Source organism: Bos indicus x Bos taurus, chromosome 27, assembly GCF_003369695.1.
Source record: "Bos indicus x Bos taurus breed Angus x Brahman F1 hybrid chromosome 27, Bos_hybrid_MaternalHap_v2.0, whole genome shotgun sequence".
In the NCBI taxonomy this organism is placed as follows: domain Eukaryota; kingdom Metazoa; phylum Chordata; class Mammalia; order Artiodactyla; family Bovidae; genus Bos; species Bos indicus x Bos taurus.
In genome coordinates this window covers 13,839,336-13,910,792 of record NC_040102.1, presented here as the reverse complement: position 1 = coordinate 13,910,792, position 71,457 = coordinate 13,839,336, and the positions used below count along the sequence as shown (strand labels likewise).

The 71,457-nt window shown below is 44.9% G+C and overlaps 1 protein-coding gene and 1 long non-coding RNA gene across 4 annotated transcripts; both read left to right on the top strand.

Annotated features, from left to right (window-relative positions):
• Positions 1 to 6,646: 6,646 nt before the first annotated feature.
• Positions 6,647 to 13,091, top strand: LOC113885028. The gene is made up of 3 exons (XR_003509104.1): positions 6,647 to 7,264; positions 12,323 to 12,426; positions 12,849 to 13,091. It is a non-coding gene; the product is annotated as an uncharacterized LOC113885028 (long non-coding RNA).
• A 16,492-nt stretch (positions 13,092 to 29,583) lies between these two features.
• Positions 29,584 to 65,932, top strand: DCTD (dCMP deaminase). 3 transcript variants are annotated; one of them, XM_027530019.1, is made up of 6 exons: positions 29,584 to 29,608; positions 43,034 to 43,148; positions 43,505 to 43,640; positions 60,799 to 60,915; positions 62,262 to 62,358; positions 64,648 to 65,932. In XM_027530019.1, the coding sequence occupies exons 2-6, from the start codon at positions 43,041 to 43,043 to the stop codon at positions 64,724 to 64,726; spliced, it is 537 nt and encodes a 178-aa protein (XP_027385820.1). In that variant the 5' UTR covers positions 29,584 to 29,608; positions 43,034 to 43,040; the 3' UTR covers positions 64,727 to 65,932. The 3 variants fall into 3 exon arrangements, with proteins under 3 accessions (XP_027385820.1, XP_027385818.1, XP_027385817.1); XM_027530017.1 differs by lacking the exon at positions 29,584 to 29,608 and adding an exon at positions 29,771 to 29,795; XM_027530016.1 differs by lacking the exon at positions 29,584 to 29,608 and adding an exon at positions 41,006 to 41,075.
• Positions 65,933 to 71,457: the final 5,525 nt, after the last annotated feature.

Here is a 71,457-nt window from a genome sequence, read left to right as displayed (position 1 = left end):
CATGGAATTGCAAGAGTCTGACATGACTTACTGACTAAACAACACAACAAAGCCTCTCATACTTTGGCCTATAAATGCTATGTATTTATTTGTTTTCAATTTTCTCTCCTTGGGCTTAATTTTTAACTTAACAGTGGGTTTCTGGTGTGACTAACGACCAGTAAAAGACTGTCTTTATATTTCATGCACTTCACATATTACATTTAAGACCAAATCTAGATTTTAAAAGAAAAATGTTAGTATTGATAGATGTTATAAAAATTATTTCCTATACATAATTTCCTTTAATCCCTAAAATAAAAACCAACAAAATGGGGACTTCCCTGGCAGTCCAGTGGTTGAGACTTAGCCTTCAAGTGCAGGGGATATAGGTTCGATCCCTGGTCAGGAAGCTAAGATCACACATGCCTCTTGGCTAAGAAACCAAAACGTAAAAAACAAAAGCAATATTGTAGCAAATTAAATAAAGACTTTAAAAATGGTCTGGGTCAAAAGAAAAAAAAAATCTTAGGGCCTCCGTGGTGGCTTAGTGGTTAAGAACCTACCTGCCAATGCAGGAGACACAGGTTTGATCCCTGGTCCGGGAAGATCCCATAGGCCACAGAGCAATTAAACCTGTGTCCTACAGCTATCAAGTCTGTGCTCTAGAGCCCAGGAGCCAAAACTACTGAGCCCACGTGCTGCAGCTGCTGAAACACGTGCAACCCAGAGCCTGTGCTCTGCAACTAGAGAAGCCACTGCAATCAGACGCCCAAACACTGCAACCAGAGTGGCCCCTGCTTGCTGCAACTAGTGAACAGTCTGCGTGTGGTGGTGAATACCCAGCATGGCCAAAAAATAAGTCTTAAAAAAGAAAACCAACAAAGCTCTAAGATGCATGACTTTTCCAATTATTCTTCATTTATTGTGGAAACTAGATTGAGTTTTGTTTTTAGCCAGGATATATGTAACATGTGTCCAGTGGATACAATATCACTTACCTTTATTGTGCTTATAGATCTTGGTTAGACAAAATAACTGGATTTATTGAATGTTACACAGAAGAGGAAATTATTAAATTATTGCTTGCCAGGGTTCTTCTTTCATACCTCTTCTGGAGGAAAATTGTCAATTCAGAATTTCTCTTATGGGTCTCAGAGGCTAGTAACTTATTGAATACAGAAAATGTCTTGTTTTAAACTTATATGCATGTGAAAAATCACCTCTTAAAAAGTCTCCAGTGTGATATAATGTACAGCTTATGCAATAGCTGTAGGTAGATTTAACTATATTTATAGAGATGCACAGATATATTTTCTCAGGCTTCTCCACACGTCTTTGAGGATTTTTCTTCTGAGGCTCATTCCCAGGGCTTTTTGTTTAGATGAAAGGAAAGATGACTCTCTAGCTTTCACTGACAGTCCCCATTATTTATGAATTTCAGTCTAAAATTTTGTCTAAAAAGCAAAACCTGCGTCCTTCACACATGAGCATTAGAAAACGCCTTTTGCTCTCAGGCGTTGAATATGTTTTAACTTTTCAGAACTTGAACTGTATTTGTAGATTATTGCCTGAAACCGGTAAATTGAGAATTTAGTTTACCTTCATAATTTTGACGTACTTGGTGTTACAGATATTTGATGGAATTCTACTGTCTGTGATAATGAATTCCTGATTCAAATTTCCTGTTTGTTTAGGGCACACAGGAAGAGGGGGAAAGATGGATCTTTGCTGTGTTTTTGATTTGCAGCCATAAAGCTCTGCTGTGAAATTATAGAGTCAGGCATTCATTTATGTAAAAACATGAATCTAGCAGGAACTAATCCCTCTCTAATGTCACCCTTTTCATGGAATATTAATATCAAGAAATATGATTGCATGTGGCTTTTGAAAAAAATCTGATTTTCTATTGTGGTTCCCTGGTGGCTCAGATGGTAAAGAATCTGCCTGCAATGTGGGAGACCCAGGTTCCATCCCTGGGTCAGGAAGATCCCTCAAGAAGGGAATGGCAATCCACTCCAGTATTCTTGCCTGGAGAATCCACGGACAGAGGAACTTGGCAGGCTACAGTCTGGTGTCACAGAGAGAGCAAATCTCTTGACTGTGTGTTAGCAGATTAATGATGTTGTGATAATTTTGGGTGAACAGCAAAGGGACTCAGCCATATACATACGTGTTGCATATGGCTTTATGTTGGATTCTGACTATCTAAGGCTTTTTTGGTCCATAAACAAATGAAAAGAATTTTAGGACTGTGATGTTATTTTACCAATCCTGGGAACTTTCTAGTAATAAGAATACATATTTGAATGTACCTCCACTTTTTGTCTATGCTCAGATGTTTAAAAAATAGTCCTCCATGAAAATCATAGAATGTTTCAAAATGCCTGTGTGTGTGTCTGTGTGTGTATGTGTGTGTGTGTATGCGTGTGTGTGTGTAGGTGCATGCTTAGTTGTGTCCGATTCTTTTCGACCTCATGGACTGCAGCCCGCCAGGCTCCTCTGGCCATGGGATTCTCCAGGCAAGAATACGGGAAGTTGGTTGCCATTTCCTCCTCCAGGGAATCTTCCGGACCCAGGGATTGAACCTATATCTCCTATGTCTCCTGCATCGACAGGTAAATTCTTTACCACTAGCACCACAGGGGAAGCCCTCAAAATGCCTTTGGGCAAGTGCAAATGCTAGTGGGGAAACTGGAGGTTCCTTCACTTTTTGATGGTGGAAAAAGGAACATTAGGACTTCTTGCCAAGGGAAACTTGCTAAGTGTCCAGGTGCCATGGGAATTAGTTCAACCAGCTTTGTGCAAGTCTGCCCATGGACGCACAGAATTAAATAAAACAGTAACAGAAGAAATACTGGGAACTAGCATCAATATTTACTTAACAAAGTAGATTTGCTTGGAAAAATTAAGTTTAGCCTTGTTATCACAGTAAGAGTGACAGTTCCTAACTCTTAGTTCTGTGGGAGAACAGATAATGAGGTTACAGTTATAAGGAACGTATACTTGCTTTGTAGGTGTATGTGACGCTGGCACAGAATATTGAAAGCGTGCCAGCCAGCCAGGTCGTCTTCCTGCTAAGTAGCTGCTTCAAATCTTCCTGGGTTCAGAGGTGAATCTCCCTGCTGATTAATGAACCCTGGGAGTCACAGCTTTAGGTGAGGGATTCGTCTCCTTGAACTACACACAGGGTGAGAGCATGTCAGAAGAAGGCAGAAGAGCAGGCTTTGTGATTCTAGAGGCTGCTTTATTAGCTCAGGTCCTACTGTGGGGCTTCCCTGGTGGCTCAGACCGTAAAGAATCTGCCTGCCAATGCAGGAGACTCGAGTTCGATCCCTGGATCGGTAAGAGCCGCTGGAGAAGGGAATAGCGACCCACTCCAGTATTCTTGCCTGGAGAATTCCTTGGACAGAGGAGCCTGGTGGGCTACAGTCCATGGAGTGCCAATGAGTTGGACACAACTGTGCAACTAATACTTTCACTTTTCTTGTACCTGCTCTAGCAAAGCACGCACCCAGGAAAACATGGTGACTCACACACGATAGCAATTTAATTTTCATTCGGGTCACAGGGCACGTGTTCTGGGTTGGCAGGTGACTCTCCTCTACATGTATGTCCTTAGGGCCCTCTGGCTGACGGCGGCTCTACCACCTTCAGGAGATGACTTCCAAGGTCAGGGTAGACTCTTCCATCTTAGCGGACGGGAATGATGGCATGCCACGTCCAAGGTTAGAGCCTGTCTTGTCTCTTAGGTAAGGGAGAAGAAAACGGTACCCAGCACTCTGGTCTCATTTCTTCAGCAAGACCTTGGGCACACCATGTTAGGAGGGCTGGAAAAGGCAGTCCCTGTCTCACACAGACTTTTGAGAAAGTCTTTATACTACACCTTAGATCTGTGTATGGAAGGGATTTATGGAAGGTTGACTCTAAAACTGTGAAAGGTCTGAGGCGTTATGCACACACGCACATACCTTTCAAGGCATATCATCATGAAATGTCAGATTTCCTCCTTTTTGTACAATTATTGTTATATGTATTATATTTATGAATATCACAACCCCAACAATACATGGTTATAATTATTAATGTATATAACTGGATATGCTTTAAAGAAGCTGATTGAAGAAAGAAGACCAAGTTTGTGATTACAGCATTTTCCATCTTACCATTCCTGGTTCTCTTAATTTGTTTTTGTGGATTTGAGTTGCCGTCTTGTGTCATTTCCTTGGGCTTTCCCAAGTGGTAAGGAGTCTGCCTGCAATGTGGGAGACGTGGCTTCAATCCTTGGGTCTGGAAGATCCCCTGGAGAAGGAAATGGTAACCCACCCCAGTATTCTGGCCTGGAGAATCCCATGGACAAAGGAACCTGGTGTGCTACATAGTCCATGGGGTTGTATAGAGTTGGACATGACTGAGTGACTTTCACTTTCCTGGTGGTGCTAGTGGTAAAGAACTTGCCTGCCAATGCAGGAGACATAAGAGACTCAGTTTCCATTCCTGGATGGGGAAGATCCCCTGGAGGAGGGCATGGCAACCCACTCTAGTATTCTTGCCTGGAGAATCCCATGGGCTGAGGAGCCTGGTGGGCTACAGTCCATGGGTTTGCAAAGAGTTGGACATGACCAAAGCGACTTAGCACGCACACATCTCATCTTCTTACTTTGATGTAGCCTTGCTCAGACACCTCCTTTGTTCTATTATTGGGAAATATACTGTATTTCTATATGATTTTGGCCCAACGATACATTAAGTACATTTGTTTCATACAACCGTTTTTGAAATTAGTTACTAAAAAAGAGAAGAAAGAAGAAAAATGCTTTTACAGTATCTTTCATAATTATATAATTAACGTTGCTGGTGCTTTTTGTCTTTTCATGTAGATTAGAATTACTGCCTGGATTGGTTGCTTTCAGTCTGAAGAACTTCTTTCCTGAAAGGCAGATCTACTAGCAGTGAGGTCACTCAATTTTTGTTCATCTAGGAATGGTGTTACTCTGCTTTCCCGTTTGAAGGCTACTTTTGCTGTGTGTAGGATTGTCGTTTGATATGGTTTGGGTTTTTTGTTGTTGTTGTTAGGAGGGGTTTTGAGAACTTTGGATGTCTTCCCACTGCGTTCTGGCTTCTGTTGTTTCTGATGAGAAGTAGCTGTTAATCTTTTTGAGATTTCCTTGTGATAAGCTGTTTTTCGGTTGCTGCTTTGAAGAGAATCTCTGTCTTTTTCAGCATTTTTACTAAACTGTACCTGGGAGTGGCCCTCTCTGCTTTGATCCTGCGTGGAGTTTATGGAGATTTCTGAATGAGCAGATTTACATTTTTCATTACATTTGGAGACTTTGCAGCCATTATTGCTTTGAACCTTTTCCTGCTCTCCCCTGTCTCTGTTCTTCTTCTGGGGCTCCCATCGTGTGTACCCTGGGACACTGGGTGCTGTTCTGCGTACTTCCGCGGCTCTGTTCATTTCTTTCGCTGTGTTTTAGTTGCACTCATCTGAGGTTAGATTTCCTCATGCTGAGCTGGAAATGAGGCCATAGGAAGAGACCTGTGGTTCACATGCCATAGACTCTTGCTCTTCTTGCTGAATTTTGGTAGATTTTCTTAAATTTTCTTCACTTGCCTTTAGGACAATTTTTAGAGACTTTACACTTTTATAATTTTCACCATTTAGGCTTGTTACACTAAGAAATGGGTCTGTAGAGCTCTTCACAATGCCATTTGGAAAGCAGAATTCTTACAATATACTTTTTTATAAATTTATTTTCTGAATTGTAAGTATAGTATGCATGGGCCTCCCGAGTGGCTCAGCGGTAAAGAACCTGCTTGCCAAAGCAGGAGACACGAGTTCCATCCTTGGGTCAGGAAGATCCTCTGGAGAAGGAAATGGGGACCCACTCCACTATTCTTGCCTGGAAAATCCTATGGACAGAGGAGCCTACGGTAGGCTGCATATAGACATATACTGATAGCAGGCTACAATATATGAGGTTGCAAAAGAGTTGGCCTAGACAACTTAGTGACTGAACAGCAACATAGCGTGCGTAACATGAAATTTACCATTCATACCATCTGTAAGTGTCCAGTTCAGGGGCACTGAGGACACCTCAGCACAATGATGTAACCATCACTGCGCACACCTCCAGAACGTTGTTCATCTTGCAAAACAAACGCTATGCCCATTACACAATAACCCCTCAGTCTTTGCTCCCTTTAACCCCTGGTAACTGCCCTTCTGGAGAAAGCAATGGCACCTCACTCCAGTACTCTGCCTGGAAAATCCCATGGATGGAGGAGCCTGGAAGGCTGCAGCCCATGGAGTCTCTGAGGGTTGGACACGACCGAGCGACTTCACGTTACTTTTCATTTTCATGCATTGGAGAAGGAAATGGCAACCCACTCCAGTGTCCTTGCCTGGAGAATCCCAGGGACGGGGGAGCCTGGTGGGCTGCCGTCTCTGGGGTCGCACAGAGTCGGACATGACTGAAGTGACTCAGCAGCAGCAGCAGCAACTGCCCTTCTGCTTCCTGTCTCAATGTATTTGACTATGCTAGATGACTCATATGAGTGAAATAATGTAATTTATGTTCTTTTGCCTCTACTAATTTCACCTTACAGCAGCTTAAACAATTTAAAGGTTTTTAAAAAAATTACTTTTTTTTTTTTTTTTAGGAATGAACCAACTTTTAAAGGTTGAATCTGCATACCTAAAGCAATGAAATGATGACAAATGTCAAGGGTCTCCACTTCCGCTCTAACATTCAGACACAGTGATAATTGAGAAATATCTCCCATGAAGTTTCTTATCTTCCTTCCTCATTTTTTGAACTCTGGGTTACTTTTCAAATTTGCAAATTGCTGCTAGGCACATGCTAGCATTAAGTACATTACCATTCCTCAGAACAAATGTCACAGTGAATACAAAACCTGTCCTCTTACCTAGAACATATGGCTGTAACAACAGTAATAATTTTTCATGAACCAGAGTGAACAGTTTGGCTTGTGCCTTTTTTATGAATTCAATCTGTTCTGGTCCCCAGCTTGTAGTATGTCTCTTTCTCTCTGAATGGCTCTCAAAAATGAGATGACAATCTGTAGATGTTTCCCTTTACCACCAAGGGTCCTAATCTTTTGGAAGACATGGGAACAGATGAAAGTGTTTGGTTCTGGGAATGGAAATTACAGATGGATAGAATCCCATTACAATGAGCTTCGCTGGCATTTTCTGTTGAGCAATTAGCTTTGTCCGAGAAGAGGCTTCCTGCCATGTCCAGAAGGAAATGCATAAGGCAAGGTGGGTTTTTATTTATTCCAGGAAAGCAAATACTCTTTATTTCTAGCTTCTTTAAATTCCAGGTAAATGCATTCTTTTGCCAAGAGGATTATTTTTCACACGGCGGAGACTCTGTGTGTGTGTGTGTGTGTGTGTGTGTGTGTGTGCATAGTATGAATCACTCATCTTGTGACTGGAATATAAATGTAACTAAATAAAAGGTGCATTAGAGGTACTTACTTGTTCCATTAATTTGTTTTATACATATTTTAAAAATCCAATTAAGTTTTAAAAGTAGAAGCTACAAGCCATAATGTTGCATGACATAGATGCTATCAATGATATAATAACTCACCGAAAGCAAGCTTTTGTCAAAATAACACAAAAGCAGTAAAAACCACCTCCTGTCTCTTAGTTGGGTGGATGCTGTCAGTAGTCACAAGTAAGCACAAATGCAAGGAAAAATACTAAGAAAGACCTGTTTTCTAGAACTTACCAAAATATTGAGGCACACCTCTTTTCTGTGGGTGCTCTCAGACCTTTTAGAATAGAGCACGTCGAAACACCACCCGTTATTCTGTGTACTTCTGTTACTAGTTTTTCCCAGTCTCTAAAATGTTGTGTACTACTACTCTGATGCGCCAGGAACGCATGGTTTATTCCTCTAGTTGACAGAATCTTGTTTCAGACCTTCAGTCTTTCAGACTCTTCATGGAGAGGAGGAAGGGCTTGCCAATGCGTGCTTTCTCTTCCGGTTTAAATCCACTTCTCCAGGCAGAGGCTCAGGTGTTCGGAGTGCTTCTCCTTGCTTTTTCCTCCTGCAGATGCTGGGCGTGTAGACAAGCCTCAGTGCCCTCCTGGTGGTCAGGAGAGGAGGCCGCAAGTCCTCAAGCTGAGGTCCTCGTGCCGCCCGCGGAGACTGCGCCGACTTCAGGGTTGGCGGCCCCCTCGCCCGCTGCCTGAGCGCGGCCGCGGCCCCTGACGACCCCTGCGGTCGATGAGTGTGTGCGCTCTTCTGTGGTCAGGGCGCTCCTGTCGTCCCTGGCTGCCTCGATCCTGCTCCGATCTTGCTGCCTTTGTTTCCACCTGCGGCCTTTGCTGCCTCCCTTCTCTCCTTCCTTTCCTTCCTTCTCCCTCCTCGCTCCCTCTTTCCCTTCTGTCTTCTCCTCCGCGAGTATTTGTTGATTGCCATGTGTCAGGCAGCTAGTCATTAGGCGCGTGGAGCCCAGGACTGACACTAAGACCCCTGATTCCTTGGAGCCTACATTTACGTGGACGGGATCAGACAATAAACAACAAGCGGTGAATCAAGTAGAATGTTCAAAGGTGATGAGGGCAGTGGGAAAAAGAAATGAAAAATTAAAGCAGGGTAGATGAGACCAGGAAGGGCAGTGAAGTGAAACAGGGACTTCTTTGGCCGTCCAGTGACTAAGACTGCAAGTTCCCAATGCAGGGGGCCCAGGTTCAAGCCCTGGTTGGGGAATTAGATCCCACAGGCCACAATGAACAAAGATCCTGTGTCCCTCAGCTAAGACTTGGCAGGGCCAAATAAATAAATAAATAAAATATTGTTTTAAAAAGCAGATGCAGTTTTTAAAAACAGTAGTAAAACCATGGTTGGAAGAGGTGGGGACAGCCAGGTTTTGTGGTACCCAAAGCTTGTAAAGTTGAAGCGGGGGATCCACCTTAAGAAACAAATGCAAAATTGGGAATTAAAACTTGGTCCCCAAAGTGAATATTTATGGAATGAGAAAAGGTTACAAGAAATTATAGTCACATCGGAGTTATAGGTCCCTATCTCTTGATGAAGCCAATTACCAGAAATGTTGACATAGAAATACTGCTGCTGCTGCTGCTGCTGCTAAGTCGCTTCAGTCGTGTCCGACTCTGTGCAACCCCATAGACGGCAGCCCACCAGGCTCCCCCGTCCCTGGGATTCTCCAGGCACTGTCATTTTCATAGAAATACTATCTAATTGTAAATCCACATCCTTTTCTCCACACTCAAAGACTACCAGCAGTTTCCAGCCCACACAGGGGATTGTGCGAGTGATGTGCTGGGCGACTTAAACGTCACTAGCCTCACACATCACTCCACCTCTGCAGGTGTGTCCAACTGAGAAGGAAATATTTGTCCAGGACTTGAAGGAGAGGAGTGCGTACGCCAAGGACATAGAAATCTGCAAAAGACTGCTCCAGAAAGAGGAAACAGCCAGAGCAAATTCCATAACAGTCTCCATCTGTGCCGCCTGGCTGTTTTGCTCACAAGCACTTTTGCAAGCACTGGGATGGCAAGGATGGAGGCTGGCTAACATCAGCTGGATGAGCCGTACCATCTGCCTGCTTGTTTAATGCCTTGCTTGTGGCAGAAGCTCTCTGATAGACACCATCGTGCCATGGAAAGATTCTCGCGCTTTGTGTCCACTTCTGTAGGTTAATCCATATGTCTCTTCACTAGACCTCCTTGCCCCTTCCAGACCTACCTTCCTGATGCCCATAACAGACGTGCCAAAACCATTCACCACTGCCCAAGAGTCCATATACATACTTACCTTGAGCCAGTTCTCTCTCGATATAGAGGGACCACTAGGTACAGTGCCCATTGCTTTGCCCAGTGCAATCGCTGCCACCCAGGGGCACCTCTGAGTGGATTTGCAGGGTAGTAGCTGTCCACTGTAGCTCACTTCAGCATACCCCATTGACTCATCTTTGAACCAGGCCTTTTTTTTTTTTTGGCTGCACTGGGTCTTGTTGCAGCTTGCGGGCTTTCTCTAGTTGCGGAGCATGGGCTCTGGAGCGAGGGTGAGGCGTGCGGGCTTGGTTGCCCTGCAGCATGTGGGGCCTTAGTTCCCATCCAGGGATCAAAGCCGCATCCCCTGCACTGGAAGGCAAATTCTCGACCACTGGACCACCAGGAAAGTCCCTGGCCATTTGAAAAATTCTCAGTGAACTGGACATAGGTGCGAGATGAGAGAGAGTTGATGGCATATGTATTCATGTTCTAGGGCTGTTGTAAAGAATATTGCAAACCAAGTGGCTTAAAACAGCAGAAGTTGTGTGCTGTACATCAGTGTCTGGCGATGGTGAGAATAGAGACTGAAATGCACACTTATTTTGGGGGCTGCCTCTACCCAAAGGGAGGCCCTTTTTCTAGTTGCACAAAAGCTAGCAGAGGTTCCATGGGAGAAGTTTATGGTGTGCTGTTGCCATGTAATTCAGCCCTGTTTTATCAAAGGCAGAGCCAAGGTTAAGGTGATTTGAAGGTTAAAAGATTTTATACCTTTCACATCCCAATTACTGTGTATCTTCGGGAGTCACAGTGGGATCCAAGAAACAAAGCAATATATCCAAGTCAAAAATTAGAAAGAAATTTGGAAGATAAAATTCAGTTCAGTAGCTCAGTCGTGTCCGACCCTTTGCGACCCCATGTACCGCAGCACGCCAGGCCTCCCTGTCCATCACCAACTCCCGGAGTTTACTCAAACTCATGTCTGTTGAGTCGGTGATGCCATCTAACCATCTCATCCTCTGTCGTCTCCTTCTCCTCCTGCTTTTAATCTTTCCCAACATCAGGGTCTTTTCAAATGTATCACTAGCAGCCAGGAAATTCTTTATTATGTATTTGTCTAACAAAAAATAAAAACAAATTCCAAAGCACATCTTGAAAATGGAAGAGGAAGTACCTGAAAAATTCCCAGTGTATTATAGCTGGCAAATGAGAATAATTTGTAGAAATCATCATTACTAGTTACATATGTATGTACATTTTATGATGTTTCCTTAATTGATTGCTATTTCTTACCTAATATTTATTATTTTATAGATAGAAAATTACTCAGAGGGGTCTCAGTATTTATTGTTTTGTTTTTCTGAACATAAAAATTCATAAGACTTCCATAAGTTTGGGTACAATCGTTGCCTCCACAATTCTTTTTTTTTTCCCTATAAGGTTTTAAGTTATTCAACTATGTATCTTCTGCTGTGGACCTTTTCAGGATCCTAACTTTCCTGTTCAAGAAGATAATATTGTAGATCGTGTATTATTTATGTGGGCTTTTTTGTCAGTGGCAGTTACAATGTGGTTCATGTCTCAAAACTGATTCCCTTTTTCCCTGTATAGATCAAAATTCCACTTACTCTTTGACATTTTTTCACTCCTAATTTTGAAGATTCTTCTTTTACAATATCTCTTGCAAGTATGGCTTTCTGCTTCCCCAATGTCACCACCCTCATTGATACTTAGATTCTTGCAATAGCCTCCTAACCAGTCTTCCTAACTTCAACATCTACTCTTTCCCATCTAACCCCTATACTGCTCTTAGATTGTTTTTCCCCAAACCCTCCTTTCATCATGTCATTCCCCTGGCCAAAATTTTCAGTAGTGCCCCATCATCTCTAGGAGCACTCTCAAAACTCATTTGATTGTGTACATATTAGTAAAGGTATTTTGAGCATGCGCCCCAAATATATACATATGTATGTATATTTACTTATAAATTATACATCAGTACTCACGTCTGTTCATCTACTTAATGTTAACTAAGCTTAACTTTACAATTTTTTAAATAAAAATAATTAGAAATGAAGTTATAATATTTTTCTCCTGGCATCCCAGAGGAACGTTTAGTGCAGCTCACTTTGGGTAATGATGTGTAAGTAGAATATTTTAAAAAATCGGAGATGGGGAAGTGAGTGCTATCCCACTGTCCGTGGTGCTGAACTATGATCGCTATTACCGCATAATTGTTTATATCTTTCGACCTACAGATACTGGGGGTTCCTGTCTATTTCCCCCCTTATTTTTGAAACAAAAGGAAATGTTTTAGGCTATCATCTCAATAACATTCTAGTTCCTGACAGAAATTCCAGAGGAGTAAAGTAAACATTCTCTTTCCTCCATATTGAGGAACAAAGTTATCATTTTTTTCCTTGGAAAGATGCAGACTGACATTAAAAAGAAATGGAGGGTTTAAGTAAGTCTCCATATTAGCTGAATAATTGCACTTTTCTGTTGAAAAAAACAAAGACACGGAAGATGTTGAAAGAAGATTCTAACACTGATGTTTTCTTAATTTTATAGCTTCATAACCGAGAATGATTGAAAACAGGAGAAAGAATTGCTGTCAAAGATTATACAGTACAATGGAGTTGTACAGTGGGGCTCAAGAATATAAATGTTAGCAGGTACATGAATACTTCTGTGACTGTTGGCTATTAGAAACAAGACTGTAAATTTCTGCCTTGAGGAAGATTCTGATGATCTATAAAATGTCAACTGATGTTGTCACAAATCAGTGGTTCATATGAAACTCATAAAGATTATAGAACCTGCAGCACTTGTTATATAAATGATGAAAGAGTATTTCCTCTCTAAATCTCCAGCTAGCTACAGTTCAGCTGAATGCAAATTAGAAAGCTTAAGAGAGATCCAAAGTGTTGAAAAATAGTTAGGTTTCTCATAAAAGTAAAAATATACTGAGAAATTAGAAAAACAGAACAATATCTGTTATTAATGGTTCTACTGTAATGCCACTAGAGAATTTATAACCATTATAGCAACTTCTAGTAGACCATTTTAAAACTTACTTTTCCCTTTCTAATTGCAGCAAATCTCTGGCCACTTGATAATGAGAAAAACTAGTGTTTGAGTGTGGATATCACCATCAGTGTTCGACTTCAATACTGACTATAATACTTGAATGACTCAATGCATTGAAACTCTTTTTTGATGAAAGTTTTAAATGTATATTTCCATTTAATAAATATTTGTTTGAGAATGTTATGTGCCAAGCCATGTGGATATAGAGATTAAAAAGAGACTGATATTTAGGATACCAGACCACCTTACCTGCCTCCTGAGAAATCTGTATGCCGGTCAAGAAGCAATAGTTAGAACCAGACATAAAACAACAGACTGGTTTCAAATTGAGAAAGGAGTAGGTCAAGGCTGTACATTGTCACCCTGCTTATTTAACTTCTATGCAGAGGACATGATGTGAAACTCTGACTGGATGAAGCACAAGCTGGAATCAAGATTCCTGGGAGAAATATCAATAACCTCAGATATGCAGATAACACCACCCTTATGGCAGAAAGTAAAGAGGAACTAAAAAGTCTCTTGATGAAAGTGAAAGAGGAGAGTGAAAGAGTTGGCCTAAAACTCAGTGCTCAAAAAACTAAGATCATGGCATCTGGTCCCATCACTCCTTACAAACGGATGGGGAAACAGTGGAAACAGTGAGAGGCTTTGTTTTCTTGGGCTCCATAATCACTTCAGATGGTGACTGCAGCCTTGGAATTAAAAGACACTTGCTCCTTGGAAGAAAAGTGATGACAAACCTGGACAGCATATTAAAAAGCAGAGACATTACTTTGCCAGAAAGGTCTGTCTAGTCAAAACTATGGCTTTTCCAGTAGTCATGTATGGATATGAGAGTTGAACTATAAAGAAAGCTGAGTGCTGAAGAATTGATGCTTTTGAACTGTGGTGTTGGAGAAGACTCTTGAGAGTCCCTTGGACTGCAAGGAGATCCAACCAGTCAGTCCTAAAGGAAATCAGTCCTTAGTAGTCACTGGAAGGATTGATGCTGAAGCTGAAACTCCAATACTTTGGCTATCTGATGCAAAGAACTGACACCTTAGAAAAGACCTTGATGCTGGGAAAGATTGAAGACAGGAGGAGAAGTGTACGACAGAGGATGAGGTGGTTGGATGGCATCACAGAGTCGATGGACATGAGTTTGAGCAAGCTCTGGGAGTTGATGATGGACAGGGAAGCCTGGCGTGCTGCAGTCTATGGGGTCACAAAGAGTCGAAGATGACTGAGTGACTGAACTGAACTGAACTGATACTTAGGAATTTAATGATCCAGTGAAGGACACAGACAAGAAGATAAACTAATATCACTGTGTTATATTTCCTGATAGATATGTAAACAGAATAGCCTGTCAGCACACAGAGAAGTACCTAAGCAGACTGGGACAGCCTTCCCAGATGAGATGATGCCTGAGCTCGCTCTTTCAAGAGCAGTAGGAGTCAGCTAGGAAAACAAACAGAAGAAAGTCATTCCAGAGAAAGAAAGCAGTGTGTGCAGAGGTGCAAGGCAATCGAGTAAGATTTTGAAATTAAATGTACTCACTATGGTGGCACAATGGATATGAATGGACAAAAAACAAGATCAGAAAGAGCTATGTAGAGGATTCTAAGGAGTTTAGATGTTCCCTGAGAATAAAGGGGAGATAAAGGAAAAAAGGATTCTGAGCAGTGAAGCGATGTGATGTTGTTTTCATACTTAAAAAAGTCCTTCTGACGGTAATGTAAGGAGTAGATTCAGAAGTAGTGTCTAAAAGAGGGAGACGATTTTGGAATATGACAGAAAAACTGAGTCATCGGTTATTGAAAGTAAAGATGGAGAATAAGAGAAAATTTTAAAGATATTTAGGCTGTAGTTTCAACAGGACATACTGAGCAATTACATTTAGGGAAAGAAAGAAAGAAGAGTCACAGATAACCCCAAAGTTTTGTGTGGGAAAAGGCTGTTTCGTGCAGGAAAAGGATGTTGCTTGCTGAGCACTGGGTTACAGAAGGAGGAACATATGTGGGGGAAAGAGGTCCAGCAGGAAGAAATAGACTTGATTTTGACATTCCAAAGAGCAGTGCTAGCTCAAAGGAGACATTTGAGAGCCATCAGTGGTGGGTGAAACCCTGTGTAGGATCCCCAGAGTGTGTAGAGTGAAGAGAAAGCCAGATAAAGTCTGCAGGGAAAGATAATATTTAAGTAGTGACTGAAGGAAGAGGAACTATCAAAGGAAGAATAAATTTGAGTAAACTGAGAGGTCAGAAGAAAACGAGGAGAATGTGTATCATGGAAGCCAGTGGAGGGGCAGTTTCCAACAGGGGAAACAGTGAGTAAGACTGAAGTCTCTATGTGACTCACCCTCGGTCATTTTTTTGACCAGTTGACCAATTGAAATTTGTATTATTGGTACTGAGTTACTGAAGTCGAGAAACCTGTAGTAGGTTTTGTGCTAAGTTGCTTCAGTCGTGTCCGACTCTTTGTGACCCTATGGACTGTAGTCCGCCAGGCTCCTCTGTCCATGGGATTCTCCAGGCAAGAATACTGGAGTGGTTTACCATTTCCTCTTCCAGGGGATCTTCCCGATCCAGGGCCTGACCGCGTCTCTTATGTCTCCTACATTGGCAGGCAGGTTCTTTACCACTGCTGCTGCTGCTGCTGCTGCTAAGTCGCTTCAGTTGTGTCCAACTCTATGCGACCCCATAGATGGCAGCCCTCCAGGCTCCCCAGTCCCTGGGATTCTCCAGGCAAGAACACTGGAGTGGCTTGCCATTTCCTTCTCCAATGCATGAAAGTGAAAAATGAAAGTGAAGTCTCTCAGTCGTATCCAACTCTTAGGGACCCCATGGACTGCAGCCTACCAGGCTCCTCCATCCAAGGGATTTTCCAGGCAAGAGTACTGGAGTGGGGTGTCATTGCCTTCTCCATCTTTACCACTAGTGCCATTCTATTTATATTAGATACTAAATATATTAATAAAAATATTAGAAATTTAAATAAATTACTTAAAATATACACATCAGATTATAGATATCACAGCTAAGAATCGTGGCCAGGTCCATGTATCTTCCCTCTTGTATTCTTATGATTATGCCAGAGGTGTCATTTCTTATTGTGCTTGAAGCCAAGCCTGGAACCATATAGAGCAACCCTTCCTGAGATTCCCCAGTGTAAAAATGAAATTTTATGTTCTAGAAATGAACTCTAGTATACGGCTGAATGGATCCTTTTGAGAGATTCTTTATAAATGCCATAATATAACTACTTTGCACTCCAAGTTCAGCCATTCAGGTTTTTATATTTGTCATAATGTCAGAAATTACCCTGAGGTGTCCAGAGAATAGAAATACTTTGAATATGAGGGAAACGTACTCAGAGTTCTCAACACTATCACGTAGATGTTCAACCTAAATAGTTGAGTGAGAAAAAGACATTTAATAAGGTTTATTCCATGAGTTAGGGTCATACCAATTTATAATAATCTCAAAAAAGAATGCTGAAATCTAAATCTGGGATGCTCATCTTTAGGGCTAAAATACAAGTTAGTTGAAAGTCAGTGCATTGGGTTTAAGGGATGTCTGTGCAACGACACATCTAGAGTCAAGATTGCCTAAGAGGTGGGATGGCACAGATGAGTAGGAACTGGTGCACACTTCCCAAAGGGATACAAATTTTAGACGGATCATCTGCTCAGTTTTCTCCCGGTTTCTCAAAGGAGATGCAGTCTTATATGTCTTAATATCTGCCCACTTAACCAAGATGTGGACTGAACAAAAGCCGACCAGTTTGCTTACAACTAGTTACTTTGTTAGAAAAGAAGCGTAGGCGTCATCTCTGTAAAGGAGTATTGGTTGCCATAAACCACCAATCACAAAAAATACAATAATTCCTTCAACTTACCACCTTGAAAATTTTCAAAACTAAAGAAAAGTTGAAAGAGTAGTGCATTTATTTACATTTCATCCGGAATCACCAGTTGGTAACATTTGGCCCCATTCGCTTGGGCAGTCATTATGTGAGGACGTGTGTGTGTGTGTGTGTGTGTGTGTGTTTAATGGGTTTATTTGAACCATTTGAAAATAAGTTGTAGACATCAAGAAACATTTTCCCCCCGAAATGAAGAAATCTCCTGTATAACTATAGGAGCATTAGCAAACCCAAGAAGTTTGATGTGATGGCTCAGCCTGCAAAGAATCTGCCTGCAATGCAGGAGACACAGGAGACATGGGTTCAAGTTCAATCCCTAGGTTTGGGAAGACCCCCTGAAGGAGGAAATGGCAACGCACTCCAGTATTCTTGCCTGAAAAATCCCAAGGACAGAGGAGCCTGGCAGGCTATAGTCCATGGGGTCTCGAAGAGTTGGACCTGACTGGGCACAAAAACATAATCTTTTCTATCCATATTCAGATTTCTCCAGTGGTCCCTTTAATAGCCAGGGCCTAATCAAGCCACACAGTACATTTAATTATCATGTCTCCTTAGTCCCCTTCACCCTAGGACAACCTCCCACCCATTGTGTGTGTGTGTGTTGGTGTTGTTTATAACATGGACTTTTATTTTATTTTGAGTTCCCAGTGCCTTTATTCATTAGTTTATTCAACCAATAATTATTCATTGAGGTCAAGTAAGATGGGAATGGAAGAAAGTCTGTTGAATAAGTAAACATGCATTTACAATGGATTGTATTGAAAGCGAAAAGTGAAAGTGAAAGTCGCTCAGTCGTGTCCGACTCTTTGCAACCCCTTGGACTATACAGTCCATGGAATTCTCCAGGCCATAATACTGGAGTGGATAGCCTTTCCCATCTCCAGAGGATCTTCCCAACCCAGGAATCAAACCCAGGTCTCCTGCATTGCAGGTGGCTGATGCTGCTGCTGCTAAGTCGCTTCAGTCGTGTCCGACTCTGTGCGACCCCATAGACGGCAGCCCACCAGGTTCCCCCGTCTCTGGGATTCTCCAGGCAAGAATACTGGAGTGGGTTGCCATTTCCTTCTCCATAACATGGACTTTAAAAAAAATTATTTATTTGCTTGTGCAGGGTCTTAGTTGAGGCATGTGGGATCTAGTTCCCTGGCCAAGGATCAAACCCAGGCCCACTGCATTGGGAGTGGGAGTCTTAGCCACTGGACAACCAAAGAAGTCTCAGCATGAATATTTTTAAAAAATCCAACTAGTTGTCCTGTAGAATATCCCACAATCTGTGTTGTGTATAATCAGTTTACTAGGGCTGCCGTAACAATGTACCACAGATAGGTGGCTTGTACCAATAGGAAAGTACCACAAATAGGTGGCTTGTACCAACAGGAATGTGTTGATTCACAGTTCTGGAGGTTAGTGGTTCAAGATCCAGGAGTTGGCAGGGCCACACTCCCTCCAAAGGTTCCAAGAAAGTATTCTTTCTTGCCTCTGCCAGCTCCTGATTTCCCTTGGCCTTGGCCAACATAACTCTAATCTCTACCTTTGTCTTCATATGATGGTCTTATAAGAAATACGACTCGTTGGATTTAGGGTCCACCCTAATTCAGCCTGACCTTATTTTGACCAATTAATTACATCTACAAAGACTCTATTTCCAAATAAGGTCACATTCTGAGATACTGGGGATAAGGCCTTCAACATATGAGTTTTGTGGGATGTTCTACAGGACAACTAGTTAGATTCTTTAAAAATATTCATGTTGGCACTTCCTTGGTTGTCCAGTGGCTAAGACTCCTGCTCCCAATGCAGGGGGCCTGGGTTCGATCCCTGGCTGGGGAAGTAGATCCCACATGCCTCATCTAAGACCCTGCACAAGCAAATTTCGGGGGAGACACAATTTGACACTTAACAGTGTGATTGTTTCCTTATGATTGAATTGAGCTTGAAGCTTTTTTGTCGAGAATACTTTATAGGTGATGCTGTATTCACTTCCCATTGAATCTGTTTGTCCCGTCATTGAGGATGCTAAGTTTGTCCATTTAGTTAAGATGTGGTCTGCCAGATTTCTTTTGTTATTAATAAGTAATCTGTGAGAGTGGAAACAAAATGGAGACCGGATTCAAGGCAAGTCTTTATTTGGAAACTCTTCTAAAAACACAAGTAGTAGAGGGGAAAGTGAGGCAGGGCAGGAAAGCAACCTGTATGGGGTGGGCATCAAGCCAACCACAGCTGTGGTCATGGAGCTTAACCCTACTTGGAACCCGTGTAGAAAGAACCCTTCCCTGTCTTGGGTTGTGGACCACTGGGGTGGGGCTGAGTTGCTTTGTTCAGCCAAAAGTCATATCTCAACTATTTTCAACCCCATGGACTGCAGCACACCAGGGCTCCCTGTCCCTCACTGTCTCCCAGAGTTTGCTCAAACACATGTCCATCGAGTTGGTGATGCCATCCAACCATCTCATCCTCTGTCGCCTCCTTCTCCTCCTGCCTTCACTCTTTCCCAACATCAGGGTATTTTCCAATGAGTTGGCTCTTAGCATCAGGTGGCCAGGATATTGGAGCTTCAGCTTCAGCATCAGTCCTTCCACTGATTTCCTCTAGGATTGACTGGTTTGATCTCCCAGCCGTCCCTTGGACTCTCAAGGGTCTTCTTCTGCACCACAGTTCTCTGGAATTTCCACCCTCCCCTGCTTGCAGGCCGGGCTGGCACTGGGACCTTAGAAAGCCCTCAGACCTTTGTCTGCTTGTGCTTCTGTTAAGGCTGGGGTTGGGGGTGAGGAGGGCAGGTAAATTATTTCCTTCCTTTCTCACTGGTTCCATCCAGGACAGCTGAGTTCTATGTCTGGAAGAACTTCTTCACCCTGACTCTCTCTCTCTCTCCTTTTCTGCATCTCTGCCTTCCTGTTGGCATTAATCCCACCAGACTTTTCTGAGTGGTCAAGGGCATGGAGAATTGGATTTTTCCTTGGAGGGTCTTGGGAAGCTGCTAGTACTTTGGATTAGAAGGATTAGATATTTCAGATCTCTCTGGCTGAAGCGTCTATACGACAGACCCCCTCTCTCTCTTGCTGAGATTGATAGCCTGCCATGTTTAACTCTGGGATCAATCTCACTTTCTGAAACTCATCCCTGGTCTCCTTCTTCATATCAGCCTCTCACGGGCAGTCAGACTGGCAACGTGTCAAATGAAGCTCGGGGCCAGGAACTTCACCATCTGTAATGGTAAGTGGGAGGGCAGAGAGATTGGCAGAGATTCCTGGAACCCTTGAAGAGACTCAGAGCCTCAAGATCTACATAGTTTACTTCTGTAAACCCTCTCCAGAGAAGTGACTGTCCAGACAGCGTGTTTTAGTCCATTGCCCAGTAATACACAAAAGGCTGATGGACAATAGTCACTACCTGCAGGGGTACTGAGAGTGTATGCCCAGAGGCATGGCTGGTACTCAGTTTCCCATCGTTACCTGGACAACAGCCTCTACCCCGTCTCTCACCTATCTCAGGAACACATATGTGACAGTTGGCCCATAGTGGGGTCATCTTTGTGACACTGCAGTCCCCTACAACTATTGCAAATGGTTTAGAGTGTGTATAAGAGATCACCAATGTCAACAGGGTGTTCCCAATGCCAGGGCACCCTACTTCAACGTGAAAGCATCGTCCATCCAGAGCACCTGGTTTCCAGCAGAGGTGATGCAGGTGCCATTCCTGTTCTCTTGGATGACCAACAAGGTCAGTACTTCAGGACGAAGGGGGTCCTTGCATGAGGTCAGGCTGAAGCAGACGCGGCTGAGTCTGCTCTGAGCCTAGAGGACTAATCGTGACACTAGCTGGTTGAATCCCTTAAAAAGTGGTTCCACCACTCACCCTAACTCGATCTTGCTGAGATGCTAAGAGGTTAAAAGATGGAAGATTCAGGGTCTTTGCTTGTTTTTAAGAAATGTGTGTGTCGTTCAGTCGTGTCCACTCTCTGCAACCCCATGGACTGTAGCCCACCAGGTTCCTTTGTCCATGGGATTCTCCAGGCAAGAATACTGGAGTGGGTTGCCATTTCTTTTTCCATTTAAGAAATGAGGGAAGGGAAAATTGAAGATGAAAGAAGGGAAAACTGAGGAGCAAACTACTTGAGAAGGGATCACTTCTCAAGCAAGTGTGAGATCCAGAAAACACTGGAAGGATTGCCCTTGATAGGAAAGGAAGCTGTTTGCTCAGCTGCCAAAGGAAGGGAAAAATGGACAAAGGCACAGGCGAAGGTACATTTGTAAAGCAGATGGTGTGAAGGTCTTCTTTTCTCAATCAAGTAAAAGGTAAAGTATCATTAATGGAAGATGTGAGGAAGGCACTAGATGAGGAAGAAGGTTTGAGAGGAGAGAAGAGACAGTTCTGTTGGAGACGAGGACGGTAATCTTACCAGCAGACAAGCATCAGCTCACTGGGTTATAATGACACCCCACATCTGGGGTGTGGGATAGTGAAGTTCACAGTGAAAAGTGCAGCTGTTAGTCGCTCAGTCATGTCTGACTCTTGCGACCCCGTGGACTGTAGCCCACCAGGCTTCTCTGTCCATGGGATTCTCCAGGCAACAATACTGGAGTGGGTAGCCATTCTCTTCTGCAGGAGATCTTCCCGACCCAGGGATTGAACCCACGTCTTCTGCATTGCAGGCAGGTTCTTTACTGTCTGAGCCACCAGGGAAGTCCACTGAAGTTCAATGTGAAGCCCATTTGCCAAGTTGTGTGAGCCTGGCACGGTTCACTGCTGGGGGCAGGCGTGGGTCTGTTCAGGCAGCTGTGATGGAGGGAAAGACAGGCAAGGTGATTAAAGGCCAAGCTGTGGAGTCTCATCTGGAGGGTAAATACGAAAAAAGGAAATCAACGTTGAAATGTTCGCTGGCTTTGCCATCTAGTAGCTGTGCGATCTCGGCCAAGATTCTTAAATCTCTGACCTAATTTCCACATTTTAAAAATGGAGTTAATAGTAGAGTTAATAGGATTAAAAGAAACAGTTGTGTACATAGCAAGTTAACTGCAATGTCTGGCATACAGTAAGTACTCCAGAGAAAAGTTTTCTCTTTTCTTTAAGATATGATGAACATTTATCAACTATTACATATTTTTTTCAAATATAAGGTTCTTTCTGCTTGGTTCATATTCCATTATATTTGTGAACTCGATATCCATCCCTTTTTGATGATGGCGCAATGTAGAAACCAGGACAGTATAGCACAGCAGCAGGCTCCAGAGTCAAACAAAATGCTTGGAATTGACTCCTAGCTTCACTACTTACTATCTGTGTGGAATTGGGTAAGTTACTCAACTTCTGGAGTCTCAGTTTCCTAATCTGTGAAATGGGTATAATTCCATCTGGGAAATGGGTATAATTCTATTTATCCATGAATGCTCAGTAAGTTTTATGTGCTGCTGCTGATGGTGGTAGTGGTATTTCCAAACATTTAACGTGTTTCCAAACATTTAATGTATTTCCAGAGTGTGTCGATTGCATTACTAATTTTATGACTTCTAGAAAGTGGGTTAACTGAAAGTGTAGAGCTTACCAGAAAGTGTAGATCTGACCTCTGGTTGGACAAATTCTTCAAAATTCTGAAAAGTGTAGGTATTGATAAAATAAAACCTGTACAGTGACAACTAATATGTCATTTTTTTTAAAAAGTAAAACTGTTCAATGACAGTAAAAGGTCAGCCACTTCAAGAGGTCATACAATTTGATTATAAAGTAATGGACTCCGCAACAGTCAGTCTTGTTATTTTGGAGTTATAGATAGACTGCTTACTCTCTTTTGGATATAGGAAGCTTTGGTGAGCCTAGTGACTATGTCACTGGATATCAGTTTATGATAAAAGTACACACACATCTATTAATATTCTGTCTGGCTTTAAGCCTTGATACTAAAAATGTGACTTAGTGTATATCATACTGGTTTTCATATAATCACTAAACTCATTTTTTCCCCCAGATATCATCCTCTGTTTGATAACTCAAGTACTAATGAATTCCATGCAATACTTGCTATTGTCAGAGAAGAATCCTGGTCGATTTTCAGTTATTATCTCAGTTGATGATGTAGGTCTGAATTCAGAAATATAATTCAAATTCTTTTGAAGCCGTGTGAGATCTGTTTGCTTTCTTTTCTGCTCCATGTGTGAAGCAATTAACTTTGGTTATATTAATATAATACTTTCCTGTATTAAAAGAAAAATTATTCCAACTTTTTTCAAGCAAACCATTGGTTTTTTTAAAAAAAAATTAAAATCACCGACCTAAGAATACCAAAAGTCCTGAAAGGTAGAACCTGGCCAAGAACAATCCAGTGAAAATATTGAAAATTGCTGTTTACTAGCCAAATTTTGTTGCCAAATTAAAGGGAGGAACGTGAGTCATGACCCTTTCTCACTCTTTCTTTGATAGGTCTTTTGACAGAAGTACTGATGGAAAGGAGCCCCTGGTGGCTCAGATGGTAAAGAGTCTGCCTGCAATGCGGGAGACCTGGGTTCAATCCCTGTGTTGGGAAGATTCTCTGGAGAAGGAAATGGTAACCCACTCCAGTATTCCTGCCTGGAGAATCCCAGGGCCATGGGATCGCAAGTCAGACATGACTGAGTGACTTCACTTTCACTTTCAGATGTTTCAGATGAGTGGAACTGTACAGTATTCATCTCTTGTGACTGGCTTATTTCACATAGCATAATGTCCCAGAAGCCCTGAATTTTTATTAAGTACTCTTCCATGTCTGATTTTTAAGAATTTTTTTCCTAACGCATGGTCATTTCAGTTTAGTTCAGTAGCTAAGTTGTGTCTGACTCTTTGTGACCCCATGAATTGCAGCACGCCAGGCCTCCCTGTCCATCACCAACCCCCAGAGTTCACTCAGACTCATGTCCATCGAGTCGGTGATGCCATGCAGCCATCTCACCCTCTGTTATCCCCTTCTCCTCCTGCCCCCAATCCCTCCCAGCATCAGAGTCTTTTCCAATGAGTCAACTCTTCACATGACGTGGCCAAAGTATTGGAGTTTCAGCTTCAGCATCACTCCTTTCAATGAACACCAGGGCTGATCTCCTTTAGGATGGACTGGTTGGATCTCCTTGAAGTCCAAGGGACTCTCAAGAGTCTTCTCCAACACCACAGCTCAAAAGCATCAATTCTTCGGCACTCAGCTTTCTTCACAATCCAACTCTCACATCCATACATGACCACAGGAAAAACCATAGCCTTGACTAGACAGACCTTTGTTGGCAAAGTAATGTCTCTGCTTTTGAATATGCTATCTAGGTTGGTCATAACTTTCCTTCCAAGGAGTAAGCGTCTTTTAATTTCATGGCTGCAGTCACCATCTGCAGTGATTTTGGAGCCCAGAAAAATAACTGACACTGTTTCCACTGTTTCCCCATCTATTTCCCATGAAGAGATGGGACCAGATGCCATGATCTTCGTTTTCTGAATGTTGAGCTTTAAGCCAACTTTTTCACTCTCCACTTTCACTTTCATCAAGAGGCTTTTGAGTTCCTCTTCACTTTCTGCCATAAGGGTGGTGTCATCTGCATATCTGAGGTTATTGATATTTCTCCCAGCAATCTTGATTCCAGCTTGTGCTTCTTCCAGTCCAGCGTTTCTCATCATGTACTCTGCATATAAGTTAAATAACAATATACAGCCTTGACGTACTCCTTTTCCTATTTGGAACCAGTCTGTTGTTCCATGTCCAGTTCTAACTGTTGCTTCCTGACCTGCATATAGTTTTCTCAAGAGGCAGGTCAGGTGGTCTGGTATTCCCATCTCTTGAAGAATTTTCCACAGTTTACTGTGATCCACACAGTCAAAGGCTTTGGCATAGGCAATAAAGCAGAAATAGATGTTTTTCTGAAACTCTCTTGCTTTTTCCATGATCCAGTGGATGTTGGCTATTTGATCTCTGGTTCCTCTGCCTTTTCTAAAACCAGCTTGAACATCTGAAAGTTCACGGTTTACATATTGCTGAAGCCTGGCTTGGAGAATTTTGAGCATTACTTTACTAGCGTGTGAGATGAGTGCAATTGTGCAGTAGTTTGAGCATTCTTTGGCATTGCCTTTCTTCGGGATTGGAATGAAAACTGACCTTTTCCAGTCCTGTGGCCACTGCTGAGTTTTCCAAATTTGCTGGCATATTGAGTGCAGCACTTTCACAGCATCATCTTTCAGGATTTGAAATAGCTCAACTGGAATTCCACCACCTCCACTAGCTTTGTTCGTAGTGATGCTTTCTAAGGCCCACTTGACTTCATATTCCAGGATGTCTGGCTCTAGGTCAGTGATCACACCATCGTGATTATCTGGGTCGTGACGATCTTTTTTGTACAGTTCTTCTGTGTATTCTTGCCACCTCTTCTTAATATCTTCTGCTTCTGTTAGGTCCATACCATTTCTGTCCTTTATTGAGCCCATCTTTGCATGAAATGTTCCTTTGGTATCTCTGATTTTCTTGAAGAGATCTCTAGTCCTTCCCATTCTGTTGTTTTCCTCTATTTCTTTGCATTGATCACTGAGGAAGGCTTTCTTATCTCTCCTTGCTATTCTTTGGAACTCTGCATTCAGATGCTTATATCTTTCCTTTTCTCCTTTGCTTTTGGCTTCTCTTCTTTTCACAGCTATTTGTAAGGCCTCCCCAGACAGCCATTTTACTTTTTGCATTTCTTTTCCATGGGGATGTTCTTGATCCCTGTCTGCTGTACAATGTCACGAACCTCCGTCCATAGTTCATCAGGCACTCTATCTATCAGATCTAGTCCCTTAAATCTATTTCTCTCTTCTACTGTATAATCATAAGGGATTTGATTTAGGTCATACCTGAATGGTCTAGTGGTTTTCCCCATTTTCTTCAATTTCAGTCTGAATTTGGCAATAAGCAGTTCATGATCTGAGCCACAGTCAGCTCCTGGTCTTGTTTTTGCTGACTGTATAGAGCTTCTCCATCTTTGGCTGCAAAGAATATAATCAATCTGATTTCGGTGTTGGCCATCTGGTGATGTCCATGTGTAGAGTCTTCTCTTGTGTTGTTGGAAGAGGGTGTTTGTTATGACCAGTGCGTTCTCTTGGCAAAACTCTATTAGCCTTTGCCCTGCTTCATTCTGTACTCCAAGGCCAAATCTGCCTGTCACTCCAGGTGTTTCTTGACTTCCTACTTTTGCATTCCAGTCCCCTATAATGAAAAGGACATCTTTTTTGGGTGTTAGTTCTAAAAGGTCTTGTAGGTCTTCATAGAACCGTTCAACTTTAGCTTCTTCAGTGTTACTGGTCGGGGCACAGACTTGGATTACTGTGATATTGAATGGTTTGCCTTGGAAACGAACAGAAATCATCCTGTCGTTTTTGAGATTGCATCCAAGTACTGCATTTCGGACTCTTTTGTTGACCATGATGGCTACTCCATTTCTTCTAAGGGATTCTTGCCCACAGTAGTAGATATAATGGTCATCTGAGTTAAATTCACCCATTCCAGTCCATTTTAGTTCGCTGATTCCTAGAATGTCGACATTCACTCTTGCCATCTCCTGTTTGACCACTTCCAATTTGCCTTGATTCATGGACCTGACATTCCAGGTTCCTATGCAATATTGCTCTTTACAGCATTGGACCTTGCTTCTATCACCAGTCACATCCACAACTGGGTATTGTTTTTGCTTGGCTCCATCCCTTCATTCTTTCTGGAGTTATTTCTCCACTGATCTTCAGTAACATGTTGGGCACTTACCAACCTGGGGAGTTCCTCTTTCCGTATCCTATCATTTTGCTTTTTTCATACTGTTCATGGGGTTCTCAAGGCAAGAATACTGAAGTGGTTCGCCATTCCTGACGCATGGTCAGGAAAGTATTATCTTGAATTTTCCTCTAGGTCTGTGCTGATGTAGTAGTAGCCACTGGCCATGTGTGACGTGCGTGCGTGCTAGGTCGTTTCAGCCATGTCTGACTCTTGAGCCCCTATGGACCCCACCAGGCTTTTCTGTCCTTGGCAAGAATACTGGAGTGGGTTGCCATGCCCTCCTCCAAGGGATCTTCCCCACCCAGGGAACTAACCTGGATCTCTTACGTCTCCTGCATTGGCAGGCGTGTTCTTTTCCCACTAGCGCCACCTGGGAAGCCCCTGGCCATTTACAGCTCAGCTGGTAAAGAATCCACCTGCAATGTGGGAGACCTGGGTTTGATCCCTGGGTTGGGAAGATCCCCTGGAGAAGGAAAAGGCTACCCACTCCAGTATTCTGGCCTGGAGAATTCCATGGGCTGTATAAGCCATGGGGACGCAAAGAGTCAGACACAACTGAGTGACTTTCACTTTCACCTTTCAAACTTAAATTAACTAAAATTTAATGTAATTTAAAGGACAGTTTCTCAGTGGCACTAGCCACATTTCAGGGGCTCAGTAAGCACACGTAAGTTGTGGCTAATGTATTGGGCAGTGCAGAATTATAGAACATTCTACCATCATAGAAAGTTCTCTTGGACAGCACTGATCGCCAAGCTTTATTGTTTACTTTTTACCTTTGGATCTGCCGTCCACCTGGAATTAATTTTTGTGTTCATGTTTGGTAGTGGTCAAGTTTTAATTTTGTCCACATGGGCCTCCAACTATTCTGACACTATGGATTTCCCCCCCACTGCTCTGCGGTTGCTAACATGGTAATTTATAAAGTCTCCGTTCATAAGTGAGCTTGTTTATGGATTCTCTTTTCTGTTCCAGTAACGTATTTCTCTACCTTTGTGCTGATAAAGTGTGATTGGCTTACTTATTTACGTAAGATTTTAAACTTGAAAAGACAAAGTCTACATTTCTTTTGCTAGACAGAGTTACAGCCCAAAGTAAAAGTTAAATCTAAACTGTAGAAAAGATAAGAAATTTTTTTGTGTGTGTGCCTGGGTATTGTGACTTGAAATTCTTCAGACTACAAGTGAGTTAATGCCTGACACTGCTTTTTTTAGACAATTGCTAGTCTTTTTTTTTTTTTTTTTGTCTTCTCTGGATCTTAGCTGCAGCATGAGAACTCCTAGTTGTGGCTTGTGGGCTATATTTCCCTGACCTGGAATCGAACCTGGGCTTTCTGCATTGGGAGCTCAGAGGCTTAGCTCCTGGACTACCAGGGAAGACCTGCCTGACACTTTTCAAAGTAGGAGACCTGGGCTCCCGGGAGGCTGTCTCCTAGCAGCCTCTCTTGTTATGTGTATTCCCCTCCAGCTAAAGGTGATGGGATAGACACATGCAAGTTTTAAAATGTGTTTTGATGATTTCCTAATATGTTCCTTCTATGATACCAAGTCTTTTGAATTCAGGGACTGTGACTTCCGTCTGATTTAGAAATCTCCACAGTGTCTTGGTCTTCCAGGAAGGGCGCTGTGCGTAACTCTTAATGCTTAATTGGCTACCTTCAATGCTTGTTTTCTTTTCCCCTGTCTTTGTCTTGGCTCTTTCTGGAGAAGTTCTCTTTTGAATTTTCTCTTTCATAACAAACAAAAACCAAATTTACTCCGATGCTGAAGGCAGGAGCGGGAGGAGGTCTGATGTACTAGAAATGAAGGCCCAGCTCGTGACACACGATTCAGCTGGGATCACAGTCAGGCTGGCTTGACTGCTGATGCCACCACTTACAGAACTGTGGACTGAGATTCAGTTTTCTTATCGCAGGACTCAGCAAACTCTGGCTGGTGGCCAACACAGCCCACTGTTTTTGTACGGCTTTGTTACCTATTTTTGTATGGCCCATGAGACAGGAACAGTTTTTACACTGTTAAATGGCTGAAACAAAACCAAAAGAAGAACAATATTTGGAGACGTGTGAAAGTTACATGAAATTCACATTTCAGTGCCCACAAATAAAGTATTACTGGGATACAGCCACTCCCATTTGTTTGTCTATCGTCCTTGACCGTGTTCACGCTGTAACTGCAGAGTTCAGTGGATACACGGATGTGACAGAGGCCAGGTGGCCCTCAGAGCCTGAAATATTTACTCACTGGTCCTTTCTAGGAAAAGTTTGTCAACCTCCACCTTGTCTCTGGAAAAAAGTAAAATCCAGACAGTGATTCCTCCATCAGAGGATTCTTCGTGAGGATTAAACAAAGTGCTAGTGGTAAAGAATCCACCTGCCAGTGCAGGAGACACAGGAGACGTGGGTTTGATCCTTGGGTTGGGAAGACCCCCTGGAGGAGGAAATGCAATATGCTCCAGTATTCTTGCCTGGAAAATTCCATGGGCAGAGGAACCTGGCAGGCTACAGTCCATGGGGTCGCAAAGAGTCAGACACGACTGAGCAACTGAACATGCACACAAAGATAAAATATAGGACTGTGCTTGGAATATACAGGTGCTGAAAAATGATTTTTTTTCAGCCAAGCCTGACGCCTAAGCTCATCACATTCCCTAAAACAGTGACTTATGCTTACGAAGCACAGCACAATGACTTACGTTTATGAAGCAGAGCAGAGAGCATTGGCACAGTCAGATAAATGGACAAGCTCAATGTACTTTGTATTCTGTTTCGACATACCTTTCACTAATGAGCCCCCTCCAAGTGCTTCCCCCCATGAATTTGATAAGCCTGTAGCACACAGTATAGAAATTACACTGCTGAGCATAATGATTTATCAGTGTTTTACAGGTAGTGACACAGTCGTTGGAAATGGCAAGTTTGCTCATAAAATGTTCCCACAGACCCAGGATAGAGGAGCCTGGTGAGCTACAGTCCATGGGATCGCAAAGAGTCGGATGCGACTGAGCGACCAACACTCCAGACCCAGGAGATGCAGACTGCGTTAGACAGCATCGCTACCCTGCCGGTCCCAAGACCTCTCCCTAGTTCTCAATCATCCCCCAAAGTGCTTTCCAAGTGTCAGGTAATTTTCTGTTCCTCTGGCCACTAGAGAGCACTTGGAGACTAGCAAACCTGGGTCTGAGCGCCCAGGCCTCCGTTTGAACCCTGCTCGCCTGCGATCGTGGGGTGTGTGGGTGGTCACTGCGCCGTCTAGCTACCAGCGGCGGCTTCCAAATGGCTATCCAGGCTGATGGATGCGTCGTGTGAAGGTTAGTGACCTGCGGTAGAGATAATGAAGTATTCTGAGGTCCAGATCACATTTGATTCTGTCACTATGGTTTTCTGCTTCTGGTGACATCACCTCATTTGAACTGTTTTACAGTGTATTTTCTAAGGCGAGCGTTTTAGCCAGGGTCCCGGTTTCCTTATGGCTCCTTCTCTTTTCTGTCGGGTTGAATTTCTCTCAAAGAGAAAATACCGCTGGATATTGATTTCAGTGCACGAGATAATTTCGGGTTCTCACTCTGCAGTTCATCCAGAAGCCCTGCTTAAAATCTCGAAGAGGTTTTTCCAAGGCTAAGAGGCGCAGTTCAAAAGAACAGTTCTTAAATGGGTTTAAAAGACCCTTGGCTACATTTTCTGATGTTTCATCAGCAGTTTGCACTGATACAGTTTCTATTGTTATTACAACTGAACCATATCACAGGGAGTTGTACCAGCAAGACCATCAAGTTTTCTCAAAAGCTATAAAGCTTTGATGTTTTCTGGCCTATTTCTTACTGTGCTCTTAAAAATGTTTAGCTTCTGCTGAGCCAAATGTGCACCTCTAAAGGCAGACGCGGTGAAAAAACTCTTCAAGCGTCTCGGTTACTGCTGCAATCTCTGTATATACAGCAGGAGGATGCGATTCTGTTTGGGTGAAGCAAGCGGGGGAAGTGCTTTGTAGTCCGCATTGTGAATGAATAATGCCAACCATCAACTGGGCTTCAGCACATCAGCGCGGGGGTCTGGCTGTTAACATAGAAGAATGCACTTTCCTGGCCACTGCTTATGACCATTTCCCAAAGCCATTCCATCCTGTATTATGGTTTGCATCAAAGAGAAATCAAAGCCATCGGCTCTGGCCCCAGTTGCTAAACTGATCGAGGCGTTTATGGGGACTGTTTGCGGGGGATTCCTTTGATGTTTTCAAAAATCCCAAATAATTTCTCCGTCTTTTGAAGGACACTTGGCTTTCAAGTAGAGAATATGCCTGCATGTGAAATGTTGGTTCTGGCTAGTACTAACCGGCTTAATGTGCCACTAAAAGCAGTGATAGAATTTGCCCCCATTTTTAGAAAATGAAGTTCTTTCCTCTGTCCCAGAGCCTAGCGTACTGCATCTGGCTGGAACAGTGGCAGGCTGTTACAAACAAAACGAATTGCTCCATGGTGAAATTACACTCTAAAACGTAAACTTGCTATCTCACCTTTTGCCAGCACATAGCATTTGTGGTGTTGCATGAGAATAGCAAGGGAGTGAATAGGCTATTTACAAAGACTTTCAAGAAAGGGAATTCCTCTGGGTCTCACAGGGAGCCAAGCATACGAAAACATAAAGGAGTGGAAGGCAAAGATAAGGAGTTTACATGGGGGTCTCTGCACTATTGTGGAGATATTGTTGGTTTCCAGCAGCCAGACTTAGTTTTTTAAGCTATCAGCCTCCAAGCCAGATCCAGGCATCTTCTCCAGTCCGCGAGGGTGTGCTCCCTGCCTGCTCTTATTTATGTATTTCATACGATGCTTTTTGTATAGGTGCAAAGATAGTGGGACTCTATCTAAAAAAGTAATGTTATCCCTGAGATTTCAACAAGGCTTGAATTAAATAGAACAAAGCGGAAAGGCCTCGAATATGTGTGTATACTTATTTGTCTGAAAGTCCATGGTTCTGGAGGGAGGGGGCTGTGAATATGTTAGGGACATAGTAACATTTAATATTCAGTGAATACAGAAGAGAGCATGTAGTCTTCCTTGTCTGGGCTTAAGCACAGGTCTAGTGGCTCACACTGGAAAGAATCTGCCGGCAATGCTGGAGAGCCGGGTTTGATCCCTGGGTCGGGAAGATCCCCTGGAGAAGGGAGTGGCAACCCACTCCAGTATTCTTGCCTGGAGAATCCCATGGACAGAGGAGCCTGGCTGTCTACAGTCCATAGGGTCACACAGAGTCCGACACGACTGAGCAACTCACACAGAAACATAAGACAATTCCCTGAAGTCGAGAAACACCTGGAGTAACAGGCAAATTTTGCCTTGGAATATGGAATGAAGCAGGGCAAAGACTAATAGAGTTTTGCCAAGAATATGCGCTGGTCATAACAAACACCCTCTTCCAACAACACAAGAGAAGACTCTATACATGGACATCACCAGAAGGTCAACACCGAAATCAGATTGATTATATTCTTTGCAGCCAAAGATGGAGAAGCTCTATACAGTCAGCAAAAACAAGACCAGGAGCTGACTGTGGCTCAGACCATGAACTCCTTATTGCCAAATTCAGACTGAAATTGAAGAAAGTAGGGAAAACCACTAGACCATTCAGGTATGACCTAAATCAAATCCCTTATGATTATACAGTGGAAGTGAGAAATAGATTTAAGGGCCTAGATCTGATAGATAGAGTGCCTGAAGAACTATGGAATGAGGTTCGTGACATTGTACAGGAAACAGGGATCAAGACCATCCCCATGGAAAAGAAATGCAAAAAGTAAAATGGCTGTCTGGGGAGGCCTTACAAATAGCTGTGAAAAGAAGAGAAGCCAAAAGCAAAGGAGAAAAGGAAAGATATAAACACCTGAATGCAGAGTTCCAAAGAATAGCAAGAAGAGATAAGAAAGCCTTTTTCAGTGATCAATGCAAAGAAATAGAGGAAAATAACAGAATGGGAAAGACTAGAGATCTCTTCAAGAAAATCAGAGATACCAAAGGAACATTTCATGCAAAGATGGGCTTGATAAAGGACAGAAATGGTATGGACCTAACAGAAGCAGAAGATATTAAGAAGAGGTGGCAAGAATACACAGAAGAACTGTACAAAAAAGATCGTCATGACCCAGATAATCACGATGGTGTGATCACTCACCTAGAGCCAGACATCCTGGAATGTGAAGTCAAGTGGGCCTTAGAAAGCATCACTACAAACAAAGCTAGTGGAGGTGGTGGAATTCCAGTTGAGCTATTTCAAATCCTGAAAGATGATGCTGTGAAAGTGCTGCACTCAATATGCCAGCAAATTTGGAAAACTCAGCAGTGGCCACAGGACTGGAAAAGGTCAGTTTTCATTCCAATCCCAAAGAAAGGCAATGCCAAAGAATGCTCAAACTACTGCACAATTGCACTCATCTCACACGCTAGTAAAGTAATGCTCAAAATTCTCCAAGCCAGGCTTCAGCAATATGTGAACCGTGAACTTTCAGATGTTCAAGCTGGTTTTAGAAAAGGCAGAGGAACCAGAGATCAAATTGCCAACATCCGCTGGATCATGGAAAAAGCAAGAGAGTTCCAGAAAAACATCTATTTCTGCTTTATTGCCTATGCCAAAGCCTTTGACTGTGTGGATCACAGTAAACTGTGGAAAATTCTTCAAGAGATGGGAATACCAGACCACCTGATCTGCCTCTTGAGAAACTTGTATGCAGGTCAGGAAGCAACAGTTAGAACTGGACATGGAACAACAGACTGGTTCCAAATAGGAAAAGGAGTACGTCAAGGCTGTATATTGTCACCCTGTTTATTTAACCTATATGCAGAGTACATCATGAGAAACGCTGGACTGGAAGAAACACAAGCTGGAATCAAGATTGCTGGGAGAAATATCAATAACCTCAGATATACAGATGATACCACCCTTATGGCAGAAAGTGAAGAGGAACTCAAAAGCCTCTTGATGAAAGTGAAAGTGGAGAGTGAAAAAGTTGGCTTAAAGCTCAACATTCAGAAAACGAAGATCATGGCATCCAGTCCGATCACTTCATGGGAAATAGATGGGGAAACAGTGGAAACAGTGTCAGACTTTATTTTTCTGGCTCCAAAATCACGGCAGATGGTGACTGCAGCCATGAAATTAAAAGACACTTACTCCTCGGAAGGAAAGTTATGACCAACCTAGATAGCATATTCAAAAGCAGAGACATTACTTTGCCAACAAAGGTCCATCTAGTCAAGGCTATGGTTTTTCCTGTGGTCATGTATGAATGTGAGAGTTGGACTGTGAAGAAGGCTGAGCACCGAAGAATTGACACTTTTGAACTGTGGTGTTGGAGAAGACTCTTGAGAGTCCTTTGGCCTGCAAGGAGATCCAACCAGTCCATTCTGAAGGAGATCAGCCCTGGGATTTCTTTGGAAGGAATGATGCTAAAGCTGAAACTCTAGTACTTTGGCCACCTCATGCAAAGAGTTGACTCATTGGAAAAGACTCTGATGCTGGGAGGGATTGGGGGCAGGAGGAGAAGGGGACGACAGAGGATGAGATGGCTGGATGGCATCACTGACTTGATGGACGTGAGTCTGAGTGAACTCCGGGAGTTGGTGATGGACAGGGAGGCCTGGCATGCTGCGATTCATGGGTCCGAAAAGAGTCGGACACGACTGAGCGACTGATCTGATCTAAGATGGGATCTTGTCCCCAGGTTGTGAATGGCTACAATTAGGGCAACTTCTGGTACTGATGGTTGAGATTCGTGTGATCCTTATTATGTCTTGTGCAGGCTCCCGTCCTTTGCATCTTGTGTATTTTGCACTTCTTCTGTAAAAGGAACTGGGTTATAAACAGAATATTGTATCTACTGGCAGTGATGACAAAGAGAGCAGGGGTAACTCTATGTCTATAAACGACTTCCTGGGTGGGCAGAAAAGGCTATTTTTCTGTAGAAGACATATACAACAAATCATGTTCTACTCTGGACAGCTCATTCAAATTGGTTTTTTTTTTCCCCCTCTAGCCATGCTGTGCGGAATGTGGGATCTTAGTTTCCCTGACCAGGGGTCAAACCTGTGCCTCCTGGATTAGGATGCATAGCCGTAACCACTGGACCGCTGGGGAAGTCCCCTGGACACCTTTTTTATCGTCACCTTACATTGCAACCTAAGCATCGAACATTGTCATGTGGTTTTACCTGTCATGTAGTTTTACCTTCTCTCAGGCGCAGAGTTGGGAGATTCCGCTTTCTTTGTGCTCCTGGAAGGCTGAGCAGAGTGCCTTCCTTCGAGGCTCTAAATGAAGAGCTGTGTGCTTTTGTTCATAGGCTCTAACACTGGGGACGAGCCTTGTGACGCCTGGAGGAAATCTCACCAGGTCAGCTGGGTGAATGGGAGCAAGCCAAGTCATCTTTCTGGGCCACTATTTCCTCATCTGTAAAGAGAAGGGGCTGGACTCGGTGATTGTTGAGGTCACTTCCAGCTTTGTAAATTCTGTGCTTTTCAAAAAAAAAACAAACTTGGATCCTGAAAGAAGAGCATCTTCTTGAATTTGCGGACAAAAGAGCCCAGGTTGTATTTGTGCTTGACCTCCCTGCACATCCTGACTTCCTGCTCTAATGAATCCGAGTTTCTTCTTCAGTGACAGGGCTCGGCTCCAGGACCCCTTGGTGTGATTGTAACACTGCGGAGATATTGATTTTTCTAGCAGGCTAGTGGTTACTGTAACCACCAAACTATTAAAGCTCTCCTGTTCTCGTAAGGATGATTTCACGAGGATGCTTCCACTCCTTTCGGTGGATATTTAACTCAACCCAGGGCTAATTCGAAGATAGCATGACTAGCAGAGTGTCTCAGAATGCTCCATGGCTGGCACCCGGCATCATATCTGGGCTGTCAGTCACACCCTGCAGTGGACAGAGGTTGATCCCAAAGGGGCGTGGACAGACTTTGACCTTGTCATTGCCGTGTTGTTCTCCATCACCTCCTGCATCCAAGCTTAGAATTTCTTACTGTGAACAGTGTCAGTAGCGACTCAGACAGGATAGGCTTCCTGCTTTATTTTGCTTGTTCATGCCTGTAGAAGCTGACTTTTCACTTCATGGCCTTGACTGTTGATGTCATTAGCAAGACCACAGATGTTACCCTCACTATACACATACAGAGGGAGCTGCAATGGGCTGCCCTGGTGGCTCAGAGGTAAACAATCCCCCTGCCAATGCGGGAGACTCGAGTTTGATCCCTGGGTGAGGAAGATCCCCTGGAGAAGGAAATGGCAACCCACTCCAGTATTCTTGCCTGGGAAATCCCATGGACAGAGGAGCCTGGTGGTCTACAGTCCTTGGGATGCCAAAAAGTGAGACATGAATTAGCGACTGAAGAACAACTACAGGTGAACTGCAGTACTAACACATTAATTTGATTCTTGCTTTTTCATTTTAGACGTTTACCCCTAGTGAGCGCTCTGGTGAGCTGATGGAAGGCACAACGCTCCAAGCAGATTGTGATAGCCATTAACTTCCCAGTACAGTTTACCAGGGCTTCTCATTTATGCTGATTCTTGGGCACTCACCTTGTTACATCAGGTAAAAACACACTACAAGATGAGTGGTGACTTTGATGTCAGTAAAGATTTCTGTATCCAGAACTGTAATACCTTGTTGCTTACCCTTCCGTGGTGACCCCAGAGCTGAGAGGATCATTTAATGAGGTCATTAACATTTCTCCCAAACCAGCAATCTGCTAAATTCTCTTTTGGTAGGCAGGCATGTCTGCAGAACTAACATAAGTGACTGTTCCCCACGAAGCATTATCTTTTCTTGTACAACATTGAAAGCCTGCGTGCTGCTTGACAAATTTGAATTTTAAAAAGTAAGAATGATTGGCACTTGGTAACTTACACAGAAATATAAAGTGGTACAAGAAAATTGCCCATTTCTTTTAGATTTACATTTTCTATATATTTTTTTCTTTTAAGAAGTGATAAGACATGTAATTTCCATCAACTTCAACCAGTTATGTGTGAAAGAGGCTGCAAGTGCAGCTCTGTGAAGGAAAAGCAAGTTGTGGGGAGAACTGATATGCTACAGCCAGCCTCCTAGCTGCCTGCGGCTCTGGCCCTGGAGATGGCTGGTTACTTACAGGCCAAGACTCAGATTCTAAGACTAAGATACTACAAGTCTTGAAAACAGCTCAACTCCCCCTTGGCGCCTCAGCCACTCGCTCTAGTGTCTTACTTATTAATGTTTTTCCAGGTCCATCAAGCACAAGGAGAAAAAGGAAGCAGATAGAGGCATATAATAGAGTTTACAAAGGAAGACTTCCCCTTCATTTTTTAAGCTACTAAATCTTCCTGTGCTCCCAGGGTTGCACCAAAACCCTTGTCATTTTCTTTCTCTCCTTTTAAAATATTTATTTACGTAGGCTGCACCGGGTCTTAGTTGCAACACGTGGGATCTTTAGTTGCAGTATGCGAATTCTGACTCAAGGCATGTGGGATCTAGTTCCCTGACCAGCAATCGAACTTGGGACCCCTGCATTGAGATCTTGGAGTCTTAGCCGCTGGACCTCCAGGGTAGTCTCAAGGAATTCTTCTCTTGACACGTGGGATGGATGCTGCAAAAAATTTGGCATAAAGCAATTATTGCCTATTAATTCCTTTATTTAGGCTTCCCTGGTGGCTCAGTGGGCTTCCCTGGTAGCTCAGCTGGCAAAGAATCAGCCTGCAAAGCAGGAGACCCTGGTTCGATTCCTGGGTTGGGAAGATCTGCTGGAGAAGGCAAGGGATAGGCTACCCACTCCCGTATTTTTGGGCTTCCCTGGTGGCTCAGGTAGTAAAGAATCCACCTGCAATGTGGGAGACCTGGGTTTGATCCCTGGGTTGGGAAGATCCCCTGGAGAAAGGAACAGCTACCCACTCCGGCTCAGTGGCAAAGAATCTGCCTGCCAGTGCAGGAGATGTGGGTTCGATCCCTGGGTGGGGAAGATCCCCTGGAGAATGAAATGGCAACCCACTCCAGTTTTCTTGCCTGGAGAATCCCATGGACAGAGGAGCCTGCCTACAGTCCAGGGGGTTGCAAAGAGTCGGACATGACTAAGTGACTAAACAAAACAACAAAATTCCTTTATTTAGTCCACAAACATTTAGTGATACACAAGACCAAAGCACCCAGCTTTGTGCACATGACAAGTTAACACTTCTTCACTGATCTTTGTTATCATTTTGAAGCTCTGTCATGATGAAAATAATTGGGGACCTCAACTCATAGACCCACATCTTGTTTAGGAATCTTGAAGTCAATGTGCAGTCTGTCTGCCTTTCATTAACCATGAACAACCGACTTCCTGCTCTAACACATGTATACAAATGTATATATTGACAAGAGCATATAATTAATTTTAATTTCCTGTAATTTACATTGACTTCTCTTCTGGGTTGTGGTTGAGGTATGGAAAGAAGTTTTTGGTCCTGACAATGACTGGATAAAGAACAAAGATATTCTGATGGGCATGTTACCTAATAATAGCATTTGTTGCATTAACTGAGTCAGCAATGAGGGTCATTTATTTAGTATTTATTTTGGAGGGGGGTAAGCTCTGTGAAGGCAAGAATGGGTTTATCTTGTTTGTCACTGAGATTCACAGCACTTAATGCAAGGGCTTCTCTGATGTCTCAGCTGGTAAAGAATCGCCTGCAATGCAGGAGACCCTGGTTTGATTCTTGGGTTGGGAAGATCCCCCAGAGAAGGGATAGGCTACCCACTCCAGTATTCTTAGGCTTTCCTGGTGGCTCAGTTGGTAAAGAATCTGCCTGCAATGCGTGTGACCTGGGTTTGATCCCTGGGTTGGGAAAGTCCCCTGGAGAAGGGGAACAGCTACCCACTCCAGCACTCTGGGGAGAATTCCATGGACTGCATAGTCCAGGGGGTTGCAAAGAGTCGGACACAACTGAGTGACTTTCACTTCACCTAATGCATAGAGAATTACTTAAAAATGATCGAATGCATGAATGTTGTTGATTTTACAGATGAGGAAACAAAAGACTTTTGAAGATCACATGGTAAGAAGTGGAATTGGAGGTCACAGTCTTGTTAGACGCCAAGGCAGGTGCCCTTTTCCCATGACAAACTTAATGCCCCTAGATCGGTGACTTTCCTCACTTCCTGCCTCTGTTTCTGGGTTGCGAACCGCCTCCTTTTCTGGGTAGCTGAGAAGTGGTGAGCAGTGTCTTGATAGAGCCGACATCTATGAATGCCATCAAAGCCCCATCTGAGGCTGCCTTTTAACCTGGATCCGCCACCTTCAAGGTACTGAAATATATTCCAGGTTGTGCTACAGATCAGACATAGATAACCCGCAGGCCTGTAAATAGAGGCACCAAGCCAAAGCCCGTGACCATAATCCTTCAAACAGCCGATTGTGTTCACCCCATGTGAAACCTCACACTTGATGTGGCTGAAAATAGTGAGCCCCTGTGTCTGGGGTGGGTGGAGGAAGATCTTCAATTATAAACCAAAATGCAAGGTATTAACAGGAGAGCTTTAACACCTACAGTCACACTTGGAGTTACAGGGTGTTAATGAGCAAGATAACCAAGGAAGGCATTTTTTTCCTCCTGGGCTGCCTGGGTTCACTGTGTGTATAGAATAATTGAAACCTCAGGTTGTGAAACCATGAATCAGGAGGGTTTCCTGTATTATGAATGATGTCATCTAATAAGATGAGAGACTTTCAGTGAAATGCAGGAACACTGAGGGTAATGTGTTTGCAGCAAGCAGGATCCTGAATTTATTGCAGAGGGGAGTGTGAGAGTTGACCAAAATGGAGAATGATGAGAAGTAACTAAATTATGTATGACAGTCTTTACAGAGCAGAGGAAGGAAGAAAGCTTAATGATGTTGTGGTTGAAAGACCAGCAGCAATGGGTGATGTATAGGTTGGAGGTTGGTAAGAAGAGAAATGGATCTATGAAGATGCAAAGACTATAGATGAGGGTGACACGGACCAAGCAGTGGATTTGGGAGAGGGGAGGGGAACCAGGGGCTCAGCATATAATATATTTTAGTGGCAACAAGACAGCCGAGTAAAGTTAACTTGACATTAAAAATCATCATCTTAATCTATGTAGCTCTTTCCAGCCTGAGTCTTATAAAAAAAAAAAATCTATAGTTAACGATGAAGTATTTTCCCCCTTCGCTTTCCCGGCATTCACTGAACGCAGTACATAATTTAATTATTGAATCTACAGGCTGGACCATGGAGATGAAGAATGATGTGTCTGCTGTAGTGAGAAATTAGATAGAACCAACTGTTTATTCTCATCATTCTTCCTCTGTGAGGCTAAATTAATATAGTTAACACGCTTTTGTTTGGATTAGAGGCTCAGATCTGGGAGGTGCTGATCAGAACTCACGATTACTACACTAGCTGTTATTTATGGAGTGCTGACAGTATCCTCAAGCCCCATATGTGAGACAGAAAGGGGTTCTTTTGTCATTCTGTGGTGGAACCAGTGTTCCACCAGACTTAGGGGCTGGGTGTCTGAATAGAATACCAAAGTTAAAATCAGATTTACTTCCTTGGAGCATAGGACTTCAGAAATGTCACCCAAGGGCTTTCCTATTGACCTGTACTGCGTGTTGCTGATCTTTTTAACAATTGTAACAGATTATGCACAATTTTATAGCCAGCAAACCTTTCATGGGGAATACCAGGAGAGGGTGTGCACAGGCCTGGGGGCCGGGAAGGGGTAGCAGGCTAGTTCAGCACACGTGTCAGGCCCTTCCACAGAATTTGAGTAGGAACTGGAAGCTGGCCAAGCAAAGCGCCTATGCAAATACAGCTTCGAGGCATTTGTGCCTCGAAGCAGAGCTTCTGTGCGCTGCCTCCGACGAACCCTTCCTCCCAGAAACCGAAGCTGCTACGGCGACACGGGAGGCCCACTCCAGAGGCCAAAACCAGTTCTTCCTTCCTGCCCCTCTCGGTTTGATTGCTATAGACTCTTTCGGGTCTCTTACGCTCATAGTTTCTATCTATCACATTGCTTTATAGCGAGAGCTTTAAGTAGCTGACGGTAGATCCAAGCGGTGGTGGTGGTGGGGAAACACCCCAAACCTGCACCATCAACAACAAAAACTACCCTCAGATCCAGAGTTCCGGAAAAAAGCAGCGGTTGTCTTGAAGTCGGAGCCCGCGGCCGGGGAGCGGCTGCCGGCGGTCCCTCGGGAGAACCCAGGGCGGTGGGGCGACCGCGCAGGTCGCAGCCACCCGATCAAAGTCACGGCGAACCCCAAACCACACCCCCCACAACAAAGTGGGGACAGGGTCCCCGGCAGGGGTCGTTCCCGCGCCCGGCCCAGAGGCCGCGGCCGGACCTTCGGGTGGGCTGGCCGGGCTCCCAACGTGCCGGGACGCGGAGGCGCCCGCGACCCCACCCGGGACCCCTCCCCGGCCGCGCGCCGGCCCGGGCCTCCGCCGCCTTCCGGCCGCGCGGCGGGCCCGCCCCCTCGGCCGACTTCCTCCCCGGGCGCGCGGCGGGACGGCGGCGGCGGCGGCGGCGGCGGCGGCAGGACGGCTGGGAAGGGCGCTGGCCTGCAGGTCGCCGGCCGTGGCCGGAGGGGGCGCGGGGGCAGCGGTGCGGGCCACGTGGCGCGGCCGGAGCGCGCGGAGCCCCGGGGACGCCCCCTCCCGGTTACACTTGCTGCCGGGGGAGCGCGTGCGGGGTCGGCGGCGCTCGGTGCTTTTCGCGGCGGGCCCCGCGGCCTCCGAGACGCCTTCCCCCTGCCGTGGGAGCCGAGGGCGCGCGCCGGGGAAGTCTGGAAGTCACTTCCAGCGGCCACGTGTGCAGCGGGGCGGCGGGCTCCTGCCTGGGATTGGGGCGGGAGGAGGGCGGGTTGTGACTCTGCCGGTTGACCAGCGGCATCTCCCCGGACCTGTGGTCCTCTTGTGCTTCTGCACCGGCGGCGAACGGTAGACCAAATCGGGGTATTAAGTTACCCTCTCCTTCCCGTCTTCGTCTTCTTGTTTGGCAAGCACTCATCCCGGGGCCCCCGCAGCGAGTTTGGGTGCTAACCCTTAAACTTTGAATGAACCAGTTCGGGGACGTCCCCGGTGGCTCAGTGGTAAAGAGTCCGCCTGCCAATGCAGGAGACACGGGTTCGATCCCTAGGTGGGGAAGATCCCCTGGAGAAGGAAATGGCAAGCCACTCCAGTATTCTTGCCTGGGAAATCCCATGGACAGAAGAGCCTGGAGCCCAGGAGCCCACGAGGTTGCAGAGTCGGAGGTGACTGAGCGACTGGGCGACTGGCGACTACACAACAAATCGGATGGTTCCCAGTGGATGGTACCCAGTCGTAGGCACCCTCTGGCTCTGGTCCTAGCTGTAGCATCACAGCTGGATCCCGAAGCCGAGCTGCCGGAAATGCTCACCTTTCTTAAGCCCAGATGCCTAGGCTTTCTCCAGATTCACTGAAGTCGGTTCCTGTGTTGCTCTGCTTCTTTGCTCTTGTTTTCTTCTCCCTTGAAAGGGCCCCTCCCCCTTACTGGCAGTTTTAGCCCACTTTAGGGGCTCTATCTCCGTTGTAGAGACAGTTCCTTCCCCTGAGTGTAGCCCAGTGTTCCTGAAATCTTGCCATAATCATAGCAACAGTCTAAATAGTTTCTCTTCGTTTGAGTCACTACTCTGGGTGGATAATTTCTGTCCCATCTGGGGAAACTAAGGGAAGGGAAAGGAGAGGGACACAGGAATATCACAGCTAGGACGGAGTCATGTGGAATCCTTCTGGCGTGGATAGTAATCCCACCTGATTTAGGGCAAGTTGCATAAGTTCTCTGAGTCTCTGTTAGAGGGGTGTGAGTTACCTTAACTCAGAAGAAGCCTTCATTGAGTTGATGTGTACAACCTTTAAGAGTATCTGAAATAGATTAGGGTAGATTGGGCTTCCTGGGTGGCCCTATTGGTAAGAAATTGTGCCTGCCAATGCAGGAGAGATAAGAGACATGGGTTCGATCCCTGAGTTGGGAAGATCCCCTGGAGAAGGAAATGATAACCCACTCCAATGTTCTTGCCTAGAGAATCCCCATGGACAGAGGAGCCTGGCGGGTTATAGTCCATAGTCACTAAGAGTTGGACACAACTGGAGTGACTTAGTGTGCAGGCAGGGTAGATTAGATGGTCAAAAAATGTTCTCTTTTCCCCTGCCCTCTTGTGCTGACATCATTTGATAAGGGAGAGAGGTAAAAGATGAGAATGATTTGTAGTTCAGGCATGTGCAGTAACTTCCAAAAAAAAAATCCTATGAGAAAGTAGTAAATAGATATAATATTTGGGAAGGTGCAGCTGCACAGGCAAACTTTTGAAAGTTAACTTAATTTTTTTTTCTTAAGACCATAGAATGTCCAGGGTTAATGTGCTGTGATGTCTGATTGATAAATGTCAATAGAAATTGTTTTAAGTTTGGAGAGCCAAAGCTGACGTGTGCTTGGGTCGAATTGGAAAGCAGATTGACCAAAATGTGTTTGTCGACTGCTGTTTTGTTGTGTGTTTGCCTTCTAGACCCAGCATGAGCGAAGTTCCCTGCAGAAAACGTGATGACTATCTCGAATGGCCTGAGTATTTCATGGCGGTGGCCTTCTTATCAGCACAGAGGAGCAAAGATCCAAATTCCCAGGTAAGCAATTTCTGCAGGAGAATGTTTGGACACTGGCAGACAGACATGGAGATGCCCACGAGTGAGCAAATTACAAAAGGAAGAGGCTCTGTGGACCCCTGCCAACTTAGAAAAGCAGAGTCAATCTACTGTCTTTTGCACAGCATTCCTGCCTGCTCACATTCTCCTGTGAGAGAGTAAATTGTCACACACCCCTGTTTACTGTCTCTCGTACCCCAAGGAGACAGAGCTCTCGGCCCCTCCAGAGGCTGCCTGCCCATTCTGGAGCTCTGCAGGCCTCTGGTCTCATTTGCTGCCTCTGCAGTGGCAGACCGGCCCCTTGAAGTCATCAAGCCTTTGGGCGTGTTTCCCTGCAGGTCGGTGCCTGCATCGTGAATGCAGAAAACAAAATCGTGGGCATCGGATACAACGGGATGCCAAATGGGTGCAGTGATGACCTCTTGCCTTGGAGGAGGACAGCAGAGAACATCCTGGATACCAAGTACCCTTACGGTAGGGCACGTTGTGTGTTCTGTCCTGCTCGTGGCATGGCCTCGGTGAGGGCTTACCAGGGCTTACCTTTCCAGTTAAGAAAACAAATCCTATTGAACTAGCCCAGCTTCCCACCCCCTTCCCTTAAATTCCAAAGGGAGCCAAGGAGTGGAGGCTTGGCGGTGGCTAGGCTGGGCAGCGTTGCAGGTGGCGGGCGTCTCTGCAGAGTGCCGCAGCCCTGGGGGTGGCGACTGTGAAGTGGGCATGGTGGCCCCTGCCTTTTGTGTCTTGGCGACTCATGAACGGAGCCAGTTAACTGAGTACCAGCCTGGGCTTTGCTCTGATGAGGAGCAGCATGTATTTCCACCTACCGAGGACCTCTGGCTCAGGTTCACCTCTGGGAGGCAGGACACAAGCTGTGAGCTGGGCATTGGGCGAGGGATGACGCAGTCACCTCCTCCTGTTCTCTGGGGCGCTGCACTGCCAGGGTGGATGGGGGTCAGACTACAAGCCAGATGCGTGGAGCCGACCCTGGGCCTGGCCGTTTCTGGTTTTTATCATTAAATTAGGGAAGGATGCTTGTGGCCCATCTGAGCCCCAGGGAGACTCCCTTCAGAGAGATAAGCTGGGAGGGCCCAGCAAGCATCCTTTTCTTCCTTGAATTCCCTGGAGAATATGCAGCTAATGCTGGGAAGAGGTGCCTTGGGCTTCATATGCTGCTGAATTTCTTTTAAGGCGTGGACCTGTGTTTATGAACAGACCGCCTCTGCTGGGAGTCACGTAGATGGGGGCCACCCGAATGGGAAAGATGTGCTTGCGGGAAACGAGTGCAGGCAGGCAGTGAGTTCAGGTGTGATGTGAGCCCTTTCTGTTAAAGTTGACTCTTGCCTGTGAGGTTTTCCTCTAAAGTTTTCCCTCATGAAGAGCTCCAAGTCTCCGTTTAGCCGAATTTACGTATTTTTTACTATGTTCCTGGACCTTAATCATGTTAAATACGCCCCATAACGTCCGTCTAAGCTGCTTCAGGGCAAGAAGAAAAACGTGCCTGGAGGTGGAGAAGGAATTGAGGAATGAGACTGGGGAGAACTACGGAGCACTATGGGTTCTCAGGGAATCAGACACAGTTTGGTGCTGCAGGGGGTTTCATAGTCCCCCCTGGAGGAGTAGAAAGGGCAGGGTCCCAGGGAAAAGAGGGTAAAACTGCCTTCTCTGCCTCAGCTGAGAGGAGTGAAGTGCGGGAAAGATGGGTCTATGTGTTTTAGAAACTTTTGGTCTTCTTGCTTGTGATTCTGTGTGCTTTCAATAAGAAAGAAGGGAAATGGTTTCATTGTTTGTAGGCACATGCAAAGGTGATTTCTCATGGGACAGTCCAAGGTCCCATATAAAGATCACAGAAATGAGTCAGTGAATTCAGAGTCCGCGCTGAAGGGTGTGAGTACCCCAGCCCTTATTCACTGAGTCGGGATAGTGCTGAATTCCTAATAGAGGGATTCTTGGGAGGTGTCTCTGGTGCTAAGGCTGGTTACACAAAGAGATGCCAGTGGTCACATGGGTGTAGAGGGGTCCTCATGGGTTACTGAGCTCAGTTACTCATGAGCTCAGCTTACTCATAATAAGCTCAGTTACTTCCTAAAATACAGATTCTTTTTTTCCATTTTATGACTTAAAAAAATTAATGACAAAGTAAGTGACCGTGTCTGGAATTGTGTGGGCTTGACCGTGTCTGGAATTGTGAAAACTGCTATTTCAGGAAGGATAGACGATATGTCCATCCCTATAAAAGAGCTGTAGAGATGATCTAGATTCTAGACCACTGATTTCCTAGTTCTTCTGATTATGTAGTGAAGGACAGAGGAGCCTGGCATGCTGCAGTCCACGGGGTCACAAAGAGTCAGACACAACTCAGCAACTGAAGGACAACAACTGATTATATGGGACCCTCTTTTAAATGTCAAAAAAAAAAAAAAAAACCAAAAAACTTCCAAGACCCCTATATAGTGCTAGTTAAACTATTAGTATCTTTTTTAAAAAGTTGAGGTGTAATTGACATACACACTTACATTAGTGGCAAGCATATGACATGATGATTCATACATACCGATATTTGATAATGTTTACAGAAAATTGTTTTTTCTTATGATGAGGACTTATAAGATCTCTTAGCAACTTTCAAGTGTGCAGTACAGTAGTGTTAACTGCAGGCACCATGCTGTACACCACAGCCTCAGGACTTATTTTATAACTGAAGGTTTGTACCTTTGACCCCCCTTTGCCTGTTTCTCTGCCCCACCTCCCACCTCTGGCAACCATCCATCTGTGTACCTGTGACCTTGTTTTTATTTTTTCGATTCCATATATAAGTGAGGTCATGCTTTTTTGTAGTATCTTTTGAGTCAGAAAATCCATGATGACAAAGAGTTGTTTATCAGTAATACTTTGCAGTAATCTGAACGTTACTGCACAGCATTTGCACACGTTTGGGAAAAGTATAGGTAAGTGCTGGATGCCTGTTTGCCAGTCTGTGGTCCTGTACCCCTGGAAGAACCTCACTGGTGCCTGGGGTTCATGCCCACAGGATCTTAGCTGCCCACATCATTCATGGTTAGGAATCTGCAGGCCCAGAAATGTCAGGTAATGAATACAACGCCACACAGGAGGGTGACATCATCTAACGCTGGGGCTGGTGCTCTGTGTTCCCTGCAGGGAGGCACCGGAGTTCAGCTTTGCCGAAATGGGTGGATCGAGGCACAGCGGACCTCCCATTTTCGTTTTCTCTCTATGCACTTGAACAAACAGAGATTTCCATGAAACGACCTGCCAGAGGTGGAATGCTCAGGTGGTTGGTGGCCTGTGCCTAGGACGGGGTAGGAAGCCATATACACCTGGCCTGCCTTCACATTGCTGCAAAGGGGAGCTTGGGAATTGTGTGAGTTTAAGTTTACCAGTAAATTATACAACTTAGTCATTCTCCTTATTAATGCTGTAAATTTGGAAGTCACTAGTCTTGATTTCGGAGAAGGCAGTGGCACCCCACTCCAGTACTCTTGCCTGGAAAACCCCATGGATGGAGGAGCCTGGAAGGCTGCAGTCCATGGGGTCGCTGAGGGTCGGACACGACTGAGCGACTTCACTTTCACTTTTCACTTTCACGCATTGGAGAAGGAAATGGCAACCCACTCCAGTGTTCTTGCCTGGAGAGTCCCAGGGATGGGGGAGCCTGGTGGGCTGCCGTCTATGGGGTCGCACAGAGTCAGACACGACTGAAGTGACTTAGCAGCAGCAGCAGTCTTGATTGACACTTTGTGGACAGGAGGTAAGCACAGAATACATGTGTCAGAATAGGAAGACTGGGCTTCTTCTGGGCCAGGTCTCTGGAGAGGCATTTTTAAAGGGTGTTTCTGTTCTTCCAGGCTTAGGATCAAAACTTCAGGAAATGATTTGACGATAATGTAGTATTAATATGGAAAATGAAAATTCCCCCTGCCAAGGAAACTGCATTTTATCTCATCTCTTTCCCGAAAAATCCAAAAGATAGTATGATGTCAGTTAACTGTGTCAGGAAGAAATCAGCATTATTATAGTGACAACTTTTCACATGAATGACAATGGAAGACAAAACAAAACAAAACAAAAACCCAGGAAGGAGCAGATTTATCTAATTTACCAGGTAAAAACCTTTGGAAGGCTTTGATTTTCATGAGGGGGTGGTTGCTAACCCCAGGATGAAGAATTCAGCTGACATTTTCCATTCGTTTCTCTTTGTGGAATTCATCAGAGTGAAGCACATTTAATCAAAATACCAATTTTATAAAATGGAGGTGAAATACTTGTGGTAATGCAGAGATCGCTCTTTCTGTGGGTTTTCATAAGCGATTTTGATGACATGGTTTACAGACCGAGTGTTGGCGTGAAATCAGCTTCTTTCTTTCTCAGGAGCTGTTGTTAAAGTTCATGTTTGTAAAGGAGCTCCCCATGCACATCAAGCTTGCCTGGGTTTTCCTGCCATGCTGGTTCCCACGGGAGAAGGGATTCGTGGGGAAGCACATGCCTTTCTTGGCCTCCTCTTCCCATCCCGGTCAATCACGAAGCCAGGATTGCTTTGCCTGTTGCTTTGCCCTTTTCATCATGGAAGGGACCATAGTCTTGATGTCCCAAGAGGGTGGGTAGCCCTGTTCTCTGATGCATCAGCTAAACATGGCGATGTGGGGCTTTTTCCAGAGTCAGTTCGTATTTCTGCAGAAAAACTCTAACAAGGGTATAATGCTGGGAAGGAAAGTGCTGGAATTAATTAAGGCAAGAGTTGAACATGGCAGCTTGAAACAGTTTTGCCAGTATGTGGCAGTTCTTTCAATTTTATATTTAAATGTAATCTTTATTTTTCAGATTTAGCATATTGTTAAGCATGCATAGATGTCATTTTCGTGATTTCCTTAGCCGTTTACCTTACCCCCTTGAACACTGACATTTTCCTGACTGCCACGCATGTGATATATTTCTTTGGCATCCAAAAGGTTAGTCTTGAGAAACTAATTTATCAAGAACTTAGGAGGCTGATCCTCCTTAAGCTGTGGCTTCCTCACAACTTGTAGGAGCTTCTTAGTAATTAAGATCAAATTTGTTCCCTCAGCTGGTTGAAACTGAATGCCCTCTGGTTCTGTTAGGCAGATCCATGGATTTGATGACTTGCTGTTTCTTTTCCTGCAGAATTCTAATTTCACTGGTGGCAGCCCCCAACCCCCCCTCCCCTGCCCTGGCCATCCTGCACTCATATCCTGACAGTGGGTCTAATTAGGGACTTTATACAAAATAACTAGTGTAATCAATGGAAAACCTTGGAGCAAGTTTATAGTAAAGAAATAAAGGAGATCGTTTTTATGAAAAGAGAGGCAAACTTGGGTTTCAACCATGTACTGTCTTAGACAAACAGGCAAACACAACGGCTTATGTATGAGGCTCCCCCTGAAATTCAACCAGCTTAACATAAGTGTATTTCATTTTCAGGTATAAATGTTTATAAACATTTATAAACAGTCCTTAGGAAAGAACAAATCATGATTTTATTCATTTATTTGACTTTCATCTGTTTTAAAAGTTTTTTGATGTGGACCATTTTTAAAGTCTTTATTGAATTTGTTGCATACAATTTGTTACAATAGTGCTTGTGTTTTTATGTTTTTTTGTGAGATCTTAGCTTCTCAACTAGGGGTTGAACCTGCGCTCCCTGCAGTGAAAGGCTAAGTCTAAACCACAGGACTGCCAGGAAAGTCTCATTACCTATACATTTTAATCTATAGATTCAGGGCTAATTATTTTCAAAGAGCAGGAGATTACTATTTCACCATGAGTATCTAGAAAGGATGTGTAGTAACAGTGCATACGAATACCTGGCTCTGTGGAGGCAATGTAGGAACAGCTCAAATGCTCATCTATGGGATCAAACCTACCCATGAAAATACACTTATTGGCCTTTGCTTATAAAGAGTCTGTTTACTTCATGGAAGTTTATAATAAAACTTAAAACAACTCAAGGTTAGTGATTTCCAAATTGATGACCAGGAAGCAGGCTAAAGTTTGTACTGTCTCTAAATAAAAGGTTTGCTGAGAGATTAATGGCCTCTGTAAAACTTCAGGGCCACATTCAGCCTTGTTTAGGTTGTATCAAGCGTGTCAGCCCATTAATTATCTGAATGATAAATATAACTTCTTTAATTCTCTACAATGATAAGCTTTTGCTTAGAAACTCTGTGTACCAGGCAGTGTGCTGACAGAGAGCCGCTGACTCCGATGACCCTTGGGGTCTTTATCCATCTATTCTGTGTCAGTTATGCTGATCTCGTTTGATCTGTTCTGAAACTGGCCTGAATTGTTAAGGTTTTGTTTTGAGTTTTTTTCCATCAAGAGTCCATCTTTCATAAGCTGTGTTAATGCTGTCACTGATACATATCTTCTCCCAGAAATACACACCAAAATTTGGTTCCTAGAGATTTTTGCAAATATTTATATTGTTTTTTGGCTTCTGCTTCTTAAGGGACTATGGTTTTATATTTGGATAGGACTGTGCAAACCTTGAATATGCATACTGGCTAAGAAAAGCTGCGCAGTGCTTAAGATGACAGTTATCAGGTTCACACGAGAGAATCCTCCTAGACTGACTGTCCAGAGCCTGGGCTCCGGGTGTGGTGTGTGTAAACCCCAGGGATTGTGGGGCTGTCAGATACACAACTTGACTTTCACATCCCAATATCTCTATGAAATAAGTGATTACTGAGGACTCCACCAGTTCTAGACTTCTCCAGAAAAATTAAACAATATAGCTTTGATTGTATTCAATCAGGGTACAGTTTCTCTGCTTAGGGTTTTTTTTTTAAGGCATTCTGGAAGCATCTGGGGTGAGAGCTACAGCAAACGGCTGCTAATGGCAGCAACACAGAAGGAATACGCATCTGTGCGTGTGGACAAATTAATAGAGAACAGGCTTTATACCTTCCCCTCCTTCCAGCAATTCAAATCTGCTTCAGTTCTGAGATGTATGAACCAGGCAGGAGGGGACAGTTGAAGAGTGTTTCATCCACAAACAGATGAGAAAAAGGTTGGCGGACAGCAGTGAAGAAGACCCCATGTGGGCGTGCATGCTTGAGTCGCTCAGTCGTGTCCAGCTTTTTGTGACCCCATGGACAGTAGCCCGCCAGGCTCCTCTGTCCATGGAATTCTCAAGGCCCGAACACTGGAGTGGGTTGCCATTTCCTCCTCCAGCCCATCTGTAAGTACAAGGAAATATATGAAGAGAGGAGACATGCTTAGTCAAGACCAAGAATCATGCTTGGTGATTCTAAGACCAAACAGAAAGAAAGGACTGGCGAGTCCTCTGTGAGTCAGTCCATCTGGTGATGGTTATTGAAACACGGATGCTGGCCCGGCTTCAGGAAATCCTATGATAAATGGAGAATTTGGGGATTAGAACGTGCCCGTCTTCTCCCTGCTCTAACCATCTGATGCACAGGTCCTGGCCAGTTAGTGGAGGTGTAAATTTCATCTCTGTGCTTCTTTCAAATGATAGATGCCATAGTAACTTTAAAATATTGAATAAGATAACCGAGCATGAATTTTTAAATTCTGCAATTAAAAGACTTTGTTCAAAATGCCATTAATTTTGAGTTTAGGTGGGAAAGAGAAGCAGAATTCCTCCATGTCCTTTTTCCTTCTGCAAGTGAATTATAACTTTTTAGAAGGTGAAGTAAATACTAATGAGCCCTGTATTCTTGTATCACTTTGAGTGGTCTGTTGCTGAGTTCTTGAGGCTTCTTGCTTCCTTTTTTAAAAATTGTAACTGTATTTTATAATACATGATGTCTTCCCGGGTATGTTCACCTGTAGCTGTTCATTTACTCAGCAAACTTACGGGAGATCTATGATACATATTCTATGCTAGGCACTCAACAGCAGTAAATAATGACCATGGCCTCTGTGTTCAAGGAGCTTGCAGACTAGTAGTAGAGCAGGTGGCTGGGACTGGCATAAACAGATGTTGCTGAATGTTCTTTTTGAGGAAGTGAGCATTACCTGGAGATCTGAAGGATTCATTAGGCCCCATCAGGTAAGGATGGGCGGGTGCTGGGGGATGGGAAGAGCTTTGGTCCCATGACCTAGGTCTGGGGTCAGAGCCAGGGAAATCTGGAGCCGTGAGGTTGGAGGCATCTGTGGGAGCTCCCACGGAGGGTGTGAGGTCTGTAGGCTGGGTATGAGAGCAGAGGGTGATGTCTGCGTGGCCTGTTGGCCTGGGATGACTTCATGGGGATGGGTGAGGTGACTCAGGGAGAGCACGCAGAGGCTGGGCCCTGGCCGCGTCCCTGAGCACCATGGGTGCAGAGGCTGATGGAAGCAGAAGGGGCTGCAGGGAAGGACTATGACGTTAGGGAGCACGCGGAACAGTGTTTCCAGAAGTAGCAAGGGGTGGCCACACCAAAGGCTGCCGAGAGGTCCAGGGAGGTGGGAAAATGCCCGTGTGGTTCAGCACCACGGGGTCATGTCCCCATTGCAGAGAGCAGCTCCAGGCAGCAGGGAGGGTTGAAGGTACACTGGAGGCAGGTGGAGGGCGCACAGCAGGTGAGGCAGTGGGCAGAGCGGATGGAGATCCGGTTTTGAGATGTCTGGGAAGAGAGCAGATTGACGGCCAGCTGCAGGACTGGGGTGCGGCAAGGGAGAGGTTTATGTTGTCTGACCAAGGGGAGGGGCTGGTGTCTGTTTTTGCAGCACATAGTTGCTTGCAGATGGGAATACTCCAGGAGAGAGAGAGAGAGAGATTGATGAGGGATGTGAGAGGGCTGGTCCCCAAGCTCGTCGCTTAGTGATGGGGGAGGACGTTGTGTGGGGACAGAGCCCATGGCAGCCGACCTTCGGTTCCTGGAGTTACAGGTGGGGACGTGATTTTCTTGGGCTCCAAAATCACTGCAGCCATGAAATTAAAAGATGCTTGCTCTTTGGAAGAAAACCTATGACTAACCTAGACAGTGTTAGAGACATCACTCTGCCAACAAAGGGCCATATAGTCCAGGCTATATTGTTTTTCCAGCAGCCATGTATGGATGTGAGAGTTGGACTATAAAGAGGGCTGAGTGCTGAAGAATTGATGCTTTTGAATTGTGGTGTTGGAGAAGACTCTTGAGAGTCCCTTGGACTGCAAGGAGATCAAACCAGCCCATCCTAAAGGAAATCAATCCTGAATATTCACTGGAAGGACTGATGTTGAAGCTGAAGCTCCAATCCTTTGGCCACCTTTGATGTGAAGAGCTGAGTCACTGGAAAAGACCCCAATTCTGGGAAAGACTGAAGGCGGGAGGAGAAGGGGAAGGAAGAGGATGAGATGGTTGGATGGCATCACTGATTCAGTGACCATGAGTTTGAGCAAGCTCCAGGAGATAGTGAAGGACAGGGAAGTCTGGCGTGCTGCAGTCCATGGGGTCACAAAGAGTCGGATGCGACTGAGCGACTGAACAACAGCAATGTGATCACTTGCCTATTTCGGTGAAGGATGGGGGAGGTCGCGGCAGAAAGGGGAGGGAGGAGGCGCAGGAGTGGCATGGGCACTGGGGAGGAGGAAGAGGCGTGGTTGTGTCGGGAGGGGCTCAGAGCTGTCTGGGAAGTGTGGGGCAGGGACAGGAGCTTGGGTCTTACCCGGGAATCTCGAATTATCAGTTCAGCCCCCTTTCTTCCGGCCGAGTTGGGATCAGCATGTCGCCCGAGGAGGCATGCCTGATGGAGCTGGGGTCAGGTAGAACCCACGTCCTGACTCCCGGTCCAGTGCCCATTGGTCAGTCCCAGTTCACCCTTAAAAGCTGTTAACCCTGGAGGGGAGCGGGGGAGCTTGACTGTTCGCATCAGGACGCTGTCCAATGGTGGTGCGCCTCCGCCTTTCAGCATCAGACGAGTCTGTGTCGCACATGCACGGTGAGAAGGGCACGGCTCACCCCGCGGTGAAGTGCAGCGTTTCCAGCTCCTCCTCCCTCTGACCTGATTGTGTGCCCTTAGCACACAGGGAGGCAGCGTAATTAGAGTTCCGGGGGCTGTGTTATCAGTAATGGAAACACCACAGTCAGAAGTCTCTTTAGCCCTAAGCACTACCATTGGGGCTAAGTGGCTCCCCTGGGTGCCTGAGCTGCTCGCCAGCAGCCTCAGCAAGAGGAAGGGGGCAGGGGACGGGGACCAGGGCAGGGGACGGAGAGGGAAGAGATGTCTCCCCTCCTGCTCACCCCCCTGAGCAGCTGGGGGCCTCAGGGTCTCAGGTGGGCAGCGACGGGTCTCGGGAGGGGTCAGCAGGAGCCGACGTTTACCAAGTTCACCTTTGGGGCTGCACACATAGCATGCATGGCGGGTCTCAGAGGCAGGTCCCTTTCTTTCAGTTTCATAGACCAGGAGGCTGAGCTTCACGGGATGTAGAGGGTCATAGAACTCGCAGGTTCTGGTGGGGGGAAGAGTCCCTGAGAAGGGGGCTTAGACGGTAAAGAATCCGCCTGCAGTGCAGGAGACCTGGGTTCGATCCCTGGATCGGGAAGATCCCCCTGGAGGAGGGAATGGCAACCCACTCCAATATTCTTGCCTGGAGAGTTCCTCGGATAGAGGAGCCTGGGGGCTCCTATATTTCATGAGATCGTAGAGTCAGACACAACTGAGCGATCAACACTTTCTTTTAAAGAAGCGATATAACTGCGGGTTTCTAAGTTGGTTCTCCCTTTCCCCTATCCACCTTAACCTCCAGTCCATTGAAACTCTGATAACGAATCCAGTTGCTACTTTGCAGATGTGGGAACAGGAGATGAGACACAAGAGTGATGAGGAGTGATGTTGAGAGCCAAATTGTAGCTATGTTTGCTGTGGATTTGGGGGATAACGGACAGTTTATAACCTTCGTGGGGGTGCCGGGGGTGGTCAGGCAGGGAGGGATTCACTTTTTGTTTTTGTTTTTTACTTTTTCTTTTGTATTGGAGTATAGCCGATTAACAATGTTGTGATGGTCTCAGGTGGACTGCAAAGGGCCTCAGCCATGCATACACATGTATCCATTCTCCCCTAAACTCCCCTCCCATCCAGGCTGGCACATCTCATTGAGCAGAGTTCCCTGTGCTGTCTAGTAGGTCCTTGTTGGCGCTCCGTTTTAAATACAGCAGTGTAAACCTGTCCAAGGGAGGGCTTCACCTTGCAGGCTCCCCTGCTGTTCAATTACTGACTTGAAGGACGGGTCCTTTGGAGGCTGGTGGTGATGGATGAAGCCCTGTCAGGATATCCTTCAATAATTAAGAAACAGGTAGTGGAAATTCCATCTTAACTCCTGAAGCAGGGAAGCGGCCCCTGCATGGATCTGTTGGAGGAGCGGACACACGCCAACCCCTCAGCGGAAGCCCTCCATCAGGTGTCCGAGGGGGTCAGCGGGTGCTTCTGCTCCAAGAGACGGACCCGGGTGAACCCCTCGCTTCCCTCTATGACTCCAGCAGTAAAAACACAGACCCTGCTTTCCAGAAGGAATGCCAAAAAAGCTCTGCCATCAGAAGAGAAGTGGAGTATCTTGAAAGAATTAACACTGAGTTTTTTTTTTTTTAATACACGGATCAACCTTGAACTCCGGCACCCTGTTTTGTGTCAGTTATTAATTGCAGGGTGAAGCTTCCCACCTATTTCCAGCCCTGAGCGCACCCTTCTTGGCTCCGAGTCCTGACCCTCTGTCTCAGCAGTGAGACAGACTGTCCCTACTTTGATCCTGGTTGGCCTCACCACCGCAAGAAATGTCACGGCCATCAGTCAGGGGCCCAGGAGTGTCCCCAGAGATGCCGAGGCCTGTCCAATGCAGCCTGGGGAGCGCTGGTAGAAGGCAGTGCGGGCCAGGCTGAGTTCAACAGGTGCCCTGCGTCTGGACTGTTCACTCACCCGGACACTGCCTGCTCACCAGCTTGTCCCGCTTTCTAGGTCAGCCTCAGCAGAATAGCCCTCAGGCCCTCGAAAGTCATTTTCTTCAAGTAAAATCCTGTACTACTAACGAGAAGGAATCTTAAATAACCTGGAGAGTTTAACCAGAATAGAAACTTCATTTTCCTGACCCCAAATTATATCAGGCCCTGGTAGCTCCCCTCACGTCCTAGCAGCCAGTGATGATAAGTTTGGGCTAGAATCACATTATTAAATTATTTGTGCAGCAATTAGCAGTTGTTTAGCCTTTATTCTGAGGCTTCTTTTTTAAAAAAAAAAAAAAAAACTATTTAAGTAAACCTTAATAATGCTACTGTCTAAAATAGATATTGTATTAGTCTTACATCAAATGAGATGAAAGTTAAATCTATAAAATGTTGAGTCTCTTAAATCTAACGAAGGATGGAATATATCCTGTTAATTTGTCAAACTTCCAGAGAAACGCCTACATGAGACAGTAAGGATTAATCAAGCCCTAGTAAGAGGGAATTTGAAAAATACAGTTTTCTAATTATACAGTCTCTTCTCAGTGGGCCAAGGTTAATGCGTTCTGAATTCTGACAGTCAGTAATATAAAAGAAAAAAGACCAAAGCATATGAATTGTCTTATAATTACCTGAAACAGAGGTTCTCCTTCTAGCAATCAAGAACTTTTGGAAGCATCAATCTGATATTTTCAGCATTTGATTCTTTTCCTTTTTAACAGTGTTGAGAATCAGTGAAGGTTTCTGTGTCACTGTTTGTGCTTAACAAATATACATATAGTATTTGGAGACTTCTTTTGCTTATTGCTCAGCCATAGGTGAGTAATTCTGGGTAAACAGAAAATGAGTCTTCTTGTGTGTAACAATTTAACTGTCTTCTGAATACTTCCTAGATACTGTGTCTCTTTGGAATACTTGGTCCTGATTCCTACACTGAATGTGGAAACCAGGCTCCTCTTGAGATCAGTAACAGAACCATCCTCCTTGCTTGGTTTTTGTGCTTAGGCCTGTTTGTAGTTCCAGCTGAAGCTCTTCCTAAGCTCCATCATAAGAACACTAACACTCAAAAAGATAAAGGCACCCTTTAACTTGGTGTCATCAGATATCTGCGGAGTGTTTATCATAGTGGACTCTGCCCCTCACCCCCACCCCCAAAGAAGAAGGCTGCGGAGAATATGGGAAATTGGGGTTAGAAATGTAGATTTCAGGGTTTTACAAATAGATCTGCTCTATGAGAATCTATGAATGGATGAATTCTCAAAGTTGACCATTGTGGGAAGAAAACCAAAGAGCAGGATTGCACCTTGGGAATTGCCCAGAAACCTGAGAGCAGGGCAGAGACGCACAGAGATAGGGTCTGGTGATGCTGAGAGGGCTGCTGGGGGGAGAGGGGTCGAGAATCAGGGGCCAGGAGAGCAGGGAACCCAGAGATTGAAGCCAGAAAGGGACTGGATTCAGGTAAGGAGGAGGCTGCCTGGTGGGGTGTGGGCGCAGCCTCTTCTATGCATCTCTCCGCAATGATAATCACTTTGGGAGCTTGGAATTGGCCCCCAGGGAGTATTTCTACCACAGAAATTGGCAGATTGGAGTTTCAGCTTCAGCGTCAGTCCTTCCAAAGAATATTCAGGACTGATTTCCTTTAGGATTGACTGGTTTGAGCTCTTTGCAGTCCAAGGGACATGTATATAACCCTAGGGCTTAGCTTTTTTTTTTTAAATAGTTGGTTATATACATGTCCCTTGGACTGCAAAGAGCTCAAACCAGTCAATCCTAAAGGAAATCAGTCCTGAATATTCTTTGGAAGGACTGACGCTGAAGCTGAAACTCCAATCACTTTGGCCACCTGATGCGAAGAACTGACTCATTTGAAAAGACCCTGATGCTGAGAAAGATTGAAGGCAGCAGGGAGAAGGGGATGACAGAGGATGAGTTGGTTGGATGGCATCAACGACTTGATGGACGTGAGTTTGAGCAAGCTCTGGGAGTTGGTGATGGACAGGGAAGCCTGGCGTGCTGCAGTCCATGGGCTGCAAAGAGTTGGACACAACTGAGCAACTGAACTCAACTGTATACATGCTGTGGCATGTTACAGAGGTCACCAGGTTTCCATGAACTAGTATTTCTTAAACTTTTTACATGGCGATCCAGCAAATAAAGGTTATACCCAGGACAGTTTTTAGGAACTTACATAACTTTGCCAGGGCAGTTTTGGAGGGGAAGCAAGGGTCAGGGCCACTGAGACTGGAGGCGGCGGAGCTAAGAGGTCAGCCAGGCCAGGGAGACTTTCAGACCCGGGGACCCAGGCTGACAGCACAGGGGGGCCCCTGAGTGTCAGGTGCTTCCAGGGGCGGGGATGGGGGGGCTTCTCCCCTCAACCCTCAGAGGCAGGCTTGAGACGCAGGTGTTAGAGTTCGGTGGCTGGGGCAGGTGTTGGATGCATCTGCAATTGGAGGGGTGCACGGGTTAGCAAGGGCAGCGAAGCGTGGGTGGGACGCCTGGGTTTCGCTTTTGTCTTGTCTGGTTTTGAACATGCAGGATGGTGGATTGAGACTTGTTCCTTTACTCACGTGTGCCCAGCACTCAGCCGCTTAAATGCCTGGGAGACCTCTTGTTTCTCTAACAAGAAGCTCTGTATTCTCCATTCTGTGATGTTTGTAGTTAAGAGACAGGAAGTCTGTTTTATAGTCCTGTGTATTACTTCTATAAATTACCCTTGATACAGGGATGTCGGATGCCACCCAAGAGAATCTGTTTCATGTGATAATTTTCATTAATGAGTGCAGACATAATGTTAAATTTTGCCCCAAACTGCCTCCAATGAATTAGAGGAAGGTAGTTTCAATGTGACTGTTTTTAAGAGAGGCAAAAGAAGACCATGTCCTAGTGTTTCCTAACAGATTCAGAAACTGCAGTTCTGAATATTAATACCAGCACCATCAAAAAATAGTCATTAGAGGGGAAAGCATATTTTTACTATTTGAATTTAAGAGGACCTTCTGTATTTTCCCCAATGTCCCCATCAATAATTGGAATCTGAATTCCCTCCTTTATTCATTCAGTAAATATTTAACACCCATTATGTTCATGGCATAACACTGGGCTCTGGGGGAGTTACGGAGAACCTGAAAGGCTGGGCTCTGCCCTCAAGGGGGAAGTAAAAGAAACAATTACATCTAATTGTTTTTAACACTGAGCAGTGTTAATACCAGCTAGGGAACATCTTGGTCACCCAGGAGGGAAATGAGGCTAACGGGGCCCCTCCCAGGCCAGTGCCCTGAGAGCCCTGAGCGTCCCCCCATCCCGGGGTTTACAGCACAGAGCCTCGGGGAGCCAGGCTCCGGTCCCTCTGCAGTCAGCGAGGATTGTTCTCTGACTGGCTGTGATCTGATGAAACATAGCTTTTTTTTTTCCCCTTTAGAATTTCTTAACAATGCCAGAGATGTTCATTTCCACATGCGGCTAAATCGTGGTTATTCATAGGCTAAAATGAGGGCCCCTCAACATCTCGAGAGGCCCTTGGTCAGCTTTCTGCCTGCAGCATTGCAGAGCTGCTGCGGGGTTTGCAGGAACACTTAGCACGTCCCCTGAAAACTGGAGACCTGGGGAGGAAGTGGAGCGGGGTCTGTGTCTTGTCTGAGCCAGAGTAAAAGTGCATTGATTAAAAAAAAAAAAAAAGTGCATTGACCAAGCGAGCATGCCCTGGCTTGAATACATGAGAGCCATGAGTTCAGGCCTCTCTTGTTTTAAGGCCTTGTGGACTGAGAGAAAAACAGAGATCATAAGAGCTCTTATTCAGAGCTTATTCAGGGTCTTACTGAGGACTGTAGCCAGGATTCAGCCTCTCAGGTCGGTCAGAGGAGCAGCTCAGAAGAGATAGCTAGGGAAGTCTGTGTATACATGATTTGGCTAAGGAGTTTGTGCCATCAGTATAAGCCAGTCGCGAGAAATAGGTATCTCAGTTAATGAGTTTAGTGCTTTCCTAAGTCCTGAATATTTATTGGAAGGACTGATGCTGAAGCTGGAGCTCCAATACTTTGGCCACTGATACGAAGAACTGACTCACTGGAAAAGACCCTGATGCTGGGAAAGATTGAAGGTAGGGGGAGAAGGGGATGACAGAGGATGAGACGGTTGGATGGCATCACCAACTCAATGGACATGAGTTTGAGTTAAACTCCAGGAGTTGGTGATGGACAGGGAGGCCTGGCTGTGCTGCAGTCCATGGGGTTGCAAAGAGACGGACATGACTGAGTGACTGAACTGAACTGAACTGAAGGATGGGAAGATTCATGAATCTGGGATCATCAAAATATTTTCTTGGAATTGGTACCTGATTTTTTCCTGAAAGATGTCTCTGTCTAAGGGCCTGTTCTGCCTGCTTTCCCAGAGCCCAGAGTGCCTGTGCCTGTGCTGTGTCCTGAATTCCTTTCAGGGTGCACGGCAGGTCAGTGACTGCAGTGGCTGCTGACCTGATCTTGTAGAACCGGTTGGTAAGCAGCAAGTTTTACAGCCTCAATGCTCCTGGAGGAAGATGCTCAGGGTAGAAGGTGAATGAGTTGGAAATGGAGGGGGAGATCTTGGAAGGCCCTATATTAAGAATTAGGACTTTTGTATGATTTGGACCAGGGCCAGATGGTAATTCACTCAATAAACATTTATCTAGCACTGGTGTGCCTGGAATGTGTTAGGCCCCCCTGCAGATACAAGAGGATTCTATAAGGCAGTGTTTCCTCAATATGTCTGCAAAGAGAATCTCAAAAATTCCAAAGCCCTGACCATTCCCCAGACCATCACAGTGTCCAGGTGTGGGACACAGACGTGGGTGTGTCCTCCCTGGGGGATTCCAACGGGGCAGACAAGTCTGCAAATCACAACCACAGGAACAATTTTAGATAATGCAGCCAGAAACTTAAGTGATGTTATTAGAAAGCAATACAGCAGCCTGACAAAGCAGGTCTAGGACTCTGGTGTAGAGCCCAGTGGGGAAGGATTCTAGCTCCTTCCCAGGAGTGCCCTGTGGGTTAGGTGATGGGAACAGCTCGCCAAGTAGCTGAGAAGATGGGTGGGCTGCAACAGGTGCAGGACAGGAGAGGAGGGGGCCTCCTTAACCCTGGACTCAGTCAAGCCTGGGGATGCCCTTAGATCACCGACTGGGGTCACTGACCTGTATAGCAAGAACTCGACTTTCCATGGTCATTAAGTGGTTGGATGTTTTTCTTTCTGGTGACAAACTGCTGGTTATCCGCTGATCTTTTTCTTGGGGGTGTGTGAACAGAGAACCGTATGGTGCAGCAGATCCCTGGGGACAGAAATGCTTAGCTTCACTTCCTGATTCTCTTGCTCTTAAAATTGCTCTTTGCCCTTTTAATGGCTCGGGCAAATATCCCCGCGTGTGCTTATCAACACACAAATGGTGCGGCAGTTCCATCCCCAGGGTCTCGTGGAGCCGTGAACTCTTGCTCTGCGTGGGGTGGGCGAAGACACTTGACCTCGGCCCCTCCTGGCTGCTGTAGGTGCCGACAGGCCCAGGGCTGCTGCGGTCAACAGTTTCGCTGCTCATCGCCAACCCGTCAGTCCAGGCAGCGCTTGTTTTTCAGTAGTTTCCATCTCTAATCAATTTTTGAAAAATCGAGTCTATCGTCTGTGTGATTTCAGAGGGGCAAGCGGAATGCCTCAACACTATCAGCAAATTCTTCACGAGCTTGCAGTCTTAAGGTTTTCTTTCTCCTTCAAATCTGCAGTGTGCCACGCCGAGCTGAATGCCATTATGAACAAAAACTCAGCAGACGTGAAAGGCTGTACCATGTACGTCGCCTTGTTCCCGTGTAATGAATGTGCTAAGCTCATCATCCAGGCAGGTAGGACCCGGGCCGTCCCACTTGTCGCGTCTGCATCTCTGCCTGCTCGATGCAGATGTGTTTGATCTTAAATCGCTATTGTTTAGATCTAAATTAATTGCACTATCAACTTTGCAAGGTATTTCCTGTGTTTTATTTTTGAACAGTGCCAGGTATTCTAAGACTAATTGCATCCTCTGTGATTCTTAGCATGTTTTTAATTTAGTTTGCAACTTCTTAAACTGCAAGCTGCCAAAAAAACAACACAGGCGTTGCGTATAATTACTGTCAAGTTACCATTTTCTGACATATTGTGCATAGATTAGGGGGGAGGGAGAGAAGTGAACTTCTGTCAGAAATAAGGTCAGCTGGGAGTCTCTATATGAAATTTTAATTTGTCTCTAATATATGGTAGATACTTGGGATGTAAACATCTTTCTACATATAAACGTCGTTAAGGCTCAAATGGTCCGACTTCAGGTTTTTCTCACGTTACGGTTACCATAAATCTGCACCATTGTGTGCTGAATATTTCACCTTTTTCAAACTGTCACATCTCAGATTCAGTTACACTTTATCTCCATAAAGCTCTCGGCTTGAGATTTAAAGACTTATCATGTTAGCCAGATGTGTGCTTTAACGGGGCTGTTTATCACAAGCCCATGGATCTCTGAGCAGAAGGGATCTGGGGGGTTCAGGATCGAGAGTCTCCATTAAGGAACATTGTGGGCTTCCTCATTGGCGGCGCACCATCCTCTGCGAGTTTTCCTTGCCATCCTCAAGCACAGAGGTGACGGCGGGTGCGTGGAAGAGCAGCTTCCAAGGCTGGTGGAGGAGTGGGTGACATGTCACATGCCCTCCAGACTCTTGGCCCTCATGCTCAAACCGCCCAGTGAGACAGGGAAGGAAACCAGATGGGCCCTTTGTCTTGGACTGGTCTGCTGGCTTGAACTGCTCTGCAGAGTCTTTACTTGGCAGTACGCTGGTCCACATCTTTGATGGTGCCAGCCTTCTGTACCACCCCCACTAGCTTCTTGAGTTAAGGAGTCATTGCCTTGTGAAAAAAAGAATATTCGATTGCCTGCAGTAAAGAAAATTTGTTAATCGGATCAAGCCTTGACTATTTGACATGTTTTCACTTTGCATTTATTAAAAAAAAAATCCATAAAGACTGGAGGGCAGATGACATATCATCCGTCCACTGCTGTATTTGACAGCAGCAGACACAGGTGTCAGTAACTGGACGGCGTGTGCTGGTCCGCTCAGGAAGCGTGACTCGTCAGACTCGCCCGGGGCTCCTGTCTGCATGCCTGTTGCAGTGTCTCTGCGTGCCCATAATGAGATTTCTTCCATCGTTGCCTTTTAAGGTATAAAAGAAGTTATCTTCATGTCTGATAAATACCACGACAGCAATGAGACAACAGCTGCGAGGCTCCTGTTTGAAATGGCTGGGGTCTCCTTCAGGTGAGTGGGAACCACTGGGGGAGAAGGCCTTGGGAAAAGCCTGATGAAGACTGCACGTTTGACCTTGTCTGCTCTTTGATTTCTGCCTGGGAGGCCTGACTGCCACACTTGGGAGCCTCTTTTATTTTTTTTTAATTGAAGCATAGTTGACTTACAATGCTGTGCTAATTTCTGCTGTACAGCAAAGTGATTCAGTTATACATATATATATATATATATATACACACACACACTTTTTTTTTAATATTCCTTTATGGTTTATCATAGGATACTCACTATGGTTCTCTGTGCTACACAGTAGGACCTTGTTGTTTATCCATTCCATTCATGAAAGCTTACATCTGCGAACCCCAGCCTCCCACTCCGTCTCTCCCCCAGTGCCATCGCCCTTGGCAACCACAAGACTGTTCTATATGTTTGTGAATCTGTTTCTCTTTCATAGATACCTGTGTCATATTTTAGGTTGCACATAGAAGGGATACCATGTGGTATTTGTCTTTCTCTTTTCTGACTTGCTGCACACAGTTTGATTATCTCTGGTTACCTCCATGTGGCATCATTTCATTCTTTTCTATGGCCGAGTAGTACTCCACTGTGTATGTCTACCCCATCTTCTCTATTCATTCACCTGTCGATGCACATTTAGGCTGCTTCCATGTGCTGCCTGCTGTGAATAGTCCTGCTGTGAACATAGGGGTATGTGTATCTTTTGGGGGTTAGAGTTTTGTCCGGATACAGGAAGCACCTTTCTAAATATGATGAGTTTCGGCTCTAAAGATTATCCTCAGGGTTGATTTTAATGGGTGGTGACAGAAGTATCGGAAGACGGTGTAATGATTACACTTTAATATTAATGGCTTCCCAGGGCTTGAACTAATTATTCTGGTAGTGACAAATTTTAAAATTCACACGTTTTATTATATTAACATTAAACCTTTCTAAATTTTGCAGATGTAACATAACAACTCTGGCATAAAAAAAATTTAAGGTGCAAGTAACCTGCTAGGTTGGAACGCTGGGACTTCTTTTTACAGGAATAGTTTAAGTTGGGATTTAAAGTTGTTGAGATTTGTGTGCTTTTCTTTGCTATGCACATATTGGGAGGTACATGTTACTTGCAAGTCAGTCCAACCACCTTTGGTTTCTGGTAGAAACTTCTTTTAGACTGAAAACTCCTGAAGATGTTCCTTTATAGTATCTGTGGTCCACAGCTGGGGTCCTTATAATTGGTAACATGGCTAACTTTTTGGATTTTTTAGGGATGTAGGTTATGTAATGAATCTCTTGGACTATTGTGCCTTATGAGAAACAAATTATTTACAAGTCGTAAAGAGTCTGTCTGGGTTGGGAAGATCCCCTGGAGGAGGGCATGGCAGCCCACTCCAGTATCTTGCCTGGAGAATGCCATGGACAGAGGAACCTGGCGGGCTATAGTCCATGGGGTCGCATGGTAGGACATGGCTGAAGCACCTAAATAAGCAGCAGCAGCAGCAAAGAATCTGCCTGCCAATGTGGGAGACACAGGTTTGATCCCTGGGTTGAGAACATCCCCTGGAGAAGTAAATGGCAACCCTCTTCAGTATTCTTGCCTGGAGAATTCCTTGGACAGAGGAGCCTGGCTGGCTATAGTCCATGGGATTGCAAAAGAATCAGATACGACTTAGTGACTAAACAACAATAATTAGATATTTACTGTTTACTGATTTTTTAAAGAATATGTTTAGTCCTCAAGTATGTTCTTTTTACCTTTTTGAGAAGATACATTAATGAGTAAAAAAAAAAAATCTTGAGTTTATTTTACATCTGCATTTATAGAATATGATTTTTAAAATGACTCTTCATTAGAGCTGGCTGACTTTGGCTATGCACAAGAGCAAAAGAAAATGTACTTTTTTTTTTTTTTTTTGCTTTAGAGCAATTGCAGGTTGGCTGCAGAAATTTCCTAAGCAATAAGATAAATCTGGTGGGGAAACTAGTCATCGGATGTCATGCCGTGCAGCTAAGTTGTTAGAAATCCTCTGATTCCCCAGTAATTCATGAACTCAGCCAGCTGACGAACACACAAACCAAGCCACCCCATGCCTCTTTTTTTGTCTTTAGTCTTTTCCTGTCCCTGTTTCTCTCGGTATGGTGCACTATAATTGGCTCCTATAGAGACAAAATATCAAGTGAATCCCAGGGAATTTTTTTTTTCCCTCCCTGCAGAAAATGTAGGTTAAGCCAAAGTAAACAAATGGCTCTAACTCCTCACTGGATAATGTCTTTCTATGTTTTGTTTCTTAACTTTAGGAAATTCACACCAAAGTGCAGCCAGATTGTCATTGACTTTGATTCAATTAACAGCAGACCAAGTCAGAAGCTGCAGTGAGCACCATCTCATTAAATCTCCCGAAGACTGGGATTATCCTCTTCTAAGAAGCTGCTAATGTGTCTCATCTTGAAGTTACACATAACTTTTTAATAGCCGGGATGGCCAAAGTCGACATCTAAAGAGTATAAAACCTCAAGTCTTCCCGACTCCCTCTCCAGTCTCATGGAATCTGCATCTGTTGAAACTCTTGATTTAGGGTTTAAAGTAAAGGCGTTGCCCCCTCCGGTCTCCGGTCTCCGGTCTCCTCCGGTCTCCAGTCTCCTGGTTCACCGGTGGCTCTGCAGAAGGGGGTCAGCCGTGTGTCATCCACTGTTTCACAGCCACTCTTCAACACCACGTGTGCTGGCAACAAACATAATTGTGGTTGTGTTCCTTCCGGGATGAGCAGACACCCTGCACTGAACATCTGGCCTCGGGGAGAAGAGAGAGACCCATAGGACAGTAGCATTTAGGCATTTGCTCTGGAGAGTTGAGGGGACGCCCCCACCCACCCAGAAATCCTGCAGAGGGTGCACCTTCATCCTGATGGGTGATGAGTGTCGCTGAGGCGGGGGGTTCTTTTTCCACTTCTGCGGTCCTGCCACCCCCGGGGTGGTGGCACCCTGTCCCTCTAGGGGCTGGGGACCCCTGTTGTTCCAGCTTCTCACTCTTGGTTTGTGGGGGATGCGGAGCTCTTACCTTAGCATCTCTGAGTAACGAGTTGCTCCCGGAGGAGGCAGCCTGTCTCCCTGCCTCGCCCCAGGTCCACGCCCTGCTGGGTGGTGGGTTGTATGGGTGGAAGGGTGGGCATGCACCTGCTGCCCCACGTGCCACCAGGGACCATTTCCAAGGCTGCCCTCGTCTTGCCTATCAGTGAAATGGGAGCAGGTTTCCGTTTCGTCCAGGTCTGTTGGTGACGCGAGCTCCCATGTGTGCCTGGCGCCCTGCCTTCATCATCGACATGAATCTCACCTTCCTAATCACCGCCGTTTGGGGAATGGGTCACAGCACACCTTGTCTTTAATCTCATTTAATTCTTATTAAGTGCGCTCAGTACCTTCGTTGAGAAAATGGTTTCTTTATCCTAAAGATTATGACCGTTTAAAAAGACTCTCCTCTTTTTATGAGTTTTTATTTTGTCTCTGAGGTTCTGCACTCCAGATTCTGGGGCATTTGTAATTTGGCTCCTTGCCAACATTATTAAAATCGTATTAGAATCCGCCACGCTGAGGTATGTTCATTTTTATATTATAATGATGTGATCGACTCTGTTTCTGTGGTCTCCGGGTTGTCTGTGAAGCACACTGCATGTATTTTATTTTATTTTTTTCCATCTAGCATAACCTGGCAGACAACATAAAAACCTGACCATAATGCATTATCTGAACCCCAGGAAACTCTTGGGAGAAAACTCCCACAGGAGGTGGTGGTGGTGGTTTAGTCTCTAAGTCATGTCCGACTCTTGCTACCCCATGGACAGAGGAGCCTGCTTCTCTGTCCCTGGGATTCTCCAGGCAAGAATACTGGAGTGGGTTGCCATTTCCTTTTTCAGAGACACTGCATGTATTTTAATGCTCAGAGAACAGATTGAGGCACCGATGCTGTGTGCCTTCCCCGGGGCTGATGGGTGATGCGTCTCCATGGACTAGAAACGAGATATGCAGGAAGGCTGTCTTCCCCCTCTGTCTCCCCAGCACGCCCTGCTCCCATCTCAGGTGTGGCTGTCCGACAGGTCATCTCAGCAACCTGACTGGTCCCAGGCCCTCCTCCCTCCCAGAATCCTCCAGTCTCCAGTCTGGCTTTTCCTGCTGTTCTCCTATCGCATTCTTTCTCTAAACCTCCTTTACTCTCCTCAGTTTTTTTTCTCTATTATCTCCTTCAAACCCCCCACCCTCTGCTGTAAAATGCACAGAACAAAAAGTAGGTAGACAAAAAAAATCAGTATAGATAGTTAAAGATGGACAATATAGGTTAATATTTCTATGTTGCTGTAAATGAGTTGTGAGCCATTCTGGCAGGGATGGTGCCAGTGGTAAAGAACCCGCCTGTCAATGCAAGGAGATGTAAGAGATGTGGGTTCGATCCCTGGGTTGGGAGGATCCCCTGGAGGAGGGCAGGGCAACCCACTCCAGTATTCTTGCCTGGAGAATCTCATGGACAGAGGAGCCTGGCGGGCTATAGTCCACAGAGTCAGAGAGTCAGGCACAAGTGAAGCAACAGCACGTAGGCACATGTCATTGTTACATCACATCTGTGAATACGCCTGGGGGTTAGTATCCTGTCCAGTCAGCCCTCGGTGATCCTGGATTCCACATATGCAGGTTTAACCAACCTCAGATCAAAAATGTTCGAGAAAAAAAAACCCCAGAAAGTTCTTAAAAGCAAAACTTGAATTTACCATGTCCATTTATTTCCAGGCAGATGTCTATTTACCGTGTTCTGCAGATACTGCGTTTCTTACATATGGAAGGTTTGTGGCAACCCTTGTTGGAGCAAGTCTATCAGCAGCATTTTTTCAATGGCATCTGCTCACTTCATATTTCTGTGTCACGTTTTGATAATTCTCACAATATATTAAGCTTCTTTATTAATGTTTATTATGGGGATCTGTGATCTTTGAGGTTACTGTTGCAAAAAGAATATAACACTGAAGATTCTGATGATGGTTAGCATTTTTAGCAGTTAAGTATTTTTTGATTAAGGTATATGCATTTTTTGGCATAATGCTGTTGCACACTTAATAGACTGTAGTGTAGTGTAAACATGACTTTTGGAAACCAAAAAATGAACATGACTTGATTTATTGTGATACTTGCTTTATTGCAGTGGTGTGGGACAAACCCTAAATACCCCTGAGGTCTTGCCTAGATGTAGGTTTATATTGTATTTACAACTATTTACTTAGGTATGATAAGTGATCTAGAGAGGACTTAAACTATGCAGAGGATATTCGTGGGTTATATGCAAATACTGTGCCATTTTATTTAAGGGACTTGAGCACCTATGGATTTGGGTATCCACGGGGGTCCTGGGACCAATCCCCTAGGATACCAAGGAATGACTGTAGTGCATTTAATTTACTTAATTTTGATATTGTCATATTTTGTCCCATTTTATTTTTAGTGAAAATAATTTTTTTTTCATTGCCTTCCTGGGAGGAGGTTAACAGGGAGGATCCTTGCTAGAAAGGAAGCACGTCTTTTGATAGTCTGCTGGGTTGTGTTTGTGGTGGTGATCGCCCATGGGTGGGGATATAAAGTGTCCATGTATAGCCACGTTGCTGGACTTCCTGGTGACTGGAGTGCACATAATTCCCATGTTAGTTTCCCATATCACTGTAGGAGCAGTGGAATCTTCTGTCCAGAGAACTTGGTAGATACCAGCGTTCCAGTTAATAGAGGTTTGCTTTGAACTGTTGCCTTTGGGAACGGCGCTCCAGAAGGAAGGCGTTTCGAGCCTTCTCTTGCCTTGCAGGCTAGGCTGGATAATTGTGAATGGAGGCTGATTCGGAGGCAGTGTTGCTGCCTGTCATGGGTAATAAATGACAATAGGGAAACCATCTTTCACGGAACCGTTGGTAGGAGAACTCCATTTAAAAGGCAAAATTTCTCAGGGAAATGATAGGAACTCCATTTCCCTGACACATTTTGTGCTCTCTCTTCCTTTTTCAAAGAGTCTGTCCTTAGAGACTTATGAAGCCCAACAAGATCCAGCAATGGAAGTGATCAGAGATATTAGCCATTTCCTCCTTAATTAAAAATGAAGCAAAATAAGGAAACAAGCATAAAAAGAAAGGTTGAGAAGAGCTTGAATAAAAATGTAGGCTTGTATGACCAGTATCTACATTTCCTCTGTGCCTCTAGAGGAAGCAGGGGTTTGGGGGGTTTTTGTGCAGGGTTTTGAATATGCTTATTTCTTGCATTTAATTTTTTTTTTTTTGCCAAGCCATGCAGCATGCAGGATCTTAGTTCCCCGACCAGGAATCAAACCTGCACCTTTTACAGTGGAAGCAGGGAGTCTTAACCACTGGACCACCAGGGAAGTCCCGAGGAGAACTTTTGGTCTAATATCCATATCCACCTGAGGATTAAAAATATTTAGATTGGAGAATTGACTTGTAATAGGAGCGCCCGAGAGTGCAGGCAGGTAGTTTTCCTCTTGGTGATGCTGGTGAGACGTTTTCACACTCATAGTTCACTTGTTGTTGTTTTAAACTAAGCTTACTCTGAAAGTGGTAGATTCTGCGAGTCATCGGTCAGGAGAGTGGCCTTTAAGCTCTGTGGGAGGACCAGGCTCTCAATGAGAAGGTCTGTGCTCTGCTCAGTTCTGGGAACCATGGTGATGAGAGCTTAGCATTGGCAGAAGCTGGCAAAGCAACTCTGGGCCACAGTCTTTTGGAGTTGGGATCACATTTATCCCATGAAGGGTGCCCAAGAGTTCTGGAAAGACTTGGAGCTGGTTCCATTTTTCAGAATTGTTCAGTTCAGTCACTCAGTCATGTCCGACTCTTTGTGACCCCATGAACCTCAGCACGCCAGGCCTTCCTGTCCATCACCAACTCCTGGAATCCACCCAAACCCATGTCCATCGAGTTGGTGATGCCATCCAACCATCTCATCCTCTGTCGTCCCCTTCTCCTCCTGCCCTCAATCTTACCCAGCATCAGGGTCCTTTCCAATGAGTCAGCTCTTCACATCAGGTGGCCAAAGCATTGGAATTTCAGCTTCAGCATCAGTCCTTCCAATGAACACCCAGGACTGATCTCCTTTAGGATGGACTGGTTGGATCTTCTTGCAGTCCAAGGGACTCTCAAGAGTCTTCAACACCACAGTTCAAAAACATCAATTCTTAGACACTCAGCTTTCTTCACAGTCCAACTCTCACATCCATATGTGACCACTGGAAAAAACCATAGCCTTGACTAGACGGACCTTTGTTGGCAAAGTAATGTCTCTGCTTTTTAATATGCTATCTAGGTTGGTCATAACTTTCCTTCCAAGGAGTAAGCATCTTTTAATTTCATGGCAATGAAATTAATTTTAATTTCATGCAATCACGATCTGCAGAATTTTTGGAGGGGGCTAAAAGCCATTGATTTGTGAGACTAGATCAATCTCCAAATCGTTATTGAGTGCCTAACCAAATATCAGGGCTTACCAGGTAGCTCAATTGTAAAGAATGCAGGAGACTCCTCAATGCAGAAGACTCAGGTTCAATCCCTGGGTCAGGAAGATCCCCTGGAGAAGGGCATGGCTACCCACTCCAGTATTCTTGCCTGGGAAATCCCATGGGCAGAGGAGACTGGCGGGCTGCAGTCCACGGGGTCTCAAAAGAGTTGATGTAACTGAGCAGGCAACCAAGTGCTCAGTGGGTTCTCCAGTGCTTCCTCCTTTAGAGTCAGAGAAGGTATAGACTTGTTAGAGAAAGCCCAGCTCTGCCGAGCTCAGGCTAAAGAACACTCTCCACCTGCCAGAGCCATGTGAACGCGACCTGCAGTTTATTTTTTCGGGATAAAACTGTCTGAAGTGTCCACATCCATGTGAGTAAGGCCAGTGGGGAGACGGCCGGGGTCACAAGTGTCTGCAGGTTCCTGGCTCTAACTGCACTTCCAAAGTCAGATATTTTAAAAGAGTTTTAAGGTCCTTCATTAATTTAAATTGCGTTCAGTATTTCCAAAGAAAATTGGAGCAGAGTTCTGTACACCACCTGCTCCCTCTCAGCCAGGGGATTACTAGGTGGAAACCACAGCTCCAGGCCTGGACCCTGAAAAAGATGCTGCTCTTATTTTTGGAGGCCAGCAGCCAAGTAAATTCTTCCTACCTGCCCTGTACTCCCTCCTGAAGCCCAGGCTATATCATTACTTGCCAGCTGCTAGTCTTTTCCGTTTTTAAATACATTTTACAATGTAAAATATACGTAACATAAAATTGACCATCTTAACCATTTTCAAGCATACAGTTCAGTGATAACTAAAAACATTCACATTTTTTAAGCGCCCGTCACCACCATCCAGCCCCAGAAGCCTTTTTATTTACAAAACAGAAACTCAGGACTTCCCTGGTGGTCCAGTGGCTAAGACTCTGCACTCCCAATGCAGGGGACCCGGGATCGATCCCTGGTCAAGGAACTAGATCCCACACACTGCAGAGAAGATGGAAGATCCCTGGTGCTGCAGCTAAGACCCGGTGCAGCCAAATAAAATACAGGTAATAAAAAAAATCTGAAACTCCCGTGTCCACTGAATACTAACTCCCCATTCCCCTCTCCCCTCAGCCTCTGGCAACCAGGTAACCTCCTAGAAGTGGGATCATACAGAATTTCTTCCTCGTGACTGGCTTATTTCACTGAGCGTAGTATCCAAGGTTTATCCATACTGCAGAATGTGTCAGAACTCCCTTCCTCTTGAAAGCTGAATAATATCTCCATCGCACACCACACTGTGTTTCTCTGGGTCTGTTGATGGACTCTTAGATTGTTCCTACCTTTTCTGCCATCTTTTGAACGTCTAATGTTCCTTTACAACCTGGCATTGTTCACATGGGTCCTGGACTGCCTCCCTTCCTACACAGGTCGCCCAGATGTCCTGGAATATTCCATATATATATATATATATATATATATATATATATTTTTTTTTTTTTTTTCTATAGGCCAGCTTTTTTTTGGCCACATTGTGAAGCATGCTGGATCTTAATTCTGTGACCAGGGATCGAACCCGAGGCTCTCCACAGGGGAAGCTCTAAGTTTTA

Excerpts from the sequence above, each read along its gene's own strand:
- DCTD (XM_027530019.1), top strand. The coding sequence starts at position 43,041 with ATGAGCGAAGTTCCCTGCAGAAAACGTGATGACTATCTCGAATGGCCT. Across the intron at positions 43,641-60,798 it reads GGATACCAAGTACCCTTACG|TGTGCCACGCCGAGCTGAAT; the intron begins GTAGGGCACGTT and ends TCAAATCTGCAG. Across the intron at positions 62,359-64,647 it reads ATGGCTGGGGTCTCCTTCAG|GAAATTCACACCAAAGTGCA; the intron begins GTGAGTGGGAAC and ends TCTTAACTTTAG.